General features: G+C 43.1%; 1 protein-coding gene across 1 annotated transcript; it reads right to left on the bottom strand.

Moving 5' to 3' along the window:
• Positions 1-25,586: 25,586 nt before the first annotated feature.
• Positions 25,587-71,402, bottom strand: LOC311132123 (T-complex protein 1 subunit eta). The gene is made up of 12 exons (XM_084165331.1): positions 71,315-71,402; positions 55,500-55,653; positions 54,722-54,828; positions 54,327-54,505; positions 54,003-54,064; positions 48,962-49,071; positions 35,358-35,522; positions 34,793-34,981; positions 34,438-34,535; positions 34,147-34,279; positions 29,590-29,796; positions 25,587-26,620 (listed from the first exon to the last, which is right to left on the bottom strand). Exons 1-12 carry the CDS (start codon positions 71,318-71,320, stop codon positions 26,393-26,395), a joined length of 1,638 nt encoding a protein of 545 aa, XP_084021457.1. The 5' UTR covers positions 71,321-71,402; the 3' UTR covers positions 25,587-26,392.
• Between the last annotated feature and the right edge of the window lie 687 nt (positions 71,403-72,089).

Here is a 72,089-nt window from a genome sequence, read left to right as displayed (position 1 = left end):
CCTAGGGTTACTATACATGATTCTAACCCATTTTATAAGAGATTCTCCAAAATTGAAATGCTCCAGGCATTTATATATAAACCCCAGTCGTACTTTATCAAATGCCTTTTCAAAGTCTGCTATGAATAGCAGGCCTGGTTTCCCAGATTAACGATAACTTGGCTATATACACAGGGTACCAGTACCGAGTCGATGTACAGGAATACGAGATAATTGGGTATGAGGTAATTGAAGTAGATATGTACATATAGAAAGGGATAACGTGACTACGCAACAGGATAGATAAAACAGTAACAGCAGCATTTGTGATGAGTCAAAAGAGTGCAAAAAGGGTCAATACAGATTGTCCGGGTAGCTATTGGTTAACTATTTCACTAACTATTTAGCAGTCTTATGGCTTGGGGGTAGAAGCTGTTCGGGGTCCTGTTGGTTTCAGACTTGGTGCATCGGTACTGCTTGCCATGCGGTAGCAGGGAGAACAGTCTATGACTTGGGTGGCTGGAGTCTTTGACAATCTTTAAGGTCTTCCTCTGACACCGCCTGGTGACGCAATCAGTGGTGGAAAAAGTACCCAATTGTCATACTTGAGTAAAAGTAAAGATACCTTAATAGAAAATGACTCAAGTAAAAGTTAGTCGCCTAGTGCAATCTTACTTGAGTAAAAGTCTAAAAGTATTTGGTTTTAAATCTACTTCAGTATCAAAAGTAAATGTAATTGATAAAATATACTTAAGTATCAAAAGTAGAAGTAAAAGTATCAATCATTTCGAATTCATTATATTAATCAAACCATATGGTACCATTTTTATTTATAATTTTTTTTACGGATAGCCAGGGACACGCTCCAACACATAATTTACAAATGAAGCATGTGTTTAGTGAGTCCGCCAGATCAGAGGGGGTAGGAATGACGAAGGATGTTCTCTTGATAAGTGTGTGAATTAGACCATTTTCCTGTCCTGCTAAGCATTCGAAATGTAATGAGTACTCAGGGAAAATGTATGGAGTAAAAAGTACATCATTTTCTTTAGGAATGTAGTGAAGTAAAAGTAAAAGTTGTCAAAAATATAAATAGTAAAGTACAGATACCCCAAAAAACTACTTTGAAGTATTTTTACTTAGGTACTTTACACCACTGGACGCAATGTTGTTGCTAGCAAATCGTATGACCAGTTACCAATACTTAAAGGAAAGATTCACAATTTTTTTATGTTATATTGTTTTTGTGCATCTTTGAGTGATCTTCTATCGATTCCCTGGGTCATTTCATGTTTATTGGGGTTCAAGCAGGCAGAAATCTGTCCGGCATTACGTAGCACTGTGATAAAGTCACTCTCTCTACATTGGAAGTTAATAGGAATACGACTTTTAGATCGCAAAAACGTCTGTCATACATATCAGATTTCAATACTGGCCGATGTCATAACTCGGAAGGATGTCCTCTCTCGAATGAGCCATTGATCATATTTTTGCGATATTCCTACCTCGAGAAATGTGTAATTTAACAGAGGGTCTAGCATATTTTTCCTATTTGTCTGCCTCTTCAGTCCAGGGTGCATTGCATAGTGCTGTTGCCAGAGATATTATAGAAAGGAGATAGAAATCCAACGAATGAACGTATAATGCCCCACCCCGCAGACTGTCGACCAATCGTGTTCGCGCTGTCATGCAGCGTCACGCGGTTGCTATGCTAATTGTCACGCTATCCCTTCTCAAAGTCAGTGTAGATGTAAAAAAATAAAAACAGGCATATCTTCCTCGAAAGTACGTAATGTCACGATTCCAAAACTATACGATATTACAGATAGCAAGTTAATTATCTGACATCTCAGAAAATATTTGTACTGTTGTACTTCTTGTTGACGAAATTCGTTCTAATGATGGGTTTTTGAGCTAGCGCCCAATAGAATCCCATTCACTCCTTGAAGGAGAGAGCTCCTTGTCCCAGAATTGCCCAGAATGCACCGCGCGGCCAATTAACGTAGCATGGGTCTTCTTCCTCAAAAGTATATCTGCCGTTGCAAAGGTCTGACTCCACTCTGGGAGGAAGAAGACTTTCCGCGGGAATTTCGTTGAGGAGAGGGATTTTTGAAATCGTTGAGAAACAAACAAACTTTACTCGGTGTGGCGGAGGTTCGGCACGGCCATGCTGTGAATGGGTCAGAGATGGTAGGAGATAGTGATGGAGAGGAAAGGGAAGCAAGTATGGAACATAGTGGTTCAAATAAAGGAGGGAGTAAGAAAGAGAAAAATAAAGCGGGAGAGAAAGGGAGTAGGGGTATGAAGGGGAGCGAGAGGTCTATGGAGGTAGGGAGGAGGCAGAAAAGGAAGTTTGAGGAGAGCAACCTAGATTCCAACGATAGTGGAAGTTCGGAGGCAGTAAGTGCAGAAGAAGGGCAAGATAAGACACGAGAGGAACATGGAGGTGAGGAGGGGCATAAAGTGATTATGAAGTTTAGGGAGGAAGGGGGAGTTGGGGCGATGAGTCCGATAAGGTTGACGGCTGTGATAAAATAGTTGATTGGGGAAGCAGTGGAGTAAAGGGGTGATAACAGGAGTGCCTGTGAGTGTTAGCACTAAAGAGATAAGGGAAAATTTGAGAGGAGGCGTTCTAGTGAATGCACAAAGATTGCAAGCAACAAGGGGTGGAGATAGGGTAGATAGCACGTCTATTCTGTTACACTTCAAGACCGGGTACTGCCAAATAAGGTAACAATAGGATATATGAGTTACTATGTGAGGGCTTATGTACCGAAATATTTAAGATGTTATAAATGCCAGAGGTTTGGGCATGTGGCAACAGTCTGTAAAGAGAAAAAGAGGTGTGCCAGTTGTGGAGGGGAGCATGAGTATGGGAAGTGTGGAGATGGTGTACAACCAAAGTGCTGCAACTGTGGGGGTGCTCATAGTGTGGCATATAGTGGGTGTGAGGCTATGAAGAAGGCAGTGGAGGTGCAACAAGTGAGGCGAATGGATGGAAATGGACAAGTGATGGAAAATTTGATAGAAAAGGAAGATCTGGTGTGCCTGAATGATGGCCGAGGGACCAGGATTGATGTAGCCACAAGGAAAGAGTCTGCCTTGGACCTCACTCTGGTATCTAGTTCGATGGCAGGAATATGTGAGTGGGAGGTATGGGAGGAGTCGACAGTAGGGAGTGATCATTACCCCATTCTATGCACAGTAGACCGAAGGGAGGAGGAGGTGTTAGTGGAGGGAGTGGGCAGGTGGGTGTTTGGAAGGGCAAAGTGGGATCAGTTTCAGGATTTGAGTGAGCAGGTGATGGCTGGGGTGGATATGAGAGGGGATGTAGATAGTATGAATAACTGGGTGAGAACAGCGTTAGTGGGGGCAGCTACTGAGGCTATACCTAAGAGTTCACGGAGGAGGAGGAGGATAGCAGTTCCATGGTGGACGGAGGAATGTGGGGCAATGGTGAGGATTAGGAGCAGGGCATTTAGAGTACTGAAAAGGACGCATAATTTCCAACATCAGATTCAATATAAGCAGGCCCAGCCCATGGTGAGGAGAACTATCCATCAGGCAAAGAGGTCATGTTGGCATCGGTTCTGTGACACCATTGGAAGGGTGACACCTGTGGGAGAAGTGTGGGGGATGATTAAGAGGATGAGTGGGATCAGAAGGGAGTGGGATTACCCAGTGTTGCCGAGTGGGGAGGATGTGGCAGTAACAGATGTGGAGAAAGCAGAGATGATGGCCAAAGCATTTGTTCAAGTGCATAGCTCAGCAAATCTGTCAGAGGAGGGGCAGAGGGGGAGAGAGAACATGAGAGAGGAGCATCCTGGAGTGCTGGAAAGGAGGGAGGATGTAAATGATGCATTGACTGCACCATTTACCAGGGCAGAGGTGAAAAGAGCAATAGGTAAGGGAGGGTTAACTTCACCTGGGAAAGATGAGGTGTGCTATGTTATGTTTGCCCATCTTAGTGATGAGGCACTGGATAAGGTATTGGTGTTGTACAACAGAGTGTGGGAGGAGGGGAAACTACCAGGCAGTTGGAAGGAGGCAGTAGTGGTACCAATCCGGAAGCCTGGGAAGGATCCAACGAAGCCAACAAGCTATCAGCCAATAGCTTTAACATCACATGTATATAAGATTATGGAACGTATGATCACGGAGAGGCTAACTTACCTCCTGGAGAGCAGAGGGCTAGTAACGCCACATCAGAGTGGGTTCAGGAAGGGTAGGGGAACTATGGATCCAGTGCTCTGCTTAGAAGCAGAGGTTAGGAAGGCTCAGGTGAACAAGGAGACTGTTGTAGCTGTCTTTTTTGATGTGGAAAAGGCGTATGATATGATGTGGAAGGAGGGGTTGTTAATCAAGCTAGATATTATGGGGGTAGGAGGAAGAATGTACAACTGGATAAAGGATTTCCTGTTTGGAAAGTCTATCCAGGTGAGGGTGGGGAAGTCTTTATCAGGCAGCTACTTGGTGGATAATGGTACACCGCAGGGGAGCGTGATTAGTCCTCTGTTGTTCTCAATCATGATCAATGATGTTTACTCTCAGGTACAGCTGGATATAGGGAAGTCGTTATTTGCAGATGATGGTGCCTTATGGAAGAGGGGAAGAAATGTGCCATACATAGTCAGGAAGGTGCAGGAAGCAATTGATGAGGTAGAGCGGTGGGCATTAATGTGGGGATTCAGGTTCTCTGTAGAGAAAACTCAAACAGTGTTCTTTACCAGGAGGAAGGTGGGAGATGAGGTATGCTTGAGGTTATATGGGAGAAACCTGGCGAGGGTGGGGGCCTTCAGGTTCCTTGGGGTATACTTTGATACTAGACTGACCTGGGCTGAACACATTGAGACAGTGGTGGGAAAGTGTAAGAAGGTGCTAAATGTGATGCGCTGTCTGACGGGGAAGGAGTGGGGGGCTGGGCGTTCCTCATTGAAGACCATGTATGTTGCATTGATCCGATCTGTAATAGATTATGGAAGTATAGCATATGGTTCGGCAGCCCGGACCTCACTGGAAAGGCTAGATGTCATACAGGGGCAAGGACTCAGAATATGTAGTGGGGTGTTTCGAACGTCCCCAGTGGCTGCATTACAGGTGGAGATGGGGGATATGCCATTGCAGATTAGGAGACGGCAGCTGGCAATTAATTATTGGGTCAACCTACAGGGACATGGGGTGTCTCATCCTGCGAAAGGGATTTTACAGGCATGCTGGGAACATGAGCAAAGACAGAACACGAGCTTTGGGTGGATGGGTAATACCCAGGCGAAGGAGATGGGGCTGTATGGAAGGGAGTTTAGTCCAACGGTAGTTATTCCTGTAAATCCACCATGGCTACTCCCACCTCCAGTAGTTGATCTAGAAGTGTTGGAGAGACTACAGAAAGATAGGGAGGGTGTTGATCCAGCTGATTTCTTTAAGAGACGTCTGGAAACTGTGTATCAGGATTTTGTGTCCATTTACACAGATGGTTCAAAAGATCCAAGGACAGGACGTACTGGGTCAGCATTTGTAGTGCAGGAATGTGGGGTGGAAGTCAGGAAACGTATTACAGATCAACTGGCTGTATATACGGCGGAACTGATGGCCATACTGTTGGCCTTGCAGTGGGTGGAGGAAGCTAAGCCAGACAGAGTAGTTATTTGCTCTGACTCATGCGCAGTGTTAATGAGTCTCCAGTCCTTTAGCTCATGTAGCAGACAAGACCTGCTTAATGAGGTGCTACAAACCCATGGCAGGATTAAACAGATGGGTATACAGATAAGATTTACTTGGGTTCCAGCCCATGTGGGGGTGGAGGGGAACGAGGCAGTAGATGAACTGGCTAAACAAGCACTTAGTAGTGGGGATGTTGATGTTGAAGTGTCAATGAGCAAGGCAGAGGCAAAAAGACTGATATACACAGTGATGGTGCAGAGTTGGCAGGAGCAGTGGAATATACATTTTAAGGGAAGGCATTTATAAGTACAGAGGAAAGTCGGGGAGGGGAGGACGGCAGGAAGCGACAGAAGTTAGAGGAGGCTATCTTTACAAGATTAAGGGTGGGACACAGCCAGTTGAATAAGACACTAAGCGTGATAGGAAAGCATCCATCAGGAAAATGTGATTATTGTCAGGAAAGTTCCCTGTAGCTCAGTTGGTAGAGCATGGCGCTTGCAACGCCAGGGTTGTGGGTTCGTTTCCCACGGGGGGGCCAGTATGAAAATGTATGCACTCACTAACTGTAAGTCGCTCTGGATAAGAGCGTCTGCTAAATGACTAAAATGTACAAATGTAAATTGAGACTGTGGAGTATGTATTCCTACAGTGTGGGCAGTTTCAGAGGGAAAGAGAGAGGATGAGATTAAGTATGAGGGAGAAGGGGATACAGGAAAGTAGTTTAAAGAGTATATTGAGTAGAACGTCATTAGATATAGTATCACATATTTTGTGATACCATACCCAGAAACTGGGTTGGCAGGTAGGATTTAGTTTATCCCTGTCTCTGGCCCACACTCCAGTACGGTAGGTGGCGGTAATGCACCATAACGTTGGATGCCAACCGCCGATAAACCCCCACTGAAGAAGAAGAAGATGACGCCACTCTGTGAGGCACATCGATCTGCACTGCAGGTTGAACATGGTGAGATTGTAGACTCCTAAATTGATAGTGCAGTTTGTTTAGGCGATTTTACAGCTAACTAGCTACTTTACGTGTTGATATTGTCTTTGGTGTGATTGTGCTATGTTTGCTAGCTAGCCAGCCAATAGAGAGCATTGCGTTGTGTATTTTATAGTCGACTTGAGCTGCAACAGATTTCCACAAGATTTTCCATGTTGCTACCAACCTTATTATAACATATTAGTATTATTTAACACTGTAAATTAAAGGAATGAGTGGTTTTGGGTAGATTTAAGTCTGTCTTGATGTAAGAGAATGAAGTTGAGCGTTCCTCAGCTAGCCATAACCACTTTTGGAGCTAACTAGTGCTCTCAAATCATATCCTGAGTGGCAAGCTTGATCTACTCAGGCTTTTATAAAGCTAGCAAGCTTCAGTTAACATCACATCCCAGGTCAGGTTTCATGTGTACTACGACGGTGGATATTGCTAGTCCGACTGCCATTAACTCTAGCAGCCCGCTGGTCACACCACATAATTTCAACGTGAAGAATTGGGTAATATTTGGTAGATACATTGATCAATGAGATTCCAACCTATTTTCACCAACTCAAAAAGATAGCCAAAAGTTTGTTGAATTTCCAATGTGTTATCACTATGTTTTCAACCATTTAAAAGCGCATGTTGAAATGAGAGTACAATGTCAGATATGTTGTTTATTTATACAACAATTTAATGGGTTATCACTGTGCTTCATCTGATAGCACAACCAAATGACCTGGATTGCAGTTGAGATTACATTAAAGTACATGGTACAAGTGATCAATGCCGTTTGATATTCTGTGCAGATTATTATAGCAATTGTGAAGATTTCTACAGACCTGCGTCCCTGAACCTGCACGCTTTCTATGATTACATAATACATTTATTGTTACAGTAACCTCAATGTGGCCATGGAGGTGTTACTCTTTTTAAGGTTGAATAAATAATGTTACATTTGTTTGTAAAATAGCCTTAAAATTAGGCTATTTACCGTCTTAAAAAATTTATACATCGTGTTTGGTTGACAATGCATTCACATTTACATCATTTAGCAGAAGCTCTTATCCAGAGCGACTTACAGTTAGTGAGTGCATACATAAAATAAAATAAACTTTTTTTTTTTTCATAATGGCCCCCCGTGGGAATCGAACCCACAAACCTGCCGTTGCAAACGCCATGCTATGCTCTACCAACTGAGCTACACGGGACAATGCAACCAAATATCAACATTTAAAGGAGATGTAATTACTGCTTGGATAGTTCCATCTGTGCTACTGACTTAGTCTGGCTTTAATTCCAGCTGAATTTAAACAACAGCTGTTAATGACTTCTGAAATGCTATATAGGCCTAAATACCGTTATTGATGATATATGATTGATAAAGTATGGTTACATTTCATTTGCTCTTTTAACCTACCCTTTGGAATAACTGATAGCAACAGTGAATCTATTAAGTGGAGATTTCTCAACAATCATTCTCACAATAGCACATTGGTAATAGTCAGTGACATATCAAAGCAAAGCAGGGCTTGGTTAAAACCCTGGATGGGAGACCAACGGGATAGATGTAGCTAGATCAACTCTCCAGTAGGAGGTGCTGCCCACCCTATAGTTTTTTTCTTGTAATGGATATTATATTGAAGATCTGACATTTCAAAGGTACAAATTCAACATCTTTTATACAAGGTTTGTCTATGTTGAAAATGGGTTACCATGATGACCTACCTAATCCTGTGGTTGAAATTTCACCCTCAAAACAACAGTTGATGACTTTTCTCAAATCCAATGTATTTTCCACGTAAATTCCATGTCACAATATGTTGACAAATTACGTTGAAACAACGTTGATTTAACCAGTTTGTGCCCAGTGGGCTGCTTCCCAAAAAATGCCTTGATTACCTCCCTTTGCTTTTTCTTCAGGGGCTATATGTATCTCTTCAACCAGTGAATCAAGCACAATGCTATACACCCTTAACATAGAGCTCCAGTCAGTTTTAGAATGGGTAACTAGCAATAGGCTGGTGCTAAATATAAATCAAAACTAAAAGCATCGTTTTTGGGACAAGTCACTCGCTCAACTCTAAACCTCATCTAGATATATTATGTGGTGATTGAGCAAGTTGAGGAGACTAAACTGCTGGTTGTAACCCTAGATAGCAAGCTGTCATGGGCAAAACATATAGACTCAATGGTTGCTAAAATGGGAAGAGGTCTGTCCATGATAAGGCGTTGCTCTGCTTTCTTGACATCTCAATCAACAGGCTCTTACATGCTCTAGTTTTGTCGCACCTGGACTACTGCCCAGTTGTGTGGTCAGGTGCAGCAAAGAAGGACATAGGCAAACTGCAGTTGGTCCAGAACAGAGCAGCACGTATTGCACTTAGATGTACACAGAGGGTGAATGTCAACATGCATGTCAATCTCTCCTGGCTCAAAGTTGAAGAGAGAGTGACTGCATCACTATTGGTCTTTGTGCGAGATGTTGACGTGTTGAAGGTACCGAACTGTCTGTTCAAGCAGTTGGCATACTGTTCGGACACTCATCGGTACCACACAAGACATGCAACCAGAGGTCTCTTCACAGTCCCCAGGTCCAGAACAGAGGCTGGGAAACACACAGTATTAAATATTAAAGTCTACATGGAACTCTCTGCCACCCCAGGTAACTAAAGCTAGCAATAAAACCAGATTAAAATACCAGATAAAAGAAGACCTTACGGTACGACAGGGACTGTGAAGAGACACACAGACATTTATGTATTTTGCATTGTATTATGTATTGTATTATGTAGTGATACGTGGTTGTGTGACGGCTGTGAAATGTGGTTGTCTCACCTGGCTATCTTGAGATTAACGCACTAGCTGAGGGTCACAATGGATGGGAGTGTCTGCTAAATGACTAAATTGTAATGTACTGCTATGTATATTATGTATTTTATTTGTTGTGTTTTAATTCCTGTTTGGACCCCAGGAAGAGGAGCCGCTGCCTCGGCAGCATCTAATTGGGAATCCTAATAAATACTAAATAGCCTACTAAATACAACATCAGTATTTTCCATTGCTAAAACAAAAACACCAAGAAGACAACTGACAAGTCATAACAGTATTGTTTAGGCTATTGTTTTTCTTAAAATTCTAATTCTATATTGCGCCAAATTTGTCATGGAAAATATTCATGTTGTTTCCAACTACCAATCAGCAACTCTGCTGTAAATCCGGGAAGTTCGGCTCTTTTTACTGACTGATCATTTCGACTCATTCAGCCAAAAGAACAGAATGTTTAGACAAATTTTGTTCATTTGAGTCAGTAATGCCCAGAGCATGCAAGACCCCCTACCGGCGAATGGTGAACTGAAAAACTCGAAAGAGTCATGATTCAACATGAGTTAACAAGATGGCGCCGATAGACGGCCGCTCTGTTTCTAGCTCCTAAGCAACTCTGCCATATATCTTTTTTTGTGTGTGTGTTATTTCTCACATTATTACATACAGCCGGAAAGAAATTGTAGATATCAGAGCGGCGATAACTCACTAGAAATACAACTTACCTGAATTGGATCCTTTGTTCGTACCACCCAAGGCGATTGAACTTATCCCAAAGGCTGCTCCAAGACGCCGCCGGCGGAGAAGAGGTATTCGGAGTGGACTTTTAGTCCGACTCAGGACGCGTGCACACCATCCACCACTTCCAAGTATATTACTCGCTAATGTTCAGTCCATGGACAATAAAATAGATGAGCTCAGGGTGAGGATCTCCTTCCAGAGAGACATCAGGGACTGTAACGCAAACCACCGCATTTACCACGGCAAGGTGACTGGGAATATGGTGAAATACAAACAGTCCAGTTATGCCCTCCGTAAGGCAATCGGACAGGAAGAAACGTCAGTACAGAGACAAAGTGGAGTTGCAATTCAACGGCTCAGACCGAGACGTATGTGGCAGGGGCTCCAAACAAACAAGGATTACAAAGGGAAAACCAACCATGTCGCGGACACCAACGTCTTGCTCCCGGACAAGCTAAACATTACCGGAGAAGGTTGCCGGGGCAGAGAGGACCGAGAGGAGAGAGATACAAGCAATGATGCATTTCAGGGACACTGATATCAAGGTGATGGCCGTGGATGTGGCCACCAATGAGACGGTCCAAGCCGCAATTGACTTCCTGTCCAATTGAGGAAGTGAGGAGGAAGTGGGCGGGGACATGGTCAAAGAAGGAGGAAGTAGGGAGTAAATAGTTGAGGAATACGTAGAAGTCGAAGATCCAGGATCAGGTTATTTTTAAAATATTGAGTCAAGACATGATAGGACATTTTAAGAGATGACAAGACCTTCAAGCTGCTCAACTGAACCAAAGATACTGATAACGAACCCAAGATTTATCATTGGCATCACTTCCAATGGGAGCAAATTAAACAAAGTGGGCAGAACAAGCAAGGAGGTGGGCAGAGCCAAGCACGAGCTCGCGAGATCCTATTGGCGCGTTTTAGCATGTATTTGCATATTTCCATTAGGGAACGCCTACTTAGGGAAGTGTGTGTGCAATAACAATTCACCGTTGCACTCCTTCTAAACAACTTAGTGCACTCTGGTCGTAGGAGATTTTAGTTTTGGGAAGAGAGAACTGTATTGAGATGGACTGTTTCATCAATGAGAAAATTTGCAGAATGTCGGTCAAGCTTCATCTTCTCCCACTTCCGGTCACTGGACTTCCTCTCATCACCATATTTGGTGGTGAGAAAAAGTTAAATGTAGCCCCTGTGATGTGTCTGGGTTTCCATTTTGTCTGTGACTGAACTATTCCTTTTTTACATCCAAGCAAAGCATCTCATACTGATCTACGATCAGGTCCCTACTGTCATCTTATTCATTTATTGTATTAATTATGCTCTAAAAGGCAAAACTGATCCTAGATCAACACTCCAACAGACTCTTAAGCCCGGTTTATAAATCAAATCAAATTGTATTTGTCAAATGCGCTGAATACAACAGACTGGAATGCTTAACCAACAATGCAGTTTAGAAAAATAAGTGTTAAGTAAAAAAAATTTGATAAGTAAAAAAATTATTTCAAACAATATATATAATTCAAGAGCAGCAGTAAAATAACAGTAGCGAGGCTATATACAGGGGGTACCGGTACAGAGTCAATGTGCGGGGTCACAGGTTAGTCGAGGTAATTGAGGTAATATGTACGTGGGTAGAGGTAAAGTGACTATGCATAGATAATAGTCCCGTGTAGCTCAGTTGGAAGAGTATGGCGCTTGCAACGCCAGGGTTGTGGGTTCGATTCCCACGGGGGGCCAGTATGAAAATGTATGCACTCACTAACTATAAGTCGCTCTGGATAAGAGTGTCTGCTAAATGACTAAAATGTAAATAATAAATAGAGAGTAGCAGCAGCGTATAAAGAGGGGGTGGGGGGGACAATGCAAATAGTCCGGGTAGCCATTTGATTAGCTGTTCAGGAGTCTTATGGCTTGGGGGTAGAAGCTGTTAAGCCTTTTGGACTTGGCGCTCCGGTACCGCTTGCCGTGCAGCAGCAGAGAGAACAGTCTATGACGAGGGTGGCTGGAGTCTTTGGCCATTTTTAGGGCCTTCCTCTGACACCGCCTGGTATAGAGGTCCTGGATGGCAGGAAGCTTGGCCCCAGTGATGTACTGAGCCATACGCACTACCCTCTGTAGTGCCTTGCGGTTGGAGGCCGAGCAGTTGCCATACCAGGCGGTGATGCAACCAGTCAGGATGCTCTCGATGGTGCAGCTGTAGAACCTTTTGAGGATCTGAGGACCCATGCCAAATCTTTTCAGTCTCCTGAGGGGGAATAGGCTTTGTCGTGCCCTCTTCACGACTGTCTTGGTGTGTTTGGACCATGATAGTTTGTTGGTGATGTGGACACCAAGCAACTTGAAGCTCTCAACCTGCTCCACTACACTCCCGTCGATGAGAATGGGGGCGTGCTCGGTCCTCCTTTTCCTGTTGTCCACAATCATCTCCTTTGTCTTGATCACATTGAGAGAGGGTTTGTTATCCTGGCACCACACGGCCAGGTCTCTGACCTCCTCCCTATAGGCTGTCTCATCGTTGTCGGTGATCAGGCCTACCACTGTTGTGTCGTCGGCAAACTTAATGATAGTGTTGGAGTCGTGCTTGGCCATGCAGTAATGAGTGAACAGGGAGTACAGGAGGGGTCTGAGCACGCACCCCTGAGGGGCCCCCGTGTTGAGGATCAGCGTGGCAGATGTTGTTACCTACCCTTACCACCTGGAGCGGCCCGTCAGGAAGTCCAGGATCCAGTTGCAAAGGGAGGTATTTAGTTCCAGGGTCCTTAGCTTAGTGATGAGCTTTGAGGGTACTATGGTGTTTGATATTACGTCTTTTATACGGATTAGTTAATGTTTGTGATATTGTGAGCTGTATAAGGATTTGAAGGATGAGGACATTCCATGTATTTCTTTCTGTCAAGGTGGGTGCCAGAATGTATGCGTGCCAAGATAGCTTTGGGGCCACTGGTGCTAATCTTAAAAGGAGTATGTGATGGAATATACTGACTAGGGTGCAACACAATACCATATAGGGTGATGCTATTGTAAGTGATGAGTGACACTCAAAAATGGTTGGCAACTGTTGGATGGAATTAGCTTGCAAAGCAGTATATAATATGCCTTTCATTTAGATGACAATAGGCCAAGCCCGTACCGCTTGTCATGTGAATCCGGTACTGTAATAATTATATAATTATAAAAGATGCATCGCAGCCATTAATCAACCCACTAGGATTTATAAATTGGTGGCGCACAGCTTTAATGCATGGATTGATGAGTGGTAAAGACGTCAGATACATTTTAAATACCTAATGCCAAATGTTAACATGGAAACATTGATAACTTAATGTGAGACTTTATCATATGATAACGATGGGCCTGGAGATGGGAGGAATCCAGAAGACAGGTTTCCTTGGTTGAGTAGGGATCATATAGAAGCACATATCAAATAACTTAAAGTATTCTTAAAAGAACATGCTAGTCAGGAATGAGATGTTACCCAATTGTTACATTGTAAACGTAAACCAACTGAAACAATGTCTGAATATGCAACACGTTTTCAAAAAACATGGAGAGAGGATTCTAAATTAAATCAATGATTTGGAGGACACTTTTTTCATAAGCATGTTTTTGAATGTCATGGACCTACATATACTCTGAAACTGTCTACACCTGAAATATATTCAATAAAACCATTACAACTTTAAAAGGATTAGGGAATTAGAGGCAGTAGGATTATTCAATGAGCAGAAACCTACAATTCAGGCACTGCAATTTGCCCAATACAGCAGGATAAACTGGAACCATTTCAGCAGCATACAAACGGGCAATTCGTACCTTAATAATCGAGGGAGGCAGGTCCAATTGTCATTCCAGAGGAGGAAGAAGGAGGTTTAACAGAGACATGGATACTTGCAGTTATTTTAAACAATGGGGACATTGGATTCGAGATTGTAACGTGAGAGTACAGGATAAGGAGAGACAGCGATATGGAGATAGAGAGAGGGGGAATTGGAATCCTGCCAATCCGCATCCTAATTTCCAGAATAAACCTAGAGAGGAGATGCCGGGTAATTGATTATGGGGACAATGACATACAACACCGATAGGCAGGGAGAAGGTTAAATACATGATCAATGCACCACAATTGCATATTTCGGATAGCCCATTAGAAATAACACATAAACTTAACTGTGGATCTGGTAAAATAATTCAATTTCTAATAGATACAGGGGCAACTATGTCATGTTTAAGGCAACAAGATTTAAGGTGTCCTTTAAGTAATCAGAAGGTCCAGTCTATCGGAATTAGTGGAACTCCGCAAATTGATCCTATATCTCTCCCATTACAAATTGATTTGGACGATATTCATATTCAACATTCATTTATAGTAAGCGCTACAACTCCTATGGCGTTAATGGGAAGAGACCTTTTAAGTAATCTTAATGCGACCATTTTTTGTTCACCAGATGGCATCGAGGTACACATTTCGCCGAATTGTGCATATCAATTGTTTTCTAATGGCAATCAACGTACATTCAGGGCGAAAACAACATTGTTTAAGGCAGAGTTAGTGACAAAATGATTTACTATGGAAGGAATAAAAAGATTAGTGTTAATTGATGTTCCACCTTATGAGGCAAAGATTAATCCAAATAAGTATCCAGTCTTTATTAAACAATATCCTTTATATGTGTACCTTTATCTAAGGAAAAAGAAGAAGGCATTAGTCCGTTTATTGAAAGTCTACTACAACAGGGAGTGGTTTACAAAGGCATTTCACCGAATAATACACCTATAAACCTTTTAAAACCAGGCAGTAAGAAATATCGATTTACACAGGATGAAAGGAAAATTAACGAGGCAATAATAACGATATCACTGATTGTGCCAGTTGTTAATTCGATATTAATGACATTGCCTGCTAATTCTAAATGGTATACTGTTGTTGATTGATGCTCGGCATATTTCTCCATCCCTGTACATGCAAACACACAGCCGTTGTTTGCTTTTACGTTTCGAAGGGAACAATATATTTGGCGTCGTCTACCAATGGGATTTATTGATTCAGCAGCTGTCTATAGTTCAGCTGTAAATAGGCACTTGGCTCAATTGTCTCTCCCATGCAATTCAACGCTTTTACAATACATTGATGACATACTGATGACTTCTATATGCGAGGACGAGTGTGTACAGGATTCAGTAGCACTACTCACGCATCTGGCTAATCGGGGTCACAGAGCGTCCCTCGCCAAGCTACAGTTTTGTAAGGAGGCTGTTAATTATCTGGGATACGTACTGCGCAATGGATGTAGATTTTTGTCACCAGAGAGGGTGAAATCGATCAAAGACATTGAAAGGCCAAGAAATAAGACTGGAACGTTGTCTTTTTTGGGACTTGTGAATTATTGCAGACCTTGGTTGGCTGAATATGCAGTGTATGATTCGATACTGTGCAGAACAAAGAAGAAGGATGCTCCTGAGGATATTATGTGGACTGATGAAATTAAACACTCTTTTCGTCACATCAAGTATATAATATGCAATTCTCCAGCACTGGGTTTACCGGATTACAATCTGACCTAGCATCTACAGTGAGGGAAAAAAGTATTTGATCCCCTGCTGATTTTGTATGTTTGCCCACTGACAAAGAAATGATCAGTCTATAATTTTAATGGTGGGTTTATTTGAACAGTGAGACAGAATAACAACAAGAAAATCCAGAAAAACACATGTCAAAAATGTTATAAATTGATTTGCATTTTAATGAGGGAAATAAGTATTTGACCCCTCTGCAAAACATGACTTAGTACTTGGTGGCAAAATCCATGTTGGCAATCAGAGGTCAGACGTTTCTTGTAGTTGGCCACCAGGTTTGCACACATCTCAGGAGGGATTTTGTCCCACTCCTCTTTGCAGATCTTCTCCAAGTCATTAAGGTTTCGAGGCTGACGTTTGGCAACTCGAACCTTCAGCTCCCTCCACAGATTTTCTATGGGATTAAGGTCTGGAGACTGGCTAGGCCACTCCAGGACTTTAATGTGCTTCTTCTTGAGCCACTCCTTTGTTGCCTTGGCCGTGTGTTTTGGGTCATTGTCATGCTGGAATACCCATTTTTAATGCCCTGGCTGAGGGAAGGAGGTTCTCACCCAAGATTTGATGTACATGGACCCGTCCATCGTCCTTTTGATGCGGTGAAGTTGTCCTGTCCCCTTAGCAGAAAAACACCCCCAAAGCATAATGTTTCCACCTCCATGTTTGACGGTGAGGATGGTGTTCTTGGGGGCATAGGCAGCATTCCTCCTCCTCCAAACACGGCGAGTTGAGTTGATGCCAAAGAGCTCAATTTTGGTCTCATCTGACCACAACACTTTCACCCAGTTCTCCTCTGAATCATTCAGATGTTCATTGGCAAACTTCAGACGGGCATGTATATGTGCTTTCTTGAGCAAGGGGATCTTGCGGGCACTGCAGGATTTCAGTCCTTCACGGCGTAGTGTTACCAATTGTTTTCCTGGTGACTATGGTCCCATCTGCCTTGAGATCATTGATAAGATCCTCCCGTGTAGTTCTGGGCTGATTCCTCACCGTTGTCATGATCATTGCAACTCCACGAGGTGAGATCTTGCATGGAGCCCCAGGCCGAGGGAGATTGACAGTTATTTTGTGTTTCTTCCATTTGCGAATAATCACACCAACTGTTGTCACCTTCTCACCAAGCTGCTTGGCGATGGTCTTGTAGCGCATTCCAGCCTTGTGTAGGTCTACAATCTTGTCCCTGACATCCTTGGAGAGCTCTTTGGGCTTGGCCATGGTGGAGAGTTTGGAATCTGATATATTGATTGCTTCTGTGGACAGGTGTCTTTTATACAGGTAACAAGCTGAGATTAGGAGCACTCCCTTTAAGAGTGTGCTCCTAATCTCAGCTCGTTACGTGTATAAAAGACACCTGGGAGCCAGAAATCTTTCTGATTGAGAGGGGGTCAAATACTTATTTCCCTCATTAAAATGCAAATCAATTTATAACATTTTTGACATGCATTTTTCTGGATTTTTGTTGTTATTCTGTCTCTCACTGTTCAAATAAACCTACCATTAAAATTATAGACTGATCATTTCTTTGTCAGTGGGCAAACGTACAAAATCAGCAGGGGATCAAATACTTTTTTCCCTCACTGTATATCATCTTATTCAAGTGTACAGTCCATTGATCATGTTGATTGAAGAATGGGGAATGTGAAGTTGGAACTGTATAACGTTGGATTTAAGGTTTACAGGATTGAAAATGTGGAAACAAGACTACCTCAGTCGATCAGATAGCGCCCCAAGTGACCAGAGAAAAGCTTGGGGTTCCTCTGAATGAACATGGAGAATGAAGACTGAAGTTATTTTTATTGGGATATATTCATCTGACTATATTGTAGTCTACATGTAACTTAGAAATTGTCATGAATTCAAGTATTTTCTTGGATGATGTCATGATGTTAAGCATTTATTTCTATGTATGTTTTTCTTGGTAGCATGTCTAAGAGGATGGGTACATATGAAAATGATGTATACAAAGGTGTCATTAAAAAAATATGGATGGTCAATGTGGGATTTTTCCTTATACAGCTGTGGAAAAAATTAAGAGACCACTGCAAATATTTCTTAAATCAGCATCTCTACATGTATGACAGCCATTGCATTGCATTGTCTGTTGAATTCCAACACAGGCACACCTCATTCTACTGAATTAGGTACTGATTAGGTGATCACATGAACCAAATCTTATTTAACAAGGAAAAGTATAAAAACCACTGCTGTGGTTGTCACTATCCTCTTGCAATAGGACCAGCTGGATGGCAAAAACAGTGCTAATAGTACCTCAAAAGTAATATTAATCCAAAAATAACTATTGACCATGCCAAAAGAGTTGAAAATGAAAGTTTTGAGTGAGAAAAAGAAGGGTTCAATTCTGGCTTTACTGGCAGAGGGATACAGTGAGCGTCAGGTTGCTTCCATCCTTAAAATTTCAAAGACAGCGGTTCATAAGAACAAGGTCAAGCAGCAGACATTGGGGACAACAAAGCTACAGACCGGCAGAGGGCAAAAACGACTCTCTACTGACCGGGATGACCGCCAACTCATTCGAATGTCACTTAAGAACCATAGGATGACATCAAGTGACCTACAAAAAGAATGGCAAACGGCAGCTGGGGTGAAGTGCACGGCGTGTACGGTTCGAAACAGGCTCCTAGGGGCAGGGCTGAAGTTGTGCAAAGCTAGAAAATGCCCTTCATCAATGAGAAGCAAAGAAGAGCCAGGCTGAGGTTTGCAAAAGACCATAAGGATTGGACCGTAGAGGACTGGAGTAAGGTCATCTTCTCTGATTAGTCCAATTTTCAGCTTTGCCCAACACCTGGTCGTCTAATGGTTAGACAGAGACCTGGAGAGGCCTACAAGCCACAGTGTCTCGCACCCACTGTGAAATTTGGTGGAGGATCGGTGATGATCTGGGGGTGCTTCAGCAAGGCTGGAATCAGGCAGATTTATCTTTGTGAGGGATGCATGAATCAAGCCACGTACAAGGTTGTCCTGGAAGAAAACTTGCTTCCTTTTGCTCTGACATTGTTCCCCAACACTGAGGATTGGTTTTTCCAACAGGACAATGCACCATGCCACACAGCCAGGTCAATCAAGGTGTGATTGGAGGACCACCAGATCAAGACCTTGTCATGGCCAGCCCAATCTCCAGACCTGAACCCCATTGAAAACTTCTGGAATGTGATCAAGAGGAAGATGGATGGTCACAAGCCATCAAACAAAGCCGAGCTGCTTGAATTTTTGCGCCAGAATGTGAAAGACTGGTGGAGCATGCCAAGATGCATGAAAGCTGTGATTGAAAATCAGGGTTATTCCACCAAATATTGATTTCTGAACTCTTCCTAAGTTAAAACATTAGTATTTTGTTGTTTAAAAATGAACATGAACTTATTTTCTTTGCATTATTCGAGATCTGACAACACTTCATCTTTTTTGTTATTTTGACCAGTTGTCATTTTCTGCAAATAAATGCTCTAAATGACAATATTTTTATTTGGAATTTGGGAGAAATGTTGTCAGTAGTTTATAGAATATAACAAACATGTTATTTTTACCCAAACACATACCTATAAATAGTAAAACCAGAGAAACTAAATTTTTTCCACAGCTCTATGTCAGTAAGGTTTTGACTACATAGATATTTAGCGTGAATATATTAGTTAGTCATGTAATTATCTTTTACTCAGGCCAAATCAATAGAGGTTTGAGATGTTTGATCGTGCATGATCCGGATGACTGAGAATGTTTACCTTTGTTGTTTAAATATATTGCGAATCTGGTTGGATTCAAAGATAGAGAATGTAGAGGGATGAATTCTCAGTTATATGGAATAGTTAGACTCCAAGCATATATACCACTATTGGAGAATATACTATTGTGGAAGTGGAGTGTGGTGTGAATTTATTTATTTAAAGTAATGTTATATTGGTGGAATTCTAATTGCAACAACAAAAATAAAGAAATGGGGGATTGATATTACTTATACAGGATTAGTTCATGTTTGTGATATTGTGAGCTGTATAAGGATTTGAAGGATGAGGACATTCCATGTATTTATTTCTGTCAAGGTGGGTGCCAGAAGGTATGCCTGCCAAGATAGCTTGGGGGCCACTGGTGCTAACCTTAGAAGGAGTACATGATGGAATATACTGACTAGGGTGAACACAATACAATATAGGGTGATCCTATTGTAAGTGATGAGTGACACTAAATAATGGTTGGCAACTGTTGGATGGAATTAGCTTGCAAAGCAGTATATAAACAGATATATGTTGAATGCCTTTCATTCAGATGACAATAGGCTACGCCTGTACCGCTTGTCATGTGAACCCGGTACTGTAATATTAAATACTGTGTACCAAATCTCCATCTAAGTGTTTAACGATACTCTTGCATCCTGAATTACTCGATACCAGAAAACTCATCATAAGTGTTGAACGCTGAGCTGTAGTCAATGAATAGCATTCTCACGTAGGTGTTCCTTTTGTCCAGGTGGGAAAAGGCAGTGTGGAGTGCTATAGAGATTGCACCATCTGTGGATCTGTTGGGGCGGTATGCAAATTGGAGTGGGTCTAGGGTTTCTGGGATAATGGTGTTGATGTGAGCCATGACCAGCCTTTCAAAGCACTTCATGGCTACAGACGTGAGTTCTACGGGTCAGTTGTCATTTAGGCAGGTTACCTTAGTGTTCTTGGGCACAGGGACTATGGTGGTCTGCTTGAAACATGTTGGTATTACAGACTCAGTCAGGGACAGGTTGAAAATGTCAGTGAAGACACTTGCCAGTTGGTCAGCGCATGCTCTGAGTACACGTCCTGGTAATCCGTCTGGCCCTGCGGCCTTGTGAATGTTGACCTGTTTAAAAGGTCTTACTCACATCGGCTACGGAGAGTGTGATCACACAGTCGTCCGGAACAGCTGATGCTCTCATGCATACTTCAGTGTTGCTTGCTTCAAAGCGAGCATAGAAGTAATTTAACTCGTCTGGTAGGCTCGTGTCACTGGGCAGCTCGTGGCTGTGCTTCCCTTTGTAGTCCGTAATAGTTTGCTAGCCCTGCCACATCCGATGAGCAACGGTGTAGTACGGTCACTGTGGGGACGACGTCATCGATGAACCACTGATGTGGTGTACTCCTCAATACCATCGGAAGAATCCTGGAACCTATTCCAGTCTGTGCTTGCAAAACAGTCCTGTAGCTTAGCATCTGCGTCATCTGACCACTTCTGTATTGAGCGAGTCACTGGTACTTCCTGCTTTAGTTTTTGCTTGTAAGCAGGAACCAGGAGGATAGAATTATGGTCAGATTTGCCAAATGGAGGGCGAGGGAGAGCTTTGTATGCGTCTGTGTGTGGAGTAAAGGTGGTCTAGTTTTTTCCCCTCTGGTTGCACATTTAATATGCTGTTAGAAATGAGGTAAAATGGATTTAAGTTTCCCTGCATTAAAGTCCCCGGCCACTAGGAGCGCCGACTCTGGATGAGCATTTTCTTGTTTGCTTATGGCCTTATACAGCTCGTTGAGTGCGGTCTTAGTGCCAGCATCGGTTTATGGTGGTAAATAGACAGCTACGAAAAATATCGATGAAAACTCTCTTGTAAATAGTGTGGTCTACAGCTTAATCATGAGATACACTACCTCAGGCAAGCAAAACCTTAAGACTTCCTTAATATAACATTTCGTGCACCAGCTGTTTACAAATATACACAGACTGCTACCCTTTGTCTAACCGGAGGCAGCTGTTCTATCTTGCCGATGCACCGAAACCCCACCAGATGTATGTTATTAATGTCGTCGTTCAGCCACGACTCAGTGAAACATAAGATATTACAGTTAAATGTCCCGTTGGTAGGATATTCTCGATCGGAGCTCATCCATTTTATTATCCAATGATTGCACGTTGGCTAATCGGACTGATGGTAGAGGCAGATTACCCACTCTCCGTCGGATCCTTACAAGGCACCCCAACCTACAGTGGGGAAAAAGGTATTTAGTCAGCCACCAATTGTGCAAGTTCTCCCACTTAAAAAGATGAGAGAGGCCTGTAATTTTCATCATAGGTACACGTCAACTATGATAGACAAATTGAGGAAAAAAAATCCAGAAAATCACATTGTAGGATTTTTAATGAATTTATTTGCAAATTATGGTGGAAAATAAGTATTTGGTCACCTACAAACAAGCAAGATTTCTGGCTCTCACAGACCTGTAACTTCTTCTTTAAGAGGCTCCTCTGTCCTCCACTCGTTACCTGTATTAATGGCACCTGTTTGAACTTGTTATCAGTATAAAAGACACCTGTCCACAACCTCAAACAGTCACACTCCAAACTCCACTATGGCCAAGACCAAAGAGCTGACAAAGGACACCAGAAACAAAATTGTAGACCTGCACCAGGCTGGGAAGACTGAATCTGCAATAGGTAAGCAGCTTGGTTTGAAGAAATCAACTGTGGGAGCAATTATTAGGAAATGGAAGACATACAAGACCACTGATAATCTCCCTCGATCTGGGGCTCCACGCAAGATCTCACCCCGTGGGGTCAAAATGATCACAAGAACGGTGAGCAAAAATCACAGAACCACACGGGGGGACCTGGTGAATGACCTGCAGAGAGCTGGGACCAAGGTAACAAAGCCTACCATCAGTAACACACTACGCCGCCAGGGACTCAAATCCTGCAGTGCCAGACGTGTCCCCCTGCTTAAGCCAGTACATGTCCAGGCCCGTTTGAAGTTTGCTAGAGTGCATTTGGATGATCCAGAAGCTGTAGCTCAGCTCTGTAGCTCAGCTGGTAGAGCACGGCGCTTGTAACGCCAGGGTAGTGGGTTCGATCCCCGGGACCACCCATACACATAAAAAAAAATATGCACTCATGACTAAGTCGCTTTGGATAAAAGCATCTGCTAAATGGCATATTATTATTATGATATTATTATATTATAAGAGGATTGGGAGAATGTCATATGGTCAGATGAAACCAAAATATAACTTTTTGGTAAAAACTCAACTTGTCGTGTTTGGAGGACAAAGAATGCTGAGTTGCATCCAAAGAACACCATACCTACTGTGAAGCATGGGGGTGGAAACATCATGCTTTGGGGCTGTTTTTCTGCAAAGGGACCAGGACGACTGATCCGTGTAAAGGAAAGAATGAATGGGGCCATGTATCGTGAGATTTTGAGTGAAAACCTCCTTCCATCAGCAAGGGCATTGAAGATGAAACGTGGCTGGGTGACAATGATCCCAAACACACCACCCGGGCAACGAAGGAGTGGCTTCGTAAGAAGCATTTCAAGGTCCTGGAGTGGCCTAGCCAGTCTCCAGATCTCAACCCCATAGAAAATCTTTGGAGGGAGTTGAAAGTCCATGTTGCCCAGCGACAGCCCCAAAACATCACTGCTCTAGAGGAGATCTGCATGGAGGAATGGGCCAAAATACCAGCAACAGTGTGTGAAAACCTTGTGAAGACTTACAGAAAACGTTTGACCTGTGTCATTGCCAACAAAGGGTATATAACAAAGTATTGAGAAACTTTTGTTATTGACCAAATACTTATTTTCCACCATAATTTGCAAATAAATTCATAAAAAAATCCTACAATGTGATTTTCTGGAATTTTTCTCTCTCATTTTGTCTGTCATAGTTGACGTGTACCTATGATGAAAATTACAGGCCTCTCATCTTTTTAAGTGGGAGAACTTGCACAATTGGTGGCTGACTAAATACTTTTTTTTCCCCACTGTACGTCCCCGATATCTCTGTCTCTTCTTCATGCGAATGACGGGTATTTGGGCCTTGTCGGGTGTCTGAAGTAAATCCTTTGCATCCGACTTAAAGAAAAAATCTTCATCCAGTACGAGGTGAGTAATCACTGTCCTGATATCCAGAAGCTCTTTTTGGTCATAAGAGACGGTGGCAGAAACATTATGTACAAAATAAGTTACAAATAACGCGAAAAAACCACAATAGCACAATTGGTTAGGAGCCCGTAAAACGGAAGCCATCTCCTCCGGCGCCATTATACCTGGTGCTAACATGTCCTGATCTTGTCCACATTCTGATTGTGCACACATTTTTACAGGTGTAGACGACTAAAAGACACATTTTGATCAGATCTTCTAAGTGTAAACAAGCTCCCATGTAGCTCAGTTGGTAGAGCATGGTGCTTGCAACGCCAGGGTTGTGGGTTCGATTCCCACGGGGGGCCAGTATGAAAAATGTATGCACTCACTAACTGTAAGTCGCTCTGGATAAGAGCGTCTGCTAAATGACTAAAATGTAAAATGTAAACAGACAAGATCAGGAAGGAGGACACATTAGAACCAGGGACAAACAGGGCTTTTGTGAAAATGGGGCCTGGGCTGATGGGTTTGACTCGTGCTTTGTTTGACATTGTAAGCGACTGCCGACTGACTGATCTACAAATCACTTTGCATCATAAATAACATGATTATTTGTAGATCAGTCAATTATTCACAATTTACCCACAATGCATCACAAATCAAATCCTCACTCTCGAACATGGTCAATGACTAGCCTGAATCTAATTCCAGTGCCTCTGTCTTAAAGTCAACGGATGTCCTATGTTGTGGTATAGTGCCACCTACTGCCCACAGTATTGAATGACCAGCTGAACAAGCTCTTTCCTTTCTCTTTATGGGGAAATAAACCAAACGATTTTTTTTTTTTTTTTTTAGTCATTTAGCAGACGCTCTTATCCAGAGCGACTTACAGTTAGCACATACATTATTTTATCGAACCCACAACCCTGGCGTTGCAAACGCCATGCTCTACCAACTGAGCTACATCCCCTGCCGGCCATTCCCTCCCCTACCCTGGACGACGCTGGGCCAATTGTGCGCCGCCCCATGGGTCTCCCGGTTGCGGCCGGCTACGACAGAGCCTGGATTCGAACCAGGATCTCTAGTGGCACAGCTAGCACTGCGATGCAGTGCCTTAGACCACTGTGCCACTCGGTGGTTATTGTGCCAAGGGCTGACAGAAATATGCTATGAATATATCGGAACCGTTGAATGTATACTAGTCATATGCGCCTTTATATACAATTTCTAGAGAGTAATGTAGGGTTTTGTAGTTTAAGAAAAACACACAATTAAGTATTATCAATGTTATTGTGGTATCTATACGTATACCTTTATGTATAAAGAAAAACACTATCAAAGAGAACCATACTATGGCTTTTTGTTCAGTCAAATGTATTTATAAAGCCCTTTTTATATCCGCAGATGTCAAAGTGCTTATACAGAATCCAGCACAAAACCCCAAAGAGCAAGTAATGCAGATGTAGAAGCATTGTGTCTAGGAAAAACTCTAAAAAAGCAGAAACCTAGGAAGAAACCTAGAGAGGAACCAGGCTCTGAGGGGTGGCCAGTCCTCTTCTGGCTGTGCCCGGTGGAGATGAGTACATGGCCATTAAGGCCAGATCGTTCAAACGTTCCTAATGACCAGCAGGGTCAAATAATCAGTGGTTATAGAGGGTGCAACAGGTCAGCACCTCAGGAGTAAATGTCAGTTGGCTTTTCAAAGCCTAGCAATCAGAAGTGGAGAGAGCAAAAGAGAGAACAGCACGTCTGGTTAACAGGTCAGGGTTCCTTGGCCGCAAGCAGTACAGCAGAAACTGGATCAGCAGCACGATCAGGTGGACATTTCAAATCCCACTGTTAAAAACAATTTATCAACGCAAGAAGCTCAAGCGTCTCAAATTAAAATCCTTCCCATGACAACCCAACTGCCACTGTAGATAAACTAGTGACGTGTTCAAAATCAATCAATACAGATGTATGGAGTTAATATTCACACACACAGGAGACTGTAGTTGAGTTGTGGAAGTACTGACTTTAATGGTCTAATAATATAGTTCCACTGGCGAAGCAACAAAAACAACTCAACATGACTGACAGAAGCATTTCAAAAGACAGCACTCTCGACTCTGACCTAGACAATGGCTGGAGAGAGGGTGGGGGGAGAGTTGGAGGGATGGGGGTCCTAAACGTATACAAAAATGGGTATTTTGGGCCAGGAGGCGCTCATGTTTCCAGCCATCTCAGTGTAAAGCAATGCGAAACTCAGTGGGTCTCAGTTGTGGTTGGTAGTTTGACTCACAAAGTGGTAGAGTTGTGGTTAGTAGTTTGAAGACAAAAAGCAGGTAAGACTTTGATATTAGCCTGATGTTACATTCATATATGTGACAGGTGAACTGCTTCTGGCCAACTCGTACACTGAGGTGACTGGACAACATGGATGCCATTAGTAACAAAAAGAAGAGAGAGAGAGAGAGGAGAGAGGGGAAATTGGACCAAATTCTACCACCATCCTAGCCAGAGGCCAGAGTATCACAACTGACGTGGCTGTTGTACCTCCTATGTGAAGAGTTGAAAGGGACTGGAGTGGACTTAACCAGAGCCGTAGACATACAGATATCAGCAAACCTCATTAGAAAGATGCCAAGTTATCATAGAGACGCCATCACATTCTAAATCAATGAACAGAATCCAATCTAGAATGCTGGTGCCATCGAAAAATTTGGCACCAAAATGGGAGGATACTTCATATTTCACCTAGTTTGACTGACTATCTATGGCTTTGGAGGTGAGGGGGTCAGGTCAGAGGTTAGCCCCCCCCCTAGTGAGCGTGGGGTCTCCCGCGGCCCCGGCCTCTCCCACCCCCTGGTGGCCCATCTACGCTACTGCGGGGGTTCTTGATAGTCTCATCCACGGAGAGGATAAGGCAGGCGGCCTCGCTGGCGGCGGTAAGGGCGTTAATACGCACGATGGAGGGTTCCCACACACACGCCAGGTAGTTATCAGCTATATCCTCGTTGTTCACGTCCACACCGTACCACATACCACCCTGGGGAGAGAGGGGGCGGAGAGAGAGAGGGAGAGATAGGTTAATATATGGGTCTTTCTATAAACTAGGGTACTAGTAAGGATTTCCTACACTGGACAACTTGTTACAGCTGTTGATAAGTCATTGGGTGGAATTCGCAAGTTGATTTACAACCCATGTTAATTTCTCACGGATGTCAGCTTGACGGATTTGTCCAAAATCATGTGACATAAAACATTACTTTTCTGTCCTTGCATTTATGGCAGCACAGATATTCTTGGAAAAAGTGATATTTGGAACAAGAGCTGCACCTCTTGCATTTTGAGTTATTTGACAAAGGTAAGTGTAATAGAAACTGAAGAATATGCTCTTTCAGATACTATATACAGTGTATTCGTAAAGTATTCAGACCCCTTGACCTTTTACACATTTTGTTACGTTACAGCATTATTCTAAAATAGATTTAAACAATGCTCAATCTACACATCAATCCCCATGATGACAAAGCGAAAAAACAGGTTTAGAAATGTTAGCAAATGTATTAAAAATAAAAACAGATACATCTTATTTACATAAGTATTCAGACCCTTTGCTATGAGATTCGAAATTGAGCTCAGGTGCATCCTGTTTCCATTGATCATCCTTGAGATGTTTCTACAACTTCATTGGAGTCCACCTGTGGTAAATTCAATTGATTGGACATGATTTGGAAAGGCACACGCCTGTCTATATTAGATCCCACAATTGACAAAGCATGTCAGAGCAAAAACAAAGACATGAGGTGGAAGGAATTGTCCGTAGATCTGAGGAAGGGTACCAAAACATTTCTGCAGCATTGAAGGTCCCCAAGAACACAGTGGCCTCCATCATTCTTAAATGGAAGAAGTTTGGAACCACCAAGACTCTTCCTAGAGCTGGCCGCCCAGCCAAACTGAGCAATCGGGGAGAAGGGCCTTGGTCACGGAGGTAACCACGAACCCGATGGTCACTGACAGAGCTCCTCTGTGGAGATGGGGGAACCTTCCAGAAGGACAACCATCTCTGCAGCACTCCACCAATCTGGCCTTTATGGTAGAATGGCCAGACAGAAACCACTCCTCAGTAAAAGGCAAATGACAGCCCGCTTGGAGTTTGCCAAACGGCACCTAAAGGACTCAGACCATGAGAAACAAGATGCTCTAAATACTTTTCTGTTTGTGATTTCAAAATTCAGACAAATGAGCAGCGTAAAATACAAACATTTAGGAAAAAGCAGGAAAGGAGCACTACATAGCTTTTTCTTGGGGGGGGGGGGGGGGGGGGGGGGGTCTAGTGTTAAAGGACGTATAGTCCTAGGCCTATTTGTATTTATTATGGATCCCCATTAGCTGCTGACAAGGCAGTAGCAACTCTTCCTGGGGTCTGACAAAATTACAATACATTCATAACAGATTTCACAACACACTAAGTGTGTGCCCTCAGGCCCCTACTCCACTACCACATATCTACAACACAGAATCCATGTGTACGTGTATAGTGCGTACAGTTGAAGTCGGAAGTTTACATACACCTTAGCCAAATACATTTAAACTCAGTTTTTCACAATTCCTGACATTTAATCCTAGTAAATATTCCCTGTTTTAGGTCAGTTAGGATCACCACTTTATTTTAAGAATGTGAAATGTCAGAATAATAGTAGAGCGAATGATTTATTTAAGCTTTTATTTCTTTCTTCACATTCCTCATATTTGGTAGCATTGCCTTTAAAATGTTTAACTACGGTTGAACGTTTCGGGTAGCCTTCCGCAAGCTTCCTACAATAAGTTGGGTTAATTTTGGCTTGCAAGCTACCACCTTTTTCCTCCAAACATAACGATGGTCATTATGGCCAAACAGTTCCATTTTTGTTTCATCAGACCAGAGGACATTTCTCCAAAAAGTACGATCCTTGTCCCCATGTGCAGTTGCAAACCGTAGTCTGGCTTTTTTATGGCGGTTTTGGAGCAGTGGCTTCTTCCTTGCTGAGTGGTCTTTCAGGTTATGTCGATATAGGACTCGTTTTACTGTGGATATAGATACTTTTGTACCTGTTTCCTTCAGCATCTTCACAAGGTCCTTTACTGTTGTTCTGGGATTGATTTGCACTTTTCGCACCAAAGTACGTTCATCTCTAGGAGACAGAACGCATCTCCTTCCTGAGCGGTATGACGGCTGCGTGGTCCCATGGTGTTTATACTTGCGTACTATTGTTTGTACAGATGAACGTGGTACCTTCAGGCGTTTGGAATTTGCTCCCAAGGATGAACCAGACTTGTGGAGGTCTACAATTTTTTTTCTGAGGTCTTGGCTGATTTCTTCTGATTTTCCCATGATGTCAAGCAAAGAGGCACTGAGTTTGAAGGTAGGCCTTGAAATACATCCACAGGTACACCTCCAATTGACTCAAATGACGTCAATTAGCCTATCAGAAGTTCTAAAGCCATGACATCATTTTCTGGAATTTTCCAAGCTGTTTAAAGGCACAGTCAACTTAGTGTATGTAAACTTCTGACCCACTGGAATTGTGATACAGTGAATTCTAAGTGAAATAAACTGTCTGTAAACAATTGTTGGAAAAATTACTTGTGTCATGCAAGTAATTTGGGTATGCATGGGTGTCTGAGCTGTGTGCTTGTCGTTTAAACAGACAGCTCGGTGCTTTCAACATGCCAATACATCTCACAAATACAAGTAGTGATGAAGTCAATCTCTCCTTTACTTTGAGCCAGGAGAGATTGACATGCATTTTATTAATGTTTGCTCTCTGCGTACATCCAAGGGCCAGCCGTGCTGCCTATGTTGTTGTATAGGTGGAGTTATGGGCTAATTTGCATTTATTACTCTAAGTACACATGTGCAACTGCATAAAAATATTTGATTTGTTTCAAACCATTTGGAAATGTTGATCCCAATGTCACACATTAGCGCCATTATTTATAGAAAGACCCATTTGTGTGTGTGTGCATGCCTACCTGTGCGTGCTTGGCGCGCAGCTTGTTCAGTATGTTGGTGGCGTCGAACCCTGCGTTGTCACACAGCTGTCTGGGGATGATCTCCAATGCTTTAGCATATGCTCCAATCAGCAGCTGCTGCTTCCCGGGAATTGTTCTGGAATAATCACGCAGATACTTGGAGAGCTCCATCTCTATCGCACCCCCACCTGCCACGATGGAGTCATTCTGGAGAGGGATTGAGGGATGAGAGAGAGGTTGGTGTATGGCCCTCAAATAATCCAGCCAAAATGAAATTAAGCAATTAAGCAATGTCTCTTCTAGTCTCAAATCGATATCACATTTTGTTCAGTGTAAAATGACAAACGCAACGAGCAACAATTTCAAAGACTTTACTGAGTTACAGTTTATATAAGGAAATCAGTTAATTTAAATAAATTCATTAGGCCCGAATCTATGGATTTCACGACTGGGAATACAGATATGCATCTCTTGGTCACAGATACCTTAAAGAAAAAGGTAGGTGTGTGGATCAGAAAAACAGTAGGTATCTGGTGTGACCATTTGCCTCATGCAGCGCAACATCTCCTTCGCATATAGTTGATCAGGCTGTTGATTGTGGCCTGTGGAATGTTGTACCAATCCTCTTCAATGGCTGTGCGAAGTTGCTGGATATTGGTGGGAACTGGAACACGCTGTCGTACACGTCGATCCAGAGAATCCCAAATATGCTCAATGGGTGACATGTCTGGTGAGCTTCCAGGAATTTGTACAGATCCTTGCGACATTGGGCCGTGCACTATCATGCTGAAACGTTATGGTGGCGGATGAACGGCACGAGAATGGGCCTCAGGATCTCGTCATGTATCGCTGTGCATTCAAATTACCATTGATAAAATGCAATTGTGTTCATAGCTTATGCCTGCCCATACCATAACCCCACCATGGGGCACTCTGTTCACAGCGTTGACATCAGTAAACCGCTCGCCCACACACGCTGTCTGCCATCTGCCCGGTACAGTTGAAACCGGGATTCATCCATGAAGAGCACACTTCTACAGCGTGCCAGTTGCCATCGAAGGTGAGCATTTGCCCACTGAAGTCGGTTATGACGCCTAACTGCAGTCAGGTCAAGACCCCGGTGAGGACGACAAGCAGGAAGATGAGCTTCCCTGAGACGGTTTCTGAAAGTTTGTGCAGAAATTCTTCGGTTGTGCAAACCCACAGTTTCATTAGTTGTCCTGGTGGATGGTCTCAGACGATCCCGCAGGTGAAATAGCCGGATGTGGAGGTCCTGGGCTGGCGTGGTTACACGTGGTCTGCGGTTGTGAGGCCGGTTGGATGTAATGTCAAATTCTCTAAAAAGACGGAGGCAGCTTATGGTAGAGAAATTAACATAAAATTATTTGGAACAGCTCTGGTGGACATTCCTGCAGTCAGCATGCCAATTGCGTGACAAAACTGCACATTTTGGAGTGGCCTTCTATTGTCCCCAGCACAAGGTGCACCTGTGTAATGATCACGCTGTTTAAATCAGCTTCCTGTCAGGTGGATGGATTATCTTCACAAAGGAGCTCACTAACAGAGATCTAAACAAATTTGTTCACAACATTTGAGAGAAATAAGCATTTTGTGCATATGGAAGATGTCTGGGATCTTTTATTTCAGCTCATGAAACATGGTTTACATATTGCATATACATATTTTTGTTCAATGTATATACTTTGGAATCTGCTGCATTACTTTCAGAAAGGGGGATACATTTAATCAAATGTCACGGTTAAGTTTTGGTAGAGGGAAAATTCCATGCCATTCACAATGCTCCTTTCATTGGCTGTTGTGACTGGATTGTTGGGCCTCAAGTTTCCACTCTGATGCTGCGTTGGTAACTACAGTGCATTCGGAAAGTATTTACATAAGTATTCAGACCCTTTGCTATTAGAAACTCAAAATTGAGCTCAGGTGCATCCTGCTTCCATTGATCATCCTTGAGATGTTTCTACAACTTGGAGTCCACCTGTGGTAAAATCAATTGATTGGACATTATTTGGAAAGGCACACACGTGTCTATATAAAGGTCCCACAGTTGACAGTGTATGTCAGAGCAAAAACCAAGCCATGAGTTTGAAGGAATTGTCCGTAGAGCTCCGAGACAGGATTGTGTCGAGGCACAGATCTGGCACAGATCTGGGGAAGGGTACCAAAACATTTCTGCATAATTGCAGGTCCCCAAGAACACAGTGGCCTCCATCATTCTTAAATGGAAGAAGTATAATTATTTATTTTTTTAATCACTAACTGTAGGTCTCTCTTGATAGGAGCGTCTGCTAATTGAATAAAATGTAAAATGTAAATGTAAGTTTGGAACCACCAAGACTCTTCCTAGAGCATGCCGCTTGGCCAAATTGAGCAATCGGGGGAGAAGGGCCTTGGTCAGGGAGGTGACCACGAACCCATGGTCACTCTGATAGAGCTCTAGAGTTCCTCTGTGGAGATGGGGGAACGTTCCAGAACGACAACAATCTCTGCAGCACTCCACCAATCAGGCCTTTATGGCCAGACGGAAGCCACTCCTGAGTAAAAGGCACATGACAGCCCGCTTGGAATTTGCCAAAAGGCACCTATTTTTTTATATCATTTTTTTAATTTTACTTTACCTTACCTTTATTTAACTAGGCAAGTCAGTTAAGAACAAATTCTTATTTACAATGACGGCCTACACCGGCCAAACCCGGACGATGCTGGGCCAATTGTGCGCCGCCCTATGGGACTCCCAATCATGGCAGGTTGTGATACAGCCTGGAATCGAACCAGGGGGTCTGTAGTGACGCCTCAAGCATTGAGATGCAGTGGCTTAGACCGCTGCGCCACTCGGGAGCCCAAAAGACTCTCAGACCACGAGAAACAAGATTCTCTGGTCTGATGAAACCAAGATTGAACTCTTTGGCCTGAATGCAAAGCGTCACATCTGGAGGAAACCTGGGACCATCCCTACAGTGAAGCATGGTGGTGGCAGCATCATGCTGTGGGGATGTTTTTCAGTGGCAGGGACTGGGAGACTAGTCAGGATTGAGGGAAAGATTAACGGAGCAAAGTACAGAGAGATACTTAATGAAAACCTGCTCCAGAGCGCTTAGTACCTCAGACTGTGGTGAAAGTTCACCTTCCAAAAGGACAACAACCCTAAGCACACAGCCAAGAAAACGCAGCATTGGCTTCGGGACAAGTCTCTGAATGTCCTTGAGTGGCCCAGCCAGAGCCCGGACCCGATCGAATATCTCTGGAGAATCCTGAAAAAAGCTGTGCAGCGACACTCACCATCCAACCTGACAGAGCTTGAGAGTCAGGTTTATTTTTTAGCTTGAGAGTCTTGCAATTTATTTTGAGAGGATCTGCAGAGAAGAATGGGAGAAACTCCCCAAATACAGGTGTGCCAAGCTTGTAGTGTCATACCCAAGAAGACTCGAGACGGTAATCGATGCCAAAGGTGCTTCAACAAAGTACTGAGTAAAGGGTCTGAATACTTATGTAAATGTTTTTTAATACATTTGCTAAAATGTCCCAAAAACCTGTTTTTGCTTTGTCATTATGGGGTATAGTGTGTGTAGATTGACGATGGGAAAAAATTAATTTAATCCATTTTAACGTCACAAAATGTGGTCTGAATACTTTCCGAATGCACTGTATGTGGGAGGTGGGAATTTACCTGTTGTGAAGTCGTAAATACCAGTTGGATGCATTCATGTGATTTGAACTTGTCGAGAAATGCCGATTGGCTAATGGCCAACAAGTACAGCTATCATGCTTGTAAACTAATTATAGACCACATTAATAGATTATTTATAAAAAGCAATGTTTTGTTGTTGCATTTAACTGCCGAAAATGCAGTTATAGAGGCCATTTCCTTAGTAGGTGACAGAGGTCACCATGTGGGAGAAGTGGGTGCTCAGGATGATAGACTAGTTTCCCCACTAGTAATTACCAACAGCTCTCAATAAAATAAAACACGCTTTAATTCCTAACTAGTATTCATTGGGAAGACATTTTTATCAAAAGCAATCACTTTTGCACGAGAAAACACAGAATCCTACTAATTACTACACATGCTTAAATTATGTAACTTTTGTTTTGAGCCGACTTCGCGTCTGTCCATCACATTTGTGATCTACAGGAAAGCCAAACTGGAGATTAAAATAATGGCGGATCCTCCAATTCTGGTTTATCGACCCCACCACTCGCCATCGTATAGAACTAGTTTCCAGCTGCGTCTCACAAAAGGACAGTTTGAAATGCAGCAATTAAGATTTTGATTTCAACGTGCGCATAGGCTCTAGTTGTTTTAATGGAATAACCTGAAATGTTTTTCTCAACTCAGATTTACTCAAGCGGCATATGCATACAACACAGCGTAGGCATAGCCTATAGTTTTTATTTTGTAAATATTTATTTATTAATTTGGGTTCACAGTGCGGACCAAACCGAGGTCCCCATACCCAACAGTTCAGTACGATAACGTGTAATGCTACAGCCCTAATCATGATGGTTGTACATGTGCGTGTGGCCTGTGGGTCAACCTACCTTGATGGCTCTGCGTACGATCATGATGGCATCGTGTAGAGAGCGTTCCGTCTCCTCCATGAACTGCTCTGCTCCGCCCCTCAGGATGATGGTGCATGTCTGGGACCGAGGACAACCCTTGAAGAAGTTATACCTGGACGAGAGGAAGGAGGCACACACATTATAAAGATATTTTAAACACACATACAGCACTCGTTAAAAATGGAGAAGGAAAGAGGGGCACACACACACGAAAACACACAATGGTCTGTGCAAAGAACACAGAGGTATAAAAGCACACACAGCCCTTACCTCTCTCCTCCGACCTGCACCTCCTCGAAGAGTTCACAGCGCCCCAGGACGTCATCTGTCATGGAGCCAACACTGGTCTGGATGGAGCCCCCGCATGCCTGGAGGACACACCGTTAGAAATGCACACATATATTCTTAAATTCAGAAGAAATACATATCTTCCTTTACTGAACACCAAATCAACCCAAAACATCACTAGCCCCCAAATCCTCCGGTTCTTGATTCCTCACCTCCTTCAAAATAATTTTGAAAGAGAAGCAAATAATTGAGGAATAAAGGATTTGACAGCTGGTAATGTTTTTGGACAGAGTAAATCAATCGAGTTTATGGTTGTGGTTGCATTGCGATCCCCTACCATCATGGTCCTCTTGAGGTCCTCCTCCTGAACGCGTCCGGCACAGAACAGGTCCCGGTCGGCAAAGTACTGTGTGGCCACATCTCCTATGGGCAGTTTGGACAGAACCACCTTGGCTCCAGACTTGTAGATCTTCTCCAGTTTATCATACAGGATGTTCCACTCAGCGTCCACAATTGCCTGGTAGTCCTGGAAAATAAAATACAGAAAATTGTTTATGTTGACATTTTAGTCACCGTCTTATCCAGAGCGACTTACATTCAGTACCTTCAACTAAGGTAGTTAAGACATCCACATACATTTGTCATTTAGCAGACGCTCTTATCCAGAGCGACTTACAAATTGGTGCATTCACCTTATGATAGCCAGTTGGACAACCACTTTATAATATATATATATAAAAAAAAGTTTTAAAAAAGTTTTACATACCACAGTCATTGCGAGGAGTGTATGGTAGCTTTTGTATTGCTGAGTCTGGGTGTATGTGGACCTCTGTGTGTGTGTAAGACGTGGTGTGTATGTGTCCGTGTGTCTCACTACGTCTGTCTGTGTATTCCCTACATACCTCAACAGACTTTACGCGAACCTCTGCGTTGTCCTTCTCGGCCTTCAGTTCCAGCTCCACATTGAGCAAGGCGATCTTGGGTTGGTCGTAGCGTTTAGGCTGCATCTCAAACCCAGCGTAGGAGAACGTCTTCTTGAACGCCACGCCAGCTACCAGGTGAGACTCCTGTAGATAGGGGAGGTGGGAACAGGAGAGAGAAAGACAGGGAGGAGTGTCAAGAGTATGATTAGTCTCAGATCTCTACATATGCAGAAGTGGTGTTTAACGCTGCAGGAAACCAATCAATATGACTCAACAATCTGACAGTTGGAGCAGCATGTTTGAAATGTAGGCAGCCTGGAAAACCACCAATCAATAGACATGACGCAGGGCACTGTGTTTAAGTCCACTAAGACCACTGTTTCCTCTATACTCTAGGCATTTAGCAGTGGTGCACCGCCGCATTTTTTTGGGTTAAATAATTTTCACAATGTAAAATGTTTTCAATGTAAACCTAAAACCAGATATAAAGCATGTAGAAAAGATAATGGATAAATATATATATATTTTAAAAATAAGACCATCTTTGAGAACTAACAAATGACCAAAAATAAAAACAAGACCGTCGGGGAGAACCTGAAATTCCAAAAATGTCATGCATGGGGCCCACATTGATTTTGTTACGTTTGAGTCCCTTAGCCCCACGACAAATGTGACTCCATTCAGGAAACTAGGCGTATACTGTACCAAGTTAGCTAGCTGAATAAACTAAGTTAGAGTCTATTCCTAGAAAACATTGAACCGCTGTAGTTTACAACAATTATAATTTCTAAAGTGGAAGTTGGGAGAGTTATATTTGAGTGTTTCAGTGAAAGGTAAGTGAGGGACGCCCCGCTCGCTCGCTTCACCAGATGTTTAGTTAATTTTATTCTGATCTCTTTTGCATTATTGTAGCCTTTTCTGTAGCCTGTCAACTATGTGTCTGTCTATCCCTGTTCTCTCCTCTCTGCACAGGCCATACAAACGCTTCACACCGCATGTCTGCTGCCACTCTAATCTGGTGGTCCCTGCGCGCACGACCCACGTGGAGTTCCAGGTCTCAGGCAGCCTCTGGAACTGCCGTTCTGCGGCCAAAAAGGCAGAGTTCATCTCAGCCTATGCTACCCTCCAGTCCCTCGACTTCTTGGCGCTGACGGAAACATGGATTACCACAGAAAACACTGCTACTCCTACTGCTCTTTCCTCGTCTGATCATGTGTTCTCGCATACCCCGAGAGCATCTGGTCAGCGCGGCGGTGGCACAGGAATCCTCATCTCTCCCAAGTGGACATTCTCTCTTTTCCCCCTAACCCATCTGTCTATCTCATTTGAATTCCATGCTGTCACAGTCACTAGCCCATTCAAGCTTAACATCCTTATCATTTATCGCCCTCCAGGTTCCCTTGGAGAGTTCATCAATGAGCTTGACGCCTTGATAAGTTCCTTTCCTGAGGATGGCTCACCCCTCACAGTTCTGGGTGACTTTAACCTCCCTACGTCTGCCTTTGACTCATTTCTCTCTGCCTCCTTCTTTCCACTCCTTCCTCTTTTGACCTCACCCTCTCACCGTCCCCCCTACTCACAAGGCAGGCAATACGCTTGACCTCATCTTTACTAGATGCTGTTCTTCTACTAATCTCACTGCAACTCCCCTCCAAGTCTTCGACCACTACTTTGTATCCTTTTCTCTCTCGCTCTCCTCCAACACTACTCACTCTGCCCCTACTCAGATGGTAATGTAACGTCGCAACCTTCGCTCTCTCTCTCTCGCTACTCTCTCCTCTTCCATCCTATCATCTCTTCCCTCTGCTCAATCCTTCTCCCGCCGATCTCCTGATTCTGCCTCCTCAACCCTCCTCTCCTCCCTTTCTGCATCCTTTGACTCTATGTCCCCTATCCTCCCGGCCGGCTCGGTCCTCCCCTCCTGCTCCGTGGCTTGATGACTCATTGCGAGCTCACAGAACAGGGCTCCGGGCAGCCGAGCGGAAATGGAGGAAAACTAGACTCCCTGCGGACCTGTCATCTTTTCACTCCCCCCCCTCCCTACATTTTCTTCCACTGTTTCTGCTGCTAAAGCCATTTTCTACCACTCTAAATTTCAAGCCTCTGCCTCTAACCCTAGGAAGCTCTTTGCCACCTTCTCCTCCCTCTCTCTCTGTGGATTACTTTGTCAACCATATTGAAAAGAAGGTTGACGACATCCGATCCTCATTTATTAAGTCAAATGACACCGCTGGTCCTGCTCACACTGCCCTACTCTATGCTTTCACTTCTTTCTCTCCCCTCTCTCTAGATGAAATCTTGCGACTTGTGACGGCCGGCCGCCCAACAACCTGCCCGCTTGACCCTATCCCCTCCTCTCTTCTCCAGACCATTTCCAGAGACCTTCTCCCTTACCTCACCTCGCTCATCAACTCATCCTTGACCACTGGCCATGTCCCTTCCGTCTTCAAGACAGCGAGAGTTTCACCCCTCAAAAAACCTACACTCGATCCCTCCGATGTCAACAACTACAGACCAGTATCCCTTCTTTCTTTTCTCTCCAAAACTCTTGAGTGTGCCATCTCTAGCCAACTCTCCTGCTATCTCTCTCAGAATGACCTTCTTGATCCAAACCAGTCAGGTTTCAAGACTGGTCATTCAACTGAGACTGCTCTTCTCTGTGTCACGGAGGCTCTCCGCACTGCTAAAGCTAACTCTCTCTCCTCTGCTCTTATCCTTCTAGACCTATCTGCTGCCTTTGATACTGTGAACCATCAGATCCTCCTCTCCACCCTCTCCGAGTTGGGCATCTCAGGCGCCGCTCACTCTTGGATTGCGTCCTACCTGACAGGTCGCTCCTACCAGGTGGCGTGGCAAGAATCTGTCTCCGCACCACGTGCTCTCACCACTGGTGTCCCCCAGGGCTCAGTTCTAGGCCCTCTCCTATTCTCTCTATACACCAAGTCACTTGGCTCAGTCATATCCTCACATTTTCTCCTTTCCCCCTTCTGATAACCAGGTGGCGAATCGCATCTCTGCATGTCTTGCAGACATATCAGTGTGGATGTCGGATCACCACCTCAAGCTGAACCTCGGCAAGACCGAGCTGCTCTTACTCCCGGGGAAGGACTGCCCGCTCCATGATCTCGCCATCACGGTTGACAACTCCATTGTGTCCTCCTCCCAGAGTGCAAAGAACCTTGGCGTGACCCTGGACAACACCCTGTCGTTCTCCGCTAACATCAAAGCGGTAACCCGATCCTGCAGGTTCACGCTCTACAACATTCACAGAGTACGACCCTACCTTACACAGAAAGCGGCACAGGTCCTAATCCAGGCACTTGTCATCTCCCGTCTGGATTACTGCAACTCGCTGTTGGCTGGGCTCCCTGCCTGTGCCATTAAACCCCTACAATTTATCCAGAACGCTGCAGCCCGTCTGGTGTTCAACCTTCCCAAGTTCTCTCATGTCACCCCGCAACTCCGCACACTCCACTGGCTTCCAGTTGAAGCTCGCATCTACTACAAAACCATGGTGCTTGCCTACGGAGCTGTGAGGGGAACGGCACCTCCTTACCTTCAGGCTCTGATCAGACCCTACACCCAAACGAGGGCACTACGTTCATCCACCTCTGGCCTGCTAGCCCCCCTACCTCTACGGAAGCACAGTTCCCGCTCAGCCCAGTCAAAGCTATTCGCTGCTCTGGCACCCCAATGGTGGAACAAGCTCCCCCACGACAGCGGAGTCACTGACCACCTTCCAGAGACACTTGAAACCCTACCTCTTTAAGGAATACCTGGAATAGTATAACAGTAATCCTTCTACCCCCCTCCCCCCCATCTAAAAACAAGAAGGGAAAAAAGGGTGGTTGTCCCACTGGCTATCCTAAGTTGAATGCACCAATTTGTAAGTCGCTCTGGATAAGAGCGTCTGCTAAATGACTTAAATGTATGTTGTGTATTCAGAACCCCTGCCTTATTCTAAAATAGTTATTTTTTTACATCAATCTACATAAAATACCCCAGGATGACAAAGCAAAAACAGGAAATATTAGCAAATACATTTTACAAAAATTTAGAAATCACATTTACAATGCATTCGGAAAGTATTCAGACCCCTTGACTTTTCCCACATTGTTAAATTACAGCCTTATTCTAAAATACATACATAAGCATCTTTTTTTATATATTTTTTTTTTATATTTCCCTCAATCTACACACAATACCCGATAATGACAAATCGAAAACAGGTTCAGAAATTTTTGCCAATTTATTACAAATTAAAAAACAAATACCTTATTTTCACAAGTATTCAGACCCTTTGCTATGAGACTCGAAATTGAGCTCAGGTGCACACTGTTTCCATTGATCATCCTTGAGATGTTTCTACAACTTGAGTCCACCTGTGGTAAATTCAATTGATTGGACATTGGATTTGGAAAGGCACACACCTGTCTATATACGGTCCCACAGTTGACAGTTCACGTCAGAGCAAAAACCAAGCCATGAGGTCAAAGGAATTGTCCGTAGAGCTCCAAGACAGGATTGTGTCGAGGCACAGATCTGGGGAAGGGTACCAAAACATTTCTGCATCATTGAAGGTTCCCAAGAACACATTGGCCTTCATCATTCTTAAATGGAATTAGTTTGGAACCACCAAGACTCTTCCTAGAACTGGCCGCCCGGCCAAACTGAGCAATCGGGGGAGAAGGGCCTTGACAGCTCCAGAGTTCCTCTGAGGAGATGGGAGAACCTTCCAGAAGGACAACCATCTCTGCAGCACCTGCTCCAGAGCACTTAGGACCTCAGACTGGGGCGAAGGTTCACCTTCCAACAGGACAACGACCCTAAGCACACAGTCAAGACATCGCAGGAGTGGCTTTGGGACAAGCCTCTGAATGTCCTTGAGGGGCCCAGCCAGAGCCCGGACTTGAACCTGATCGAACATCTCTGGAGAGAACTGAAAATAGCTGTGCAGCGTCGCTCCCCATCCAACCTGACAGAGCTTGAGGATCTGCAGAGAAGAATTGGAGAAACTCCCCAAATACAGGTGTGCCAAGCTTGTAGTGTCATACCCAAGAATACTTGATGCTGTAATCGCTGCCAAAGGTGCTTCAACAAAGTAATGAGTAAAGGGTCTGAATACTTATGTACAGTGCATTCGGAAAGTATATAGACAGGTGTGTGCCTTTCCAAATCATGTCCAATAAATTGAATTTACCACAGGTGGACTCCAATCAAGTTGTAGAAACATCAAGGCTGATCAACGGAAACAGGATGCACCTGAGCTCAATTTAGAGTTCAATAGCAAAGGGTCTGAATATTTATGTAAATATGGTATCTGTTTATTATTTTTAATATATTTGCACAATTTCTAAAAACCGGTTTTTGTTTTGTCAATATGCGTTATTGTGTGTAGATTTTTTTAAATACATTTTAGAATAAGGCTGTAACGTAACAAAATGTGGGAAAGGTCAAGTGGTCTGAATACTTTCCGAATACACTGTAGTTACAAACGCAGCATCAGAGTGGAAACTTGAGGCCCAACATAACAATCCAGTCACAACAGCCAATGAAAGGAACCTTGTGAATGGGTCTGAATAATTTCCGACTGCATTGTACAGTTTTTATTATTATCATAAAAGTGTTTTTTGTTGTTGCCAGAAATCCCTTCTGGAACACGTTTACTTTCATGCGCCTAAATAAACTTTTATGCCATCTGTAAACAGGAATACAATTGTTCAATTATGAGCCTAGTTGGTTAAGCCAGAGAAAAAGACATGGAGAAAATGCAGGCGTTTGATTGCAAATATATGTGGAGGGAGTCGAAAAGAGAACACAAAAGGCTGTTATATAAAACATCTGTCTCCGGATTACATCTTCAAACTAAGGGCAACCATGGCATCCGTGATAGAGTCTAGCAAGCTACATTTTCAGATATTATAAGTTTATAATTGTCAGAAAATCGTTTTCATTGCAAGTTAAAGCGTACTGTTAGATAGCTAACTAACATTAGCTGGCTGGCTTGCTAGCTAAAGTTGTGTATGATCTGTGTAGTAATATTATTAGTATCGCAGAGCCATTTGCATTGCTAGTTATACCCTAATGTTAGCTAGCTAGCTAACATTGAACCTAGTTGGTAAGCTTTAGCTACCTGTAGATTCATGCAGGGTAGTAACGTTACGAGTTGGGATTATGGTTCATTGTTTAACTAGCTAGCTAGCTACATCTAAACAAAATACTCCACTATGCAAGTAACCATTTCACTGTACCGTTTACACCTTCTGTATCCTGTGCATGTGAAAAATAAACGTAGATTTTATTTCATATAGTTGTGTTTACCAGAGATGGTAATGTGAAGAACATGGCCTGCACCAAAGTCAAATTAGGATATAACGTTAGGCCAACGTGACAGTGTCCAAGTTCAAAAATTCTCTGGTAGAATGCCCTGCTTTTAATTCGGCACACTCACAACCGTAAGCTATTTTCTTTAATTAGCTCACAAATAACTTGTAAATAATGATCTTGTTGTGAATTTATTTTCCTGTAATGTTGTCAGCTATATGATACTGTCATTATTTGAACTGGCTAGCCAGCTAACATACAGTGCCTTGAAAAAGTATTCATCCCCCTTGGCGTTTTTCCTATTTTGTTGCATTACAACCTGTAATTGAAATTGATTTTTATTTGGATTTCATGTAATGGACATACACAAAATAGTCCAAATTGGTGAAGTTAAATGAAAAAAAAAAAATCACTTGTTTCAAAACATTCTAGAAATCAAATAACGGAAAAGTGGTGCGTGCATATGTATTCACCCCCTTTGCTATGAAGCCCCTAAATAAGATCTAGTGCAAACAATTATCTTCAGAAGTCACATAATTAGTTAAATAAAGTCCACCTGTGTGCAATCTAAGTGTCACATGATCTGTCAAAATCTCAGTATATACAGTTGAAGTAAGAAGTTTACATACACTTTAGCCAAATACATTTCATCTCTGTTTTTCACAATTCCTGACATTTTATCCTAGTAAAAGTTCCCTGTCTTAGGTCAGTTAGGATTACCACTTTATTTTAAGAATGTGAAATGTCAGAATAATAGTGGAGCGAATTATTTCTTTCAGCTTTTGTTTCTTTCATCACATTCCCAGTGGGTCAGAAGTAGCATTGCCTTTAAATTGTTTAACTTGGGTCAAATGTTTTGGGTAGCCTTCCACAAGCTTCCCACAATAAATTGGGTGAATTTTGGTTTGTAGGCCTCCTTGCTCGCACACACTTTTTCAGTTCTGCCCACAAATGTTCTATAGGATTGAGGTCAGGGCTTTGTGATGGCCACTCCAATACCTTGACTTTGTTGTCCTTAAGCCATTTTGCCACAACTTTGGAAGTATGCTTGGGGTCATTGTCTATTTGGAAGACCCATTTGCGAACAAGCTTTAACTTTCTGACTGATGTCTTGAGATGTTGCTTCAATATATCCAAATAAATATCCAAATAAGTCCCACCTGCAGCAGAGCACCCCCTCAGCATGATGCTGTCACCCCCGTGCTTCACGGTTGGGATGGTGTTCTTCGGCTTGAAAGCAACCACCTTTTTCCTCCAAACATAACGATGGTCATTATGGCCAAACAGTTATATTTTTGTTTCATCAGACCAGAGGACATTTCTCCAAAAAGTATGATCTTTGTCTCCATGTGCAGTTGCAAACCATAGTTATTCAGTGAGAAGTTCTCCATAGGTTTTTTTATGGCAGTTTTAGAGCGGTGGCCTTTCAGGTTATGTCGATATAGGACTCGTTTTACTGTGAATATAGATACTTTTGTACCTGTTTCCTCCAGCATCTTCACAAGGTCCTTTGCGGTTGTTCTGGGATTGATTTGCACTTTTCGCACCAAAGTACGTTCATCTCTAGGAGACAGAACGCGTCTCCTTCCTGAGCGGTATGACGGCTGCGTGGTCCCATGGTGTTTATACTTGCACACTATTGTTTGTACAGATGAACGTGGTACCTTCAGGTGTTTGGAAATTGCTCCAAAGGATGAACCAGACTTGTGGAGGTCTACAATTTTTTTTCTGAGGTCTTGGCTGATTTCTTTTGATTTTCCCATTATGTCAAGCAAAGAGGCACTGAGTTTGAAGGTAGAACTTGAAATACATCCACAGGTACACCTCCAATTGACTCAAATTATGTCAATTAGCCTATCAGAAGCTTCTAAAGCCATGACATTTTCTGGAATTTTCCAAGCTGTTTAAAGGCAGTCAACTTAGTGTATGTACATTTCTGACCCACTGGAATTGTGATACAGTGAATTCTAAATGAAATAACCTGTCTGTAAACAATTGTTGGAAAAATTACAGGTGTCATGCACAAAGTAGATGTCCTAACCGACTTGCCAAAACTATAGTTTGTTAACAAGAAATGTGGAGTGGTTGAAAAACGAGTTTTAATGACTCCAACCTAAGTGTATGTAAACTTCGATTTCAACTGTATACACACACACCTGTTCTTAAAGCCCCCAGAGTCTGCAACACCACTAAGCAAGGGGCACCACCAAACAAGTGGCACCATGAAGACCAAGAAGCTCTCCAAACAGGTCAGGGACAAAGTTGTGGAGAAGTACTGATCAGTGTTAGGTTATCAAAAAATATCAGAAACTTTTAACATCCCACGGAGCACCATTAAATCCATTATTGTAGTCCCGTGTAGCTCAGTTGGTAGACCATGGCGCTTGCAACGCCAGGGTTGTGGGTTCAATTCCCACTGGGGGCCAGTATGAAAAAAAATGTATGCACTCACTAACTGTAAGTTGCTCTGGATAAGAGCGTCCGCTAAATGACTAAAATGTAAAATTATTTTAAAAATTGAAAGAATATGGCATCACAACAAACATGCCAAGAGGGGGCCGCCCACCAAAACTCATGGACCAGGCAAGGCGGGCATTAATCAGAGAGGCAACAAAGAGACCAAAGATAACCCTGAAGGAGCTGCAAAGCTCCACAGCGGAGATTGGAGTATCTGTTCATAGGACCACTTTAAGCCGTACACTCCACAGAGCTGGGCTTTATGGAAGAGTGGCCAGAAAAAAGCCATTTCTTAAAGAAAAAAATAAGCGAACACGTTTGGTGTTCGCCAAAAGGCATGTGGGAGACTCCCCAAACACACGGAAGAAGGTACTCTGGTCAGATGAGACTAATTGAGCATTTTGGCCATGAAGGAAAACGCTATGTCTGGCGCAAACCCAACAACTCTCATCACTCCGAGAACACCATCCCCACAGTGAAGCATGGTGGTGGCAGCATCATGCTGTGGGGATGTTTTTCCATTGGCAGGGACTGGGAAACTGGTCAGAATTGAAGGAATGTTGGATGGTGCTAAATACAGGGAAATTCTTGAGGGAAACCTTTTTCGGTCTTCCAGAGATTTGAGACTGGGACGGAGGTTCACCTTCCAGCAGGACAATGACCCTAAGCATACTGCTAAAGCAACACTCGAGTGGTTTAAGGAGAAACATTTAAATGTCTTGGAATGGCCTAGAAGTTGCTTTTAGTTTTCTGGTTTGCTAGATGTACATACTAAATTCATTTATAAACGGATGGGTTTATTGGTGTTAAAATACACCAGTTATGCTATTTTGGACCACCAGGCTGCTGATGTCAAGCAGCCTGTCATTTTTGTGTTTATACTTTTTCATACAGACAAAGACAAGTTTGATGCTGAACGACAATAGAATGTTCATGATGTCACTGCGACAACTGTATAGACAAGTTTTTGAGCCGTTTCCGCTCTACTTCCTGAACTCCTCCCGTCGATGCAATCCAGTTCCGTTCTGCCGGGCTGGGTTTGTTTTGCTAGCTAGCGCCGTTGTGCCGACAAAGCACTGATATCGCAGTGACAAAGAGGATATAAAAATTACAATTACAACATGAAGAAAAGTGGTTCGGGAACGACGTGTGCGGTAGTTGGTTGCAAAAACTCGAGAAAGCACCTGAACGAGTGGTTAGATAGAGAGTGCTATGACCACAAACCAGCTACAAAGAGGCAATGTCCATGCGCTCCATTGTTTACATTTTTTCGCAAGCCTGATACCGACTCGGAATCAAGGACCTGGCTGAAGGCATTGAATCTAAAGAAACCACCCCTCAACGTTTTTGTTTGTTCCTATCACTTTGTTGACCAAAAACCTACCAAGGATAATCCTTTCCCAGAGTTGTGGTTGGGATACAATCGCCCTCCCCAGCCAAATAGGCGTCAACTCACCCAGCGGACCACTGCCTCCTCCCAGATAAAGAAACGCAGACTTGAATCTGAGGGTAAGTTCAGCAACTTTAGCTATGAAGCTGACAATACTGTTAATTATGAAGAAGTTGTCATACATTAACATTGCTACTGGTATTTTGCTAAGGCAGTTGATTGTTTTGGAGATGGGACAAACAATGCCCACGATAGCTACATCATTAATTGTGTGTGTGTGTGTGTGTGTGTGTGTGTGCCTGCCTGCGTGTGCCTTAGTCTACATCCTAAATACAATGCAAGGTGGCAGGCTGTTGTGATGATGATTGTGTGTGTGAGTGCAATGTTGTAGTACACATTTTTCCATTGTGATGTTTGTAGTGAGAGCACTCTATGCCTGCATTAATTTTGCTCCATCCATGTTTTCTCTTCCCCTTTTTAGATGCTCCAGAAACCTGTCAGCCTGTCTGTGAGGCCGAGCCTGCTACACCAAAATTTCGAGATGCCCAGACCCAATGGGAGGATCCGTCACATATTGATCACATTTACTGTTCAACACAGTCTGTTAAAGTAGACAAGGCCACACAGTGCGAGGCAGAAATGGGTCCTACTGTGACCAGCACCACGGTCATTGATGATGCTAGGTCCCGGCTGTATACAGGAGTGCTTATGGTTCAATTCTTCACCCTGGTGACGGTGTTGTTGCCTTTCAGTAAGCCATCAATTACCCTTCCTGTTGTTGACCAAATACTTATGACGTTGATGAAACAAACTAAACCTAATATTAGGAGATATTGCTCACCGCTTCAATGTGTCTACATCCATGGCAAGCATTGTGATTAGTCACTGGATTGACGTGATGGGTGAACAGTTCAAAGTCCTGATCCCCTGGCTTCCAAGAGAGACCATTCGTGCCACCATGCCCTTGTCGTTTCAGAGGAACTACCCTCGAACCACCTGCATCATTGACTGTGCCGAAAGTGCCATGCAGAGAGCCACAAACCACGACTCAAGGAGTGACACTTTCAGCCAGTATAAATCACGCAACACTGTGAAATATCTCGTCGCTGTGGCCCCTAATGGGCTAATCATGTTTATATCTGATGCCTATGCTGGCAGAAGCAGCGATAAGTTTATCACCATGGACAGTGGGTTCCTAGACTATCTGAGGGCTGGTGATGAGGTCATGGCGGACCGTGGGTTCACCATTCGAGACTTGCTTGATGAGAGAAGGGTCAGTTTCAACATCCCTGCTTTCACCTACAGGCGCAATCAGTTGACCAATGAGGAGACGACACGCACCAGGCGAGTAGCCAATGTCCGCATACATGTGGAAAGAGCAATCCAGAGACTGAAGGTGTTTAAGATTTTATCCCAGAATGTTCCCATCAGCATGGCACCGAAACTGGACAACATCTTAACCATCTGTGCTGGCCTAGTTAACCTGAAGAGTCCACTGATCAGTGAGGTTTAGAATCTTGCCCTGTGTCCCTGTCTACCAACACCCAGCCATGTTGTTCATTAAATACAGATAAACACAACAAATACTGCGTGCATTGTATTTTTTAATATTATATATGAATATTTTCATAGTGATGTAATTGTGTGGGCTGCTTTTGTATTTTACTTTTTAATACCTGTTAAGATTAAACACGCAATCTTTCTTGTTGAAGCCATTTGTTTAGTTTCCTCAAAACAATTAATTAATCCAGTGTTATTTATGTACAGTATGAGCTTACTATGAATTATGAACTGTGTTAAAATAAATTGTAGCACTCTAAGGATTGAAATTACATCAAACTTTATTTTCACTCAAACAGTAGGCACACTGATATATTGCACAGCATAAAGAGATCATGTAAACAATGGACATCTGTTGGCTCCTGTGGGCATGACCTAAATAAGGCAGTTTATTTTGGTTTTAAAATGCTGAGATATTTACTGCAGAACTGTAACCTTCCCTCAACAAAATCATCAACAATTTTCGGGAGCATGTGGGCAAAGTAGAATGTGCGCAGCCTTATGATATGCCCCTGGACAAAGCCTTGGTCGTAGGGTACTTCGATTTCTAGGTGCTCAGTTTTGTTCCAGATCACCAACTTGGAGTGCTGAAGCCCTGTGAAGTGCATCCCAATTTGTACCTGCATGTAGTAGCCTTTTGGACCATTGCAGGCAATATGGTAATCTACCCTATCTCCGTTTGCCACAGTTGTGATTTCGCAGTTCTTTGTTGCCAAAAATTCTGCAAGTGACTTGTTTCCCATCACAGGTGATTTGATCTCCAACAGAATGTCGTTGTTTATCACTCCATCGGGAGATGCTGCAAGCCACGGTTCCTTTTCACACACCACTAAGCCTTTGGTTTCAATGCTGTTGCCCAGAGTTTCCAAATAGTCCCTTGCAAGTTCCTCCCCCTCCGCTCCTTGACGGGTTGCGGCATAGTAGTAGAACCGTGTTCCCAAGCTAGCGTCGACATCGCTGTGTTTACACCGGCAGACGTTGTGCCAACAACTTCCGGCGGAAATGAAATGCATTTGTGTAGAGTTATGGCGCCACCCGGGATACAGCGCGTAAACTTGTCTATACAGATGTGTCGATAGACGTAGTATAAACCAGCCTTTAGTCTTGAAATATTTTGTTGTTTAGTAAACTACCAAACTCACTCTGTGTAGCACATGGCCTCAAGTGTGAATCCTTAAAGAGATATGTGGTTCTAAGGCTTAAGAGGGTTTGAACAATGCTGAATGGGTGTAGACAAAGAGCAGCTCTCCAGTAGGTATACCAAAATATTCAAGAGCGAAGTTCATCAACTTACAAAGCAGAACTACTTTCCCATTGTTCCGCAACTGTAGTTTATGATACTTTTATCCAATGTAAAAAACACCATTTCAAATGTTGCTACATAAGGCCGAATCTGGCCGGTCCGTCACTAATGTGTAGAATTGAAGGAAACTAGCTTTAAAACAGCAACATTTTGTCTCTGCGGCGAAGAGGAGGGCCTCTAAAACCATGCCTTTGGCCACGCCCACTAGCCCGCCACTAACTTTGCCACCACTCCTGAAAAAGATCCTAGGGGAAACACTGAAGACAGAGGAACTTTAGACTATAGGGACCCACCCCAGCTCCAAGCCCTGAACCCAACTATTGAGATACAGCCCTTTGTCTAATCATACCCCAATGACAAACAGTCTTCTCTTACCTCCAGCGCTCCTCCCTGCACCTTCTTGTTTTTTGTGTGTTTTTTTTTACTATTGAGACACAGCCTAGGTCCCAGCCCTAAACTCCATAGACTATTGAGATGCAGCCCTGTAGTCTCATTTCACCTCAATGAAACACACACACACAGTCTTACCTACACACAGACACACCTTACCTCCAGAGCTCCCCCCTGCACCTTCTTAATACCGATCATCTTGAGAGGCAGCAGTTCATCCAGCATCATGACAGCCTCCACCACCATCTCACTGAAGAACTCCTTCTGACCTGGTGTTGGATTCAATTAAAACATTTATACCACTCCCTTTTGAAAACTATCAGTAGTTAGGGTTGCAAAAATTTACTTTCCACAAGTTCCCAGGTTTGAGAAATCTCGGTTGGAAGACAGAATCAGGAGAGAAAAGCAAGAAATTCAGAATCATCAAACCAGGATTTCTGAAAAACCTGGGAATTTTGGGAAACTTATGTTGCATGCATAAAATAAATATAAAAGTCTGTCTAATTTGCTGATAATGTAATGGGCTGAGCTTATAGGTCCTTACGGGAAACACGTTGCTCATGAGGAGCTGCATATACAGCTGTGGAAAAAATTAAGAGACCACTGCAAATTTATCTCTACATGCTCTCTACATTCCATTGTCTGTTGAATTCCAACACAGGCACACCTCATTCTACTGAATTAGGTACTGATTAGGTGATCATCTGAACCAAATCTTATTTAACGAGGAAAAGTATAAAAACCACTGCTGTGGTCATCACTCTTGCAATAGGACCAGCTGGATCGCAAAAACAGTGCTAATAGTACCTCAAAAGTAATATTAAATAAAAAAATAACTATTGACATGCCAAAAGAGTTGAAAAGGAAAGTTTTGAGTGAGGAAAAGATGGATTAAATTCTGGCTTTACTGGCAGAGGGATACAGTGAGCGTCAGGTTGCTTCCATCCTTAAAATGTCAAAGACGGCGGTTGATAAGAACAAGGTCAAGCAGCAGACAGTGGGGACAACAAAAGCTACAGACCGGCAGAGGGCGAAAACGACTACTGACCGAGATGACCGCCAACTCATTAGAATGTCACTCAACAACCGTAGGATGACATCAAATGACCTACAAAAAGAATTGCAAACGGCAGCTGGGGTGAAGTGCACGGCGAGGACGGTTCGAAACAGGCTCCTAGGGGCAGGGCTGAAGTTGTGCAAAGGTAGAAAAAAGCCCTTCATCAATGAGAAGTAAAGAAAAGCCAGGCTGAGGTTTGCAAAAGACCATAAGGATTGGACTGTAGAGGACTGGAGTAAGGTCATCTTCTCTGATTAGTCAAATTTTCAGCTTTGCCCAACACCTGGTCGTCTAATGGTTAGACGGAGACCTGGAAAGGCCTACAAGCCACAGTGTCTCGCACCCACTGTGAAATTTGGTGGAGGATTGGTGATGATCTGGGGGTGGTTCAGCAAGGCTGGAATCAGGCAGATTTATCTTTGTGAAGGACGCATGAATCAAGCCAGGTACAAGGTTGTCCTGGAAGAAAACTTGCTTCCTTTTGCTCTGACATTGTTCGAACTCTGATGATTGGTTTTTCCAACAGGACAATGCGCCATGCCACACAGCCAGGTCAATCAAGGTGTGGATGGAGGACCACCAGATCAAGATCCTGTCATGGCCAGCCCAATCTCCAGACCTGAACCCCATTGAAAACTTCTGGAATGTGATCAAGAGGAAGATGGATGGTCACAAGCCATCAAACAAAGCCGAGCTGCTTGAATTTTTGCGCCAGGAGTGGCATAAAGTCACCCAACATCAATGTGAAAGACTGGTGGAGAGCATGCCAAGACGCATGAAAGCTGTGATTGAAAATCAGGGTTATTCCACCAAATATTGATTTCTGAACTCTTCCTAAGTTAAAACATTAGTATTGTGTTGTTTAAAAATGAACATGAACTTATTTTCTTTGCATTTTCTTTGCACGTTCATCCACCTCTGGCCTGCTAGCTCCCCTACCGCTACAGAAGCCCAGTTCCTGCTCAGCCCAGTCAAAGCTATTTGCTGATCTGGCACCCCAATGGTGGAACAAGCTCCCCCACGACGCCAGGACAGCGGAGTCACTGACCACCTTCCGGAGACACTTGAAACCCTACCTCTTTAAGGAATACCTGGAATAGTATAAAGCAATCCTTCTACCCCCCCCTCCCCCACAAAAAAAAGAAAAGTGGTTGTCCCACTTGCTATCATAAGTTGAATGCACCAATTTGTAAGTCACTCTGGATAAGAGTGTCTGCTAAATGATGTAAATGTAAATACGGGTTGAAAATTGCAGATTTGGACACTGATAAGCGCCTAAATTGGAATGCAGTGGCTGTACATTAACATGCTATAATGACATCAGAGTTCAGGGTCAACGCGTCACAGCTTTGTATGGGTTTTGACTGATTTCATTAGACAAATACAGCGAAAAGTACAGTAAATAAAAATCCACATAAAATCAACAGTGTAATGTTTGGATTCAGTCTTGTGTCAGGTGAACTGTTGTGTCTTAACCCTTAGTCTAATAATTTTCAATAATCAATATTTTTGTGATTTAACAGTATGACCGTATTTTATATTTTTTAATAATACAAGTTCTCAATTTGCTTAACACTAGGGGGGCAACAAATACATTAAGTGGTTTTAAATGGGGCTCTCTTCTGATTGTTTTATACTGTTAAATAAATAAACATCTGCATTTCCTTCACTCATTTGTTATCATTTCCACACTGTGCCACATTTGTTTTGTCTTTGCATACCTCTATTTTGTGAATCACTTTTCCTTTATCAGAATAAATATTCTCCTTTACGACGATGTACATTGCCTTCCGAAAGTATTAATATCCCTTGACTTATTCCACTTTGTGTTAGTCTGAATTCAAAATGCATTTAATGACAAAGTGAAAACATGTTTATTTTTCCTAATGTATTGAAAATGAAATACCAAATTTACATTGATTGATTTGCCCCAAATATAACATTTTGTATTTAGCACAAAAAGATAATTGCTTTGCCACATTTTTTGCAGTATTACTTTAGTGCCTTGTTGCAAACAGGAATATTGGAATATTTTTATTCTGTACAGGCTTCCTTTTCACTGTCAATTAGGTTAGTATTGTGGAGTAATGTCATTGATCCATCCTCAGTTTTCCCCTATCACAGCCATTAACTGTTTTAAAGTCACCATTGGCCTCATGGTGAAATCCCTAAGCGATTTCCTTCCTCTCCAGCAAGTTAGGAAGGACGCCTTCATCTTTGTAGTGACTGGGTGTATTGAAACACCATCCAAAGTGTAATTAATAACTTCACCATGCTCAAAGGGATATTCAATGTCTGCTTTTCAATTTTTACCTATCTACTATTAGGTGCCCTTCTTTGCGAGGCATTGGAAAACCTCCCTGGTCTTTGTAGTTGAATCTGTGTTTGCAATTCACTGCTCGACTGAGGGACCTTACAGATCATTGTATGTGTGGGGTACAGAGATGAGGTAGTCATAAAAAATATCATGTAAAACACTATTATTGCACACAGAGTCCATGTAACTGATTATGTGACTTGTTAAGCACATTTTGACTCCTGAACTTATTTAGGCTTGCCATAAAGGTGTTGAATACTTATTGACTCAAGACATTTCAAAAAACATAATTCCACTTTGACATTATGGGGTATTGGATGTAGGCAAGAGACAAAACATCTCAATTTAATCAAATTTAAATTCAGGCTGTAAGAACAAAATGTGGAAAAAGTCAAAGGGTGTGAATACTTTCTGAAGGCACTGTTTCAATGGATACTTTCGCAACATTTACATTTAAGTAATTTAGCAGACGCTCTTATCCAGAGCAACTTACAGGAGCAGTTAGGGTTAAGTGCCTTGCTCAAGGGCACATCAACATATTTTTCACCTAGTCGGCTCGGGGATTAGAACCAGTGACCTTTCGGTTACTGACCTTTCGGTTACTGACACAACGCTCTTAACCACTAAGCTACCTGCCGCCCCCTGCCGTCATTGTGCTAATTTCTACAGTGCTTTTGGCCCAGCACTGCCTTACAGGCATGATTTATGGTTAAAAAGTACATAGGCACACCCAAAGCTCTTGCTAGCAATTTAGCAGTTCTCAACTGTTCGCAGTCTTACTGGCGGTAAGAACAGACGATTACCATATTTTTTTTTTTGTTTCATCACGCAGTTATTACATTTATATTACATTTAACAAACCAAACATTGAAATACCGTTATGTAAGGTAAAGAAAGCACAAATCCAAACCGGTCCGTGCATCAATACCGGCATATAGGGATGTAGCTCAGTTGGTAGAGCATGGCGTTTGCAACGCCAGGGTTGTGGGTTTGATTCCCACGGGGGGCCAGTATGAAAAATACAAAAAATTATGTATGCACTCACTAACTGTAAGTCGCTCTGGATAAGAGCGTCTGCTAAATGACTAAAATGTAATGTAAATGTAATATAGTAAAATACGGTTTAACGCCCAGCCCTAATAGTAGGCTAAACGAGAAATACCTTATAATATCGGTCGTAACCACCTGGATGTCACAGTCATACAATCAACTGCTCAAAATAGGGAGAGTTTGCAAGCCGGCAACAACAAAACAGGGCACAGTGTCCTTCACTCGCGCTTGCCTCAGTAAGGAGAGGGAAGTAGCTAGATAGTGTAGCCAATATCAGGTCAGGGTGACAGCTAAAGCACGGAATGATTCTGAACACTCTCCCAAGTCTTAACTTCAGCAGACAAGTTTCAAAATTCTACTGAAGCGTCTAGCCACATGCATAAACTAGCTACCTGGGAAGAACTCATCAGGACGACTGACTGAACTGAATCCATTCATCGACTCCCAGCTGCGCGACATAAGTCATAAATATGTGCACCAGGCGTGTCTGTATAGCCTCTCCCATGTTTGGAATTTCAGTTGATTACTATAGCTCCCCCTTTGGGCGAATCAGTGTAATTTTGTAAGTGCCTGTTCTCTATGGCAAGACGCATCCTTCACCCAGTTGTCAAATCGGGCCAGTAGTGTCAGATATCGCGTGACTAACGTACGTATAAATGGACAGAGGGGAACGTGGGGGACAAAAAAAAGTGTAGATGTATGAATTGTACGCAAGTCATTTGTAAAGCTAATTGCATCACCTTGTTTTCGTTAAAAATAAATAAAAACTTTCTGACCTGCAATCAGCTTGGAGTTCATGGCTGTGGCTGCACACTTCACCAGGAGTTCCCTCTGTTCTCTAGAAGAAGAAAAATAAGATTACTTTATTGTTCAATGTACGTTGATGTCCAACGGAATTTGTCTTCTGCTTTATTCCATCCCCTCCGAAAGACATACATACAGGGGATGGAGAGGGAAGAATAGAGGGAGAGAGATAGTTAGAAGAGAGGAAAAGGAGAGAGATTACCCCCTCTTCCAACTTAATGCTTGTCATCCTTATTGACGTTTATGAAGATCTCTCCCTCTCCCACACACACCAGCAACAACACACTCCAACTCACTTCTTGTTGTCCTTCTTGACGGTGACAGAGATTTCTTTGATCTTCTTGACGGCCAGGTGCGTAGCGTTGCGAAAGGCCCTGATAATGGTCTGAGGATGGAGACCCTCCTCCACGTACGGCTTCAACTGCTTTAGAAACTCAGCTGCTAGCAGGGTCACTGATGTAGTACCATCTCCCACCTAGAGAGTAAAAAGTGAAGAAAAAAAAAAGGACAAAAAATAGCGAGGAGAGTGAATAGACTAACACTAGAACAGATTAACATAAATGAGAGAGAGCGCGCATAGAGAGAGCACAGGGAAAGGGGGGGAGAGCGCACACCGAGAGAGATACGGATAAAGAAGAAATCACACACGTTCACAGACAGAAGACAGACATAAACAAGACACACACAGTACCTCAGCATCCTGAGAACGTGCGATGTCCACTAGGGTCTTGGCTGCAGGGTGAACCACATCCAGCAGCTTCAGGATGGTCGCCCCGTCGTTGGAGATGGTGGCTTTGCCTAAGAGACACATTACATAAGAATTGTTTCAATTTTTGTTACACAGAAACGTAAAATGATTAATAAACCTCTGATTTACATTTTAGTCATTTAGCAGACGCTCTTATCCAGAGCGACTTACAGTTAGTGAGTGCATATATTATTTTTAATTTTTTTCATACTGGCCCCCCATGGGAATCGAACCCACAACCCTGGCGTTGCAAACGCCATGCTCTACCAACTGAGCTACATCCCTGCCGGCCATTCCCTCCCCTACCCTGGACGACGCTGGGCCAATTGTGCGCCGCCCTATGGGTCTCCCGGTTGCGGCCGGCTACGACAGAGCCTGGATTCGAACCAGGATCTCTAGTGGCACAGCTAGCACTGAGATGCACTGCGATGCAATGCCTTAGACCACTGCGCCACTCAGGAGATATAAGACATTACACAAAGAAAAGGCCTTCAGTTTCACTGCTCTGTCTTTTCTGGGCAGAGAGGGAGCAAGCACCCCTTGATCTATTGACCGACTGCCTGAATGTGCACTAATGAATATAACCGCTCACAAAACATTTCTATCATAGCGGCATAGTACTAACCTCTGCCGTCCACGCCATGAGGCCCCAGGGGCCTATGTGACTTCACCCCCCCACTACCATCCCCCTTCCTCACCCTGCCTCCCCCTTGCTCCTCACCTCTGCCGTCCACTATGAGTTTGTCCATGCCGCGAGGCCCCAGGGTCGTACGGACGGCCTCTGCGATGACCTGACAGGCATTGATGTTGCTGATCAGCTGGGGGACGCCCTGAGACGTATCGGTCCCCTCCTTTAGCAGAATAACTGGTGTGGGCTGGAGGAAGAGATACATGGAGGGGGAGGGGCAGAGGGAGGGTAGAGAGAGAGATTCATTAATGGAGGGTCAGAACTCGAAATGTTTTTATTTTCATGCCATTTTATTAATCATTCATAAATTGTCTGAAGAGACATTTACATTATATTTTTACCATTTAGCTTAGCAGATGCTCTCATCCAGAGCAACTAAATCTGTGAACAGGATGCACGGTCCACATGTGACAGCATTGGGTGTGATGCTTTTGTTACTCAAAATGTAGCCACTAGCAGTTAGCTAGTGGCATTTGTATTTATTAAGGATCCCCATCATATGCTGGCAGCAGCTACTCTTCCTGGGGTCCAACAACATTAAGGCAGTTATATTCAGTTTAAAACATTAATGAAATGTACACTTCACCCAATACATTTAGTGTGTTCCCTCAGGCCACTACCCCACTATCACATATTTACAATTCAACATTCATGTGTACGTGTGTGTAAATTGCGCGGCTTATGTGTGTCTTCTCACAGTCCCCGCTGTTCCATAAGGTGTAATTTTATCTGTTTAAAAAATAACATGATTCCACTGCTTGCATCAGTTACCTGATGTGGAATAGAGTTCCATGTAGCCATGGCTCTACGTAGTACTGTGTGCCTCTCATAGTCTGTTCTTGACTTGGGGATGGTGAAGAGACCTTTGGTGGTATGTCTTGTGGGGTATGCATGGGTTTCAGAGCTGTGTGCTAGTAGTTTAAAAACAGACACCTTGGTGCATTCAGCATGTCAACACTTCTTACAAAAACAAGTAGTGATGAAGTCAATGTCTCCTCCACTTTGAGCCATGAGAGATTTACATGCATATTATTAATGTTAGCTCATCGTGTACATCAAAGGGCCAGCCATGCTGCCCTGAGCCAATTGTAATATTTTTGAAATATTTAGGACTAACTTATTCCTTGCCACCCATTCTGAAACTAACAGCAGCTCTTTGTTAAGTGTTGCAGTTATTTCAGTCGCTGTAGTAGCTGACGTGTATAGTGTTGAGTAATCCGCATACATAGATACACTGGCTTTACTCAAAGCTAGTGGCATGTCGTTAGTAATGACTAAAAAAAGACAGCTGCCCTGGGGAATTCCTGATTCTACCTGGATTATGTTAGAGGGGCTTCCATTAAAGAACACCCTCTGTGTTATGTTAGACAGGTAACTCTTTATCCACAGCAGGGGGTGTAAAGCCATAAAACATGAGGAGCTTTTCTAGCAGTAGACTATGATCGATAATGTCAAAAGCCGTACTGAAGTCTAACAAAACATTTCCAACAATCTTTTTATCAATTTCTCTCAGCCAATCAGTCATTTGTGTAAGTGCCATGCTTGTTGAATGTCCATCCCTATAAGCGTGCTGAAAGTCTGTTGTCAATTTGTTTACAGTAAAATAGCATTGTATCTGGTCAAACTATTTCCCCCAAAAAAAGTTTACTAAGGGTTGGTAACAGGCTGATTGGTCGGCTATTGGAGCCAGGAAAGGGGGCTTTACTATTCTTGGGTAGTGGAAATACTTTTGCTTCCCTCCAGGCCTGAGGGCACACACTTTCTAGTAGGCAACAATTTTTTCATTTCTTCCACACTCACTTTACAGAATTCAAAAGTACAACGCTTGTCTTTCATAATTAGATCAGTTATCCTTGGATGTGTAGTGTCAGTGTTTGTTGCTGGCATGTCATGCCTAAATTTGCTAATCTTGCCAATTAAAAAATAAGAATGTGGTTCTGAATATAAAACGGTAACACCTCCACCTTTGGCATTTCTGTCTTTTCTGTAGATGTTATAACCATGTATTGCTACCACTGTATCATCAAATGTATTATCTAAGTGAGTTTCAGAGGTTGTCAGAATATGAATGTCTTCTGTTACTAGCAAATTATTGATTTCATGAACCTCGTTTCTTAAACTACGTATGTTAATGTGGGCTATTTATAGCACTTTTCTGGGATGTGTGATTGTTTTCATTACTTTACTGGGAAGCTTAGCAAAAGTAGACATTCTCATGTTATTTATGTCAGAGCAGGGTGAGCTGCACACAGTGGATTTCCTACTAGGGCACACCACCTCAGTCCTAACAGTATAACTGATTCATAGGCACATGATTACTGCATACAATAGCTGTAGGATCAGCAGAGGCATTCAGGGCAGTTAGAGGGACATAAATTAGGTTACTTACATTGTGTCTTCAACGCCCCTGGGATAATGTACATTTGCTGAAGCATTATGACAACTCAGAGACACAATGGTAGGGATTAGCTGAGCTGGGATTGGGTCATTGTCTCAACGCAGCCTTATAATGCTGTGAAAGGATCCAGGAACCCAAATGATTTGGGTGGATTCCATCCTCCTTATAAAACGTGTTTTGTTTCCAAAAGGTATCGAAATTGTCAATAAATATTACACCCACAGAGATGCAATAGTCTCGTAAACAGTTATGGAGGGCTAAAAGTCGTTAAAAGCCACAATTTAGGGAGGGCACAGGGCCAAATATTATGGGGCGGTTGTTGGGTGTCAAGCAGAGAGCCAATCAGTTCTTTAAAATCCATCTTCAGCTGTTCTGAGCTGCCCTTCACAGTGTCATTGAAACCCACGTGAACTACACTGCTCAAAAAAATAAAGGGAACACTTAAAGAACACAATGTAACTCCAAGTCAATCACATTTCTGTGAAATCAAACTGTCCACTTAGGAAGCAACACTGATTGACAATATATTTCACATGCTGTTGTGCGAATGGTAAAGACAACAGGTGGAAATTATAGGCAATTAGCAAGACACCCCCAATAAAAAACTGGTTTTGCAGTTGGTGACCACAGACCACTTCTCAGTTCCTATGCTTCCTGGCTGATGTTTTGGTCACTTTTGAATGCTGGCGGTGCTTTCACTCTAGTGGTAGCATGAGACGGAGTCTACAACCCACACAAGTGGCTCAGGTAGTGCAGCTCATCCAGGATGGCACATCAATGCGAGCTGTGGCAAGAAGGTTTGCTGTGTCTGTCAGCGTAGTGTCCAGAGCATGGAGGCGCTACCAGGAGACAGGCCAGTACATCAGGAGACGTGGAGGAGGCCGTAGGAGGGTAACAACCCAGCAGCAGGACTGCTACCTCCACCTTTGTGCAAGGAGGAGCAGGAGGAGCACTGCCAGAGCCCTGCAAAATGACCTCCAGAAGGCCACAAATGTGCATGTGTCTGCTCAAACGGTCAGAAACAGACTCCATGAGGGTGGTGAGGGCCCGACGTCCACAGGTGGGGGTTGTGCTTACAGCCCAACACAGTGCAGGACGTTTGGCATTTGCCAGAGAACACCAAGATTGGCAAATTCGCCACTGGCGCCCTGTGCTCTTCACAGATGAAAGCAGGTTCACACTGAGCACGTGACAGACGTGACAGAGTCTGAAGACGCCGTGGAGAACGTTCTGCTGCCTGCAACATCCTCCAGCATGACCGGTTTGGCGGTGGGTCAGTCATTGTGTGGGGTGGCATTTCTTTGGGGGGCCGCACAGCCCTCCATGTGCTCGCCAGAGGTAGCCTGACTGCCATTAGGTACCGAGATGAGATCCTCAGACCCCTTGTGAGACCATATGCTGGTGCGGTTGGCCCTGGGTTCCTCCTAATGCAAGACAATGCTAGACCTCATGTGGCTGGTGTGTGTCAGCAGTTCCTGCAAGAGGAAGGCATTGATGCTATGGACTGGCCTGCCCGTTCCCCAGACCTGAATCCAATTGAGCACATCTGGGACATCATGTCTCGCTCCATCCACCAACGCCACGTTTCACCACAGACTGTCCAGGAGTTAGCGGATGCTTTAGTCCAGGTCTGGGAGGAGATCCCTCAGGAGACCATCCGCCACCTCATCAGGAGCATGCCCGGGCGTTGTAGGGAGGTCATACAGGCACGTGGAGGCCACACACACTACTGAGCCTCATTTTGACTTGTTTTAAGGACATTACATCAAAGTTGGATCAGCCTGTAGTGTGGTTTTCCACTTTAATTTTGAGGGTGACTCCAAATCCAGACCTCCATGGGTTGATACATTTGATTTCCATTGATAATTTTTGTGTGATTTTGTTGTCAGCACATTCAACTATGTAAAGAAAAAAGTATTTAATAAGATTATTTCATTCATTCAGATCTAGAATGTGTTATTTTAGTGTTCCCTTTATTTTTTTGAGCAGTGTATGATAGAATCAATTTCCTCATGCAGGTTTAAAATGTTTGGAAGCAACTTATTGAGGTCCTGTACTCGTGCTCCTGGATAGCACACAGTTTTTGCTCCAGGGACAGATATTTCTCACCATTGAACTGCCCAATACAACGGCCAGAGAAGGGGATGGAGAAATCCGCCCATTAATAGCCCTTACAATTCGTTGAACATTTAAGGGCCCACGAGAAGCAGGATAGCATACACCCGCTGCTCCCGGCGATAGGTCCATTGCCCCGTCAGATTTAGAGAGAGAGAGAAAGGAGCCGAACTTGACGTCATGATTCACTCACTAGCTAGCTAACATAACGTTAAGATGGCTAGCCACCAGTGCTGAGTGGTTTTTAGACAACCAAATTGACCGACATCGGTTCAAGTATTTGAAGTCCATTTCGTTAGTTTTTTTCTTCTTCTGTGAGCTTGATGTGCAGTTTGTAGAGATAAAATCAGATGAACCCTGAACTGTAGGGAGTTGTAGTTTTCAACAGGCCAATATTCTACATAGTTTAGTGCAGAAAACGTGGTAATTAACTACAATAACCATCATTCATTGCGCGCCTGCTTAAACTTGTCTGGTCTGTGCGTAGCAGACACAGAGACTGAAGCCTAGTTTACATTACCCATAAGCACTCGGGTTACGTTGCGCCGGATGTCACGCATTTCAATGTAGACATGCACAACGGAGTGAAAACGAAAGGCCCCTTTACGATTCAAGGCTCCGTTGCGAGATGGACACACAAACTCTGAAACTTTGCGTCATCTTCAGTCCAGCCAAGTCCGTAGAAGAATAGGAATTCACCAAAACAGAGAAGATGAGAATGTGGTTTTGGTGATGGCTTTATGGGATACACTACATGACCAAAAGTATACGGACACCCGCTCGAACATATCATTCCAAAATCATGGGCATTAATATGGAGTAGGTCCCCCCTTTGCTTCTATAAGTGCTTCTACTCTTCTGGGAAGGCTTTCGACTAGATGTTGGAACATTGATGCGGGGACTTTAGTCATTTTACATTTTAGCAGACTTGCTTCCATTCAGCCACAAGAGCATTAGTGAGGTCAGGCACTGATGTTGCGCAATTAGGCCTGGACCGCAGTTGGCATTCCAATTCATCCCAAAGGTGTTCGATGGGGGTTTAGGTCAGGGCTCTGTGCAGGCCAGTCAAGCTCTTCCACACCGATCTCAACAAACCACTGCTGTATAGACATCGCTTTGTGCACAGGGGCATTGTCATGCTGAAACAGGAAAGGGCCTTCCCCAAACTGTTGCCACAAAGTTGGAAGCACAGAATCATCTAGAATGTCATTGTATGCTGCAGCGTTAAGATTTCCCTTCACTGGAACTAAGGGGCCTAGCCTGAACCATGAAAAACAGCCCCAGACCATTATTCCTCAACCAAACTTTACAGTTGGCACTATGCATTGGGGCAGGTAGTGTTCTCCTGGCATCCGCCAAACCCAGATTAGTCCGTCGGACTGACATATGATGAAGCATGATTTATCACTCCAGAGAACGTGCTTCCACTGCTCCAGAGTCCAATGGCGGTTAGCTTTACACCACTCCAGCCGACACTTGGCATTGCGCATGGTGATTTTAGGCTTGAGTGTGGCTACTCGGCAATGGTAACCCATTTCATGAAGCTTCTGACGAACAGCTCGTGCTGACGTTGCTTCCAGAGGCAGTTTGGAACTCGGTAGTGAGTGTTGCAATAGAGGACAGATGATTTTTACACAATACAAGCTTCAGCACTCAGCCATTGTTGCTCCTAGACGTTTCCACTGATATTTGTGTGTCAAACTTTCACACAATATTATTCACGATTCATTCAGGACTATTCATAATCATGGTAGCATCCACATTAATGTATTAGTGTTTAGAAATTTATTATATTCTTATTTACAATACCAGCGACTCCAAAATGGCACAATACATGATTTACTATTAATTTCTATTGGGCACAAGATAATCTGAAACACAACCAAAACAAACAGCAAAATGCATCCAACAAGTTTGTAGAGTGAAAAGCTCATTGCGTGCTAAGAATATGGGACCAAATACTAAACCTTAGAATACATTAATAAACATAAGTGAATTTGTCCCAATACTTTTGGTGCCCTAAAATGAAGGGGGGGGGGGGGGGGGGGGGGTGGACTATGTACAAAAACACAATTTCTAAACGGTTCACCCGATATGGATGGAAATACCATCAAATTAAAGTTGACAGTCTGCACTTTAACCTAACAGTCATTGTTTGATTTCAAATCCAAACTTTTGGAGTATAGAGCCAAAGTAAGAAAAAATGCTTCACTGTCCCAATAATGACGGAGGGCAATGTATGTCACGATGTTAATGGAACATGAGAGAAGAGACAGCGCGATCGAGACGGATAAGAGCCTGAAAATACATTATGTAAATCAGGGCTCTCCAACCCGGTTCCTCGAGAGCTACTGTCCTGTAGGTTCACTCCAACCATAATCTAGCACACCTGATATTAATATTTACAGTTGAAGTCAGAAGTTTACATACACCTTAGCCAAATAAATTTAAACTCAGTTTTTCACAATTCCTGACATTTAATCCTAGTAAAAGTTTTTTTTGGGTCAAGCAGTAGCAAATATATATACACTAACGGTCAAAAGTTTTAGAACACCTAATCATTCAAGGGTTTTTCTTAATTTTTACTATTTTCTACATTGTAGAATAATAGAGTGTGCAAAGCTGTCATCAAGGCAAAGGGTGGCTATTTGAAGAATCTCAAAATATAAAATATATTTTGATTTGTTTAACACTTTTTCGGTTACTACATGATTCCATATGTGTTATTTCATAGTTTTGATGTCTTCACTATTATTCTACAATGTAGAAAATAGTAAAAAGAAAAGAAAAACCCTTGAATGAGTAGGTGTTGTAAAACTTTTGACCGGTAGTGTATCACCAGTAGTACATTTACCGTTAATTCCTAATCTAAATCGTTTGTTCGGTTACAGTAATTTCTGTTAATACATTCAATATATTATTATTATTATTATTATTATTATTCCAGTCTTTTACCATTCCCATTTTCGGAATGGACATGTTTGCAGAGCGCACAACCTATGCTACACTTGCGAGAAACAAGTTTTGGTTCATTTCATTCCATTTACGAGTTTAGTCAATTTAGTCATTGTCTTTTGTTTGGAGCGCTCCTGTCAATGTTGAGTAAGGACAAGCACCTGATTACGCATAGAAATAGGCCTATAGGCTACTTGGCCAGGCCAAAAATGTAGGCATATAAAACGTGCCCATTTGGGGATCTGATAGTTTTCTGATTGGCTTAATGCATTACTAATGAGCTGTGGAGTTTTTCAAATAACATGTTTCTTCACCTCAAAACAGCAAGCAAACCAAGTCTATTTTTACATCCATTGAGAATGACAATAGTTCCTCAATGTATTTGAAAAATCTTTCCAAGCTCTCTCCCTTTCGATAACCACTCAGCATGAAAGGGAAAAATGTCATGCTATGATTCAGTGGAAACGTCATAAAATAGGCCTACCTGATTACTTCTTATGCCTTGCGCAAATAGCCTATAGCTGTAAAAATAATAATGTAAAAAAAATATATATATATATTTTGCAGGCTGCAATGTTTTTATTTGTTGGCTTTATGTAGGCTATTTTTACATACAATACAATTTATTGGTCACATACACATGGTTAGCAGACGTTATTGCGAGTGTAGCAAACTGCTTGTGCTTCTAGTTCCTACAGTGCAGCAATATCTAGCAAGTAATCCCTAACAGTTCCACAACAAATACAGTGGGGAGAACAAGTATTTGATACACTGCCGATTTTGCAGGTTTTCCTACTTACAAAGCATGTAGAGGTCTGTAATTTTTTATCATAGGTGCACTTCAACTGTGAGAGACGGAATCTAAAACAAAAATCCAGAAAATCACATTGTATGATTTTTAAGTAATTAATTTGCATTTTATTGCATGACATAAGTATTTGATACATCAGAAAAGCAGAACTTAATATTTGGTACAGAAACCTTTGTTTGCAGTTACAAAGATTATACGTTTCCTGTAGGTCTTGACCAGGTTTGCACACACTGCAGCAGGGATTTTGGCCCACTCCTCCATACAGACCTTCTCCAGATCCTTCAGGTTTCGGGGCTGTCACTGGGCAATACGGACTTTCAGCTCCCTCCAAAAATGTTCTATTGGGTTCAGGTCTGGAGACTGGCTAGGCCACTCCAGAACCTTGAGATACTTCTTACGGAGCCACTCCTTAGTTGCCCTGGCTGTGTGTTTCAGGTCGTTGTCATGCTGGAAGACCCAGCCACGACCCATCTTCAATGCTCTTACTGAGGGAAGGAGGTTGTTGGCCAAGATCTCGCGATACATGGCCCCATCCATCCTCCCCTCAATACGGTGTAGTCGTCCTGTCCCCTTTGCAGAAAAGCATCCCCAAAGAATGATGTTTCCACCTCCATGCTTCACGGTTGGGATGGTGTTCTTGGGGTTGTACTCATCCTTCTTCTTCCTCCAAACACGGCGAGTGGAGTTTATACCAAAAAGCTCTATTTTTGTCTCATCAGACCACATGACCATCTCCCATTCCTCCTCTGGATCATCCAGATGGTCATTGGCAAACTTCAGACGGGCCTGGACATGCGCTGGCTTGAGCAGGGGGACCTTGCGTGCGCTGCAGGATTTTAATCCATGACGGCGTAGTGTGTTACTAATGGTTTTCTTTGAGACTGTGGTCCCAGCTCTCTTCAGGTCATTGACCAGGTCCTGCCATGTAGTTCTGGGCTGATCCCTCACCTTCCTCATGATCATTGATGCCCCACGAGGTGAGATCTTGCATGGAGCCCCAGACCGAGGATGATTGACCGTCATCTTGAACTTCTTCCATTTTCTAATAATTGCGCCAACAGTTGTTGCCTTCTCACCAAGCTGCGTGCCTATTGTCCTGTAGCCCATCCCAGCCTTGTGCAGGTCTACAATTGTATCCCTGATGTCCTTACACAGCTCTCTGGTCTTGGCAATTGTGGAGAGGTTGGAGTCTGTTTGATTGAGTGTGTGGACAGGTGTCTTTTATACAGGTAACGAGTTCAAACAGGTGCAGTTAATACAGGTAACGAGTGGAGAACAGGAGTGCTTCTTAAAGAAAAACGAACAGGTCTGTGAGAGCTGGAATTCTTACTGGTTGGTAGGTGATCAAATACTTATGTCATGCAATAAAATGCTAATTAATTACTTAAAAATCATACAATGTGATTTTCTGGATTTTTGTTTTAGATTCCGTCTCTCACAGTTGAAGTGTACCTATGATAAAAATTACAGACCTCTACATGCTTTGTAAGTAGGAAAACCTGCAAATTCAGCAGTGTATCAAATACTTGTTCTCCCCACTGTATCTAATACACACAAATCTAAGTAAAGGAATGGAATAACAATATATAAATAATTTATATAGATGAGCAATGTCATTATCAGAGTGGCATAGCCTACGATGCAATATATACTGTATTCTATACCATCTACAAATGAGATGGGTAATTCAAGATATGGAAACATTATTAAAAGTGGCATTTTTAAAGTGACTAGTGTTCAATTTATTAAAGTGGCCAGTGATGTTCAAGTCTGTATGTAGGCAGCAGCCTCTCTATGCTAGTGATAGCTGTTTAACAGAGCTGGTGTAACCGAGTCAGGTTTGTAGGCCTCCTTGCTCGCACACGCTTTTTCAGTTCTGCCCACAAATGTTCTACAGGATTGAGGTCAGGGCTTTGTGATAGCCACTCCAATACCTTGACTTTGTTGTCCTTAAGCCATTTTGCCACAATTTTGGATGTATGCTTGGGGTCGTTGTCCATTTGGAAGACCCATTTGCGACCAAGCTTTAACTTCCTGACTGATGTCTTGAGATGTTAGTTCAATATATCCACATCATTTTCCTTCCTCATGATGCCATCTATTTTGTGAAGTGCACCAGTCCCTCCTGCAGCAAAGCACCCCCACAGCATGATGCTGCCACCCCCGTGCTTCACGGTTGGGATGGTGTTCTTTGGCTTGCAAGCTACCCCCTTTTTCCTCCAAACATAACAATGGTCATTATGGCCAAACAGTTCTATTTTTGTTTCATCAGACCAGAGGACATTTCCCCAAAAAGTATGATCTTTGTCCCCATGTGCAGTTGCAAACCGTAGTCTGGCTTTTTTATGGCGGTTTTGGAGCAGTGGCTTCTTCCTTGCTGAGCGGCCTATCAGGTTATGTCGATATAGGACTTGTTTTACTGTGGATATAGATACTTTTGTACCCGTTTCCTCCAGCATCTTCACAAGGTCCTTTGTTGTTCTGGGATTGATTTGCACTTTTCGCACCAAAGTGCGTTAATCTCTAGGAGACAGAACACGTCTCCTTCCTGAGCGTTATGACGGCTGCGTGGTCCCATGGTGTTTATACTTGCGTACTATTGTTTGTACAGATGAACGCGGTACCTTCAGGCATTTGGACATTTCTCCCAAGGATGAACCAGACTTGTGGAGGTCTACAATGTTTTTTCTGAAGTGTTAGCTGATTTCTTTTGATTTTCCAAGGATGTCAAGCAAAGAGGCACTGCGTTTGAAGGTAGGCCTTGAAATAGATCCACAGGTACACCTCCAATTGACTCAAATGATGTTAATTAGCCTATCAGAAGCTTCTAAAGCCATGACATCATTTTCAGGAATTTTCCAAGCTGTTTAAAGGCACAGTCAACTTATTGTATGTAAATTTCTGACCCACTGGAATTGTGATAGATTATTTTACTTATAATTCACTGTGTCTGTAAACAATTGTTGGAAAAATTACTTGTGTCATGCACAAAGTAGATGTCCTAAACGACTTGCCAAAACAAGAAATTTGTGGAGTGGTTGAAAAACGAGTTTTAATGACTCCAACCTAAGTGTATGTAAACTTCCGACTTCAACTGTAGGTATTCCTCTTGTCCAGATGGGATAGGGCAGTGTGATGGCCTATCCAGTTTGCATAAAGTCCAGTGAAGTTCCTTGAGGGCCGTCGTGGTATCGGCTTGAGGGGGGATATACACGGCTGTAACAATAACCGAAGAGAATTCTCTTGGGAGATAATACAGTCGGCATTTGATTGTGAGGAATTCTAGGTCAGGTGAACAAAATGACTCGTATGTCTTTCTGGAAAGCAACCCTTGCCCTGATCTCGTCAACTTTGTTATCTAGGGACTGGACAATATACTCGGAAGCGATGGATGCTGTGCGCGCCTCCTAAGTCTGACTAGAAGACTGCTACGGCTGCTTCTCCTCCGGCGGCATTGTTTTGGGTCAGCCTCTGGAATCAGTTCAAAATGCCCTGGGTTGTGCGGACAAAGGATCTGCTTCGGGAAAGTCATCTTCCTGGTCGTAGCACTTGTAAGTTGACGCCGCTCTGATATCCAGTAGTTCTTCCCGGCTGTATGTAATAACACTTAAGATTTTCTGGGCTAACAATGTAAGAAATAATACATAAAAAAACAAAATACTGCAAAGTTCCCTAAGGACTAGAAGCGAGGCAGCCCTCTCTGTCGGCGCCATTTTCATATGACATAGTTGGCAATAGAAGTTATTTTTTAGGTTTGTAGCATTTTAATTTAGATTTGGATAGAATTTTGATTAACCACATGACAATGATTTTGAGACACAAATAAATAAATTAAACTGTTCCACAAAAAAAACATAACTGGCACAAAGATTGGTAGAAATTGTAAGATAAATTGCCATTCCACATGAGAAAGGTTGCCGGATCAGCAACTTCAGGAGAGTATCGGCAGAATCCGTGAAAGCCAGCAGGAGGAGAATGGTCGGGTCAGTTAACGTTTTTTTCCCCTTCTGTTTATCTTTATCTCTGGCTCCTTCATGAGTGTCTTATTTCATCAAAGATAGTTTTTAAAGCATCAGACAATCGATTGGTCGATAGAACAGACAACTTTAGGTCGACCAAAATAATTTTTTAGTCGGGGACAGCCCTAGTTACAGAATTCAACCCACATAATGCAAAGTGCATTTAATGTCCTACATTTTTTAATCGAAACCCGTGATTTTTTAATAATCAAACTGACCTCAAAAAACACTAATCGCTCAGCACTACTAGCATCAATTATCAAATCAAGTGATGCCCCATTCCATATTGCCAGTGCATGATACAGTCCACGTTAAAGGAAAAATCCACCCAAAACCACTAATTCCTTTAATTTAGTGTTATTTAACACTAATATGTGTGAACAATATTTTTGGTGAACAAATGTTTCATTTTGGAGTTATAATAAAGTTGGTAGCATCATTAAAAATTGTTGTTGAAATCTGTTGCAGCTCAAGTCGACTACAACATATGCTCTCTCTACTGGTTGGCTGGCTAGCTAGCTAGCAAGAAAACGCAGCTACACACAATAATATCAAAGACAATATCTGCATGTAAAATAGCTAGTTAGCTGTAAAATCAGCTAAACAAACTGCACTATCAATTTAGGAGTCTACAATCTCACCATGTTCAACCTGCAGATCGATGTGCCTCACAGAGTAGACATTCGCAACGACAGATATACTCTCCATGCTACGTCAATGGGCCGCGCGGTGCATTCTGGGACAAGGAGCTCTCTCCTTCAAGGAGTGAATCGGAGTCTATTGGGCGCTAGCTCAAAAACTCAACATTAACACGAATTTCGTCAACAAGCTATACAACATTACAAATCTTTTCCGAGATGTGAAATAATTAACTAGCTATCTGTAATATGGTTGAGCTTTGGAAACGTGATATTACGTACTTGAGGGAAATAGGCACATCTCGACATATACACTGACTTAGAGAAGGGATTGCGTGACGATTATCTAAGCAACCGTGTGCGGCAGCATGACAACGTGAAAGCGATTGGTCAACAGTCTGCTGGGTGAGGAGTTATACCTTCATTCATTGGATTCCTATCTCCTTTCTATAATATCTCTGGCAACGCACCATGCAATGCACCCTGGACTAAAGAGGTAGACAAATAGGAAAAATGTGCTAGTCCCTCTGATAAATTACTAACATCGCCAAAATATGATCAATGGATCATTCGAGAGAAGACATCCTCCCGAGTTATGACATCGGTCAGTATTGAAATCTGACATGTACGATAGACGTTTTCGCGATCTAAAAATCGTATTCATATTAACTTCCATATTAACTTCCAGTGTAGTGAGAATTACGTGAGAATGCTATTCATTGACTACAGCTCAGCATTCAACACCATAGTGCCCTCAAAGCTCATCACTAAGCTAAGGATCCTGGGACTAAACACCTCCTTCTGCAACTGGATCCTGGACTTCCTGACGGGCCGCCCCCAAGTGGTAAGGGTAGGTAACAACACATCTGCCACACTGACCCTCAACACGGGGGCCCCTCAGGGGTGCGTGCTCAGTCCCCTCCTGTACTCCCTGTTCACCCATGACTGCATGGCCAGGCACGACTCCAACACCATCATTAAGTTTGCCGACGACACAACAGTGGTAGGCCTGATCACCGACAACGATGAGACAGCCTATAGGGAGGAGGTCAGAGACCTGGCCGTGTGGTGCCAGGACAACAACCTCTCCCTCAACGTGACCAAGACAAAGGAGATGATTGTGGACTACAGGAAAAAAAAGAGGACTGAGCACGCCCCCATTCTCATCGACGGGGCTGTAGTGGAACAGGTTGAGAGCTTCAAGTTCCTTGGTGTCCACATCACCAACGAACTATCATGGTCCAAACACACCAAGTCAGTCGTGAAGAGGGCACGACAAAGCCTATTCCCCCTCAGGAGACTGAAAAGATTTTGCATGGGTTCTCAGATCCTCAAAAAATTATACAGCTGCACCATGGGGAGCATCCTGACTGGTTGCATCACCGCCTGGTATGGCAACTGCTTGGCCTCCGACCGCAAGGCACTACAGAGGGTAGTGCGTACAGCCCAGTACATCACTGGGGCCAAGCTTCCTGCCATCCAGGACCTCTATACCAGGCGGTGTCAGAGGAAAGCCCTCAAAATTGTCAAAGACTCCAGCCACCCTAGTCATAGACTGTTCTCTCTGCTACCGCACGGCAAACGGTACCGGAGTGCCAAGTCTAGGTCCAAAAGACTTCTCAACAGCTTCTACCCCCAAGCCATAAGACTCCTGAACAGCTAATCGTGGCTACCCTGACTATTTGCACTGCCCCCCCACCCCATCCTTTTACGCGGCTGCTACTCTGTTAATTATTTATGCATAGTCACTTTAACTCTGCCCACATGTACATATTACTTCAACTACCTCAACTAGCCGGTGCCCCGCACCTGTACCCCCCTGTATATATAGCCTCCCTACTGTTATTTTATTTTATTTCTGCTCTTTTTTTCTCAACACTTTTTTTGTTGTTGTTTTATTTTTACTTTTTTGTTAAAAATAAATGCACTGTTGGTTAAGGGCTGTAAGTAAGCATTTCACTGTAATGTCTGCACCTGTTGTATTCGGCGCATGTGGCCAATAAAATTTGATTTGATTTGAGCGAGAGTGACTATCACAGTGCTACGTCATACCGGCCTGATTTTTTTTGGGATTTCTCAAACGCACAAAAACAATATAACGTTCAAAATGGGTGAACCTTTCCTTTAAGGCTACCGTATTGCTTCCACAGATTGTTTGCAATGACTGAGCACAGAGTAGCCGATTAACGTTAGCCTGTAGCTAACGTGAATAGGTTTAGACAAATGGTACTACTGTTCCTCGATATCCTAACTAACTAAATACAACTATGAAAGCGAACGTTAGCTGAGCGTCGCTAGCTACCAAACAAACCCCATGGAGTAGTGACGAGCTATTTCTAACGTTAACGGGCTGGTTTCCCAATGTGTGCCAGTCAGACTCAATAATTAAAACATACTTAGGAAGCCCATTTGCAGTAGGTAACTAGCCTAGCACTGGAGGAAGGTTCTCGACTGTTCCATCTAAATCTCTGATGCGCCACACTGCTGTCAAGACAACAAGACCTAGGCTAGGTAGCCTAGCTAGCGTTAGCACAAGTTGTTGACAGACCAAGCCAGTAGCTACGCTACAACTAAACAATATCCATGGATTTACACTTCAAACCTAACACTATCAAACCATTTTAACATATTACTAAATTACAACATGCTAGTTCTATGAACTAACGATACAGGAGAGTCACAGCTAGTTAGCTAGCAAGTAATACGCCCATTTGATGCGAGGAGACACTGGCTAGGTCCTTGTTAACATCATAACGGTGGACTTTAACGTCTTTTATTTGAAAGATAATGTTTCCAACTGGGTAGACAGAGCCTACAATGTACAATACATGTGATTTGGTAACACATATCTCTTGATAACTAGAAGGATGGAGGTGGATTTCTCAATGAGCGAAGCATGAACAGCTACTCACCATCATCTTTGCAGTTCTTTCGAAAGAAACGACACCGCAGTTCTATCCATTAATGCTGTTCGACTTCTTCTTTTTCTTCTTCTTCAGTGGGGTTTATCGGTGGTTGGCATCCAACGTTATGGTACATTACCGCCACCTATTGTACTGGAGTGTGGGCCAGAGACAGGGAGAAACTCAATTCTACCTGCCAGCCTCGTTGCTCTTAAAAAAGATAACAAAATATTTGAGACTATATCTAATGACGTTCTAATCAATATACTTTTTAAACTAATTTCCTGTATCCCCTTCTCCCTCATACTAGATCTCATACTCTCTCTTTCCCTCTGATACTGTCCACACGGTAGCAATGCATGCTCCATTGTTTCCTGACAATAATCACACTTTCCTGTTGGATGCTTTCCTATCACATTTAATGTATTATTCAACTGGCTGTGTCCCACCCTTAATCTTATAAAAATAGCCTCCTCTCTTCTGTCCCTTCCTGCCGTCCTCCCCTCCCCGACTTTCCTCTGTACTTGAAATAAATGCCTTCCCTTATTATCTCTATTCCACTACTCCTGCCATCTCTGCACCATCACTGTATATATCAGTATTTTTGCCTCTGCCTTGCTCATTGAAACTTCAACATCAACATCCCCACTACTAAGTGCTTGTTTAGCCAGCTCATCTACTGCCTCGTTCCCCTCCACATGGGCTGGGACCCACGTAAATCTTATCTGTATACCCATCTGGGTTTGTAGCACCTCATAAAGCAGGTCTTGTCTACTACGTGAGC

Source organism: Coregonus lavaretus (genome assembly GCF_964263955.1).
Source record: "Coregonus lavaretus genome assembly, chromosome: 7".
Classification (NCBI taxonomy): domain Eukaryota; kingdom Metazoa; phylum Chordata; class Actinopteri; order Salmoniformes; family Salmonidae; genus Coregonus; species Coregonus lavaretus.
The sequence above is the reverse complement of the archived record's forward strand: the minus strand, read 5'-3'. Positions and strand labels throughout refer to the sequence as shown.

Excerpts from the sequence above, each read along its gene's own strand:
- LOC311132123 (XM_084165331.1), bottom strand. Across the intron at positions 54,829-55,499 it reads ACTCATAGTGGACGGCAGAG|GCAAAGCCACCATCTCCAAC; the intron begins GTGAGGAGCAAG and ends TGTGTCTCTTAG. Across the intron at positions 34,280-34,437 it reads GTGCAGGTCGGAGGAGAGAG|GTATAACTTCTTCAAGGGTT; the intron begins GTAAGGGCTGTG and ends CCTCTCGTCCAG.